This window comes from Pleurodeles waltl, chromosome 12 (assembly GCF_031143425.1).
Source record: "Pleurodeles waltl isolate 20211129_DDA chromosome 12, aPleWal1.hap1.20221129, whole genome shotgun sequence".
In the NCBI taxonomy this organism is placed as follows: domain Eukaryota; kingdom Metazoa; phylum Chordata; class Amphibia; order Caudata; family Salamandridae; genus Pleurodeles; species Pleurodeles waltl.
The window spans coordinates 346,238,246-346,310,334 of NC_090451.1; positions in this window are offsets into that span (position 1 = coordinate 346,238,246).

Here is a 72,089-nt window from a genome sequence, read left to right on the forward strand (position 1 = left end):
CAATCTGAGAGTTCGTGTTATAGCTTAAAGAGGGAGCTCCTTCCCCAGGCAACGAAATAGAGGGTTCAATAGGGATGGTCTCCCGTCTGAAGGGCAAAAATGGGGAAACATTTGGATTCAAGGCTGGAATGGAAGAAAGGCCAGTTGAATGCATGCTTACAGGACCCCTTTTAGTGGAGTTGGGCCTACGTAGTGAGGGCGGACTAGGCTGCTTCACAAGTGGCTCTATGTGGGTTCGGGGGGAGGTTGTCCCATCACTTATCACTTCAGGGAACAGTACTTTCCTTCTCTTTTTCCTGCTAATCCGTCGATTTAGTTTATTCGATCTCTTATGTTTTTTCCCACCTTTGGCGATGGTTCCCCTCTCAAGGACTTCTACCGGAGATGGCAAGTAGGGGGAGATTGTTGGCCCATTTTTTTTGGGTGACTGCTCTTTCAAAGATGGTCAACACCTTCACAGGGGGCTGATGGCAATGTGCCCGGTGATTGCCTTTCAATGTGGGAGAGTCAAAGATAAATCAAACGAAATCCACAGGGCTAACCGGCAGTGGCTTTATATCACTAGGACGAATGCCTTGAAAACTCCCCGCTTGGGTGCCTGCATCCATGAACATGCGCATTTTTTGTGCCGCCCTGGGAAGAGCCCGGGAAGCCCTCTGGTTAACTAAAAACTGTCTAGCAACAACATTAGGCTGCTGGGTCGAGAGATACAGGCTCCTTTTGGTCTTTAATCATCTCAGCCAAAATTGCTGTTACAGAGTCAAGAATACAGTCTGAGCCCCCTACGAGTTTCTCCAGGAGCTTTAAAATAGAAGCGAGGAGATTTTCCAAATTAAACAAAGAAGCTGAGAACCTGACCTCTGAATCTAGAGGAGGAGTGGACCGGATTCCGCTGGTGTCCAGAGCCAGATTGAGAAATGAGATTGAATGTATAATGAGTCTTGTAACGACGGAGTACTATTAAACAGCTCCAGACCAGTAGGGGTCGGCAGGCCCTTGGACCCGAAGATCGCAGGCAGACTCAAGGGTTCTTTTACCTGGGGGCCGTATCTCTGAACTAAAACTGGGTCCAGGTCCAGCAGAGTGAAGTCACAGGATCCGATAGCTACTCCGGTGATATTAGAAAATATTTTGATGATCATAAAACGGCAACGCCCTTACACACTTTGTAAAACATTCCCTCAATAAGTGGTGAGACATTGGATGACACCTTTGATGACCTCGCATTGGCTGATGAAATAGTCCAAGATGACGAACTGCTCTTGGCAATTCCGGAGATCCAGCCGCTCTTAAAACAATTAAAACTGAGCCCTAAAAACAAGTTAGGATATTTTTGTTTGATGGTCAAACAGCAAGTCCAAGGAATCCCCTGTCACCAGCTGTCAAGATTAATTGCAACAAACCAAAGGAAGGCCCAGAGCTATTTGTAGGTGGAAAGAATAACAAACATTTGAAATGTAATGGGTCTCACGTTTGCTCGAGTTAGAGCTATTAGCGTTGTAAATTACTATCTGGACTTTCCTTACCACACAAACTGAAAATAAAAAAATTGACATAAGAAAGCTGATTCAAAGTGCCGCTCTGAGCGTGGAGACACAAAAAGGAAAAAGAAGTTCACTTGCAGTCAAAGTTATCAGCCAACGTGCAATTATCCATGTGAAAGGGTCGGTCCCCAATGCGGTAGCAAAACTTCCATAAGGAGGGAAGAAAGCAGTTACCAATGAGAAGAAAGGATTTTTGAAAGGCAAGCCCACGAACGAGTGATAGAGATTGGCGTGCGGTAGATGTGGTTTAAAGCCCGGATACATACCAAAACGTCAGAAAAACAGTGCTTGCGCGCTGCTATGCTCGACCTAAAAATGATAATAAAGGGTACAGAAAACCTGCTTTCTCAGGTTGACAAAACCACTTATCACTCCCCTTCTAGCAGGGGGGATCTTCTCCCTTGGGCTGCGCTTGCAAGCACAAAGTTAGAGGAAAGGCTAGGACCTTTCAAGAACAATCCAAAACCAAAGAATCCTTTCTCCTCGAATTCACAAAAAGTTTCCAACCCAAAAGAAATACAAAATCTCCTTATGAATGCTGGGGTAGCATGTGAAAAGAATGGATCTTGGGCTTCAGTCAATCTGTGAGCTGCTTCAGAAGATGTAGAACAGAGCATTACCCAAGCTAATCGAGCACCTTCGTGGTGGGAATTGCTTGAGAAAGCAAAGCTTGTGAATGAGTAAACAGCCATCATGGACACAGATAATTTAAATGTTCAAATATCGTTGCTACCAACGCTGGCCACTCATACAATGGGCACCGCGTTTAAGCTTGGTAAGTTGAATGACCTAATGATAAATGCTCAACTAGCGGCCAAGTCAAATGAAATGCCTTGCTATTGTCTCCACTTAATGAATAAGCTGGCCTCCCTTCCTGAAATAATGGCATCTGTTAAACAGGATCTAAAAATTACAGTAAGGAAATCACCATTCCTCGCAAACCAACAAGTGAACCGAAACCAGGATTTACCCGCAGAATTAAATCCTATACAACAGGTAGGGCAGACTGAGAGCAAGGTAGCTTTGGAAGCAGCTAATAAGCAAACAGAGCTCTCACTCCACTTAAAAGGAAGTGAGACGACTTTAGACCTATAGCCATGCGCTCATGTACTCTCAAGGCAAAACAAAAAGAATCTTTAAAATCATGGGACTTGGGTAACAGAGAAATAAAAGAAACAGTGGTCGCTTTAGGGGAAGTTTAAAACTCAACTTCCTTGGAAAACAGCAAAGAACATCCAAACAATATGACCTTCAAGAATTAACAACATATTTTATTCAATTATTTCATTTGAAAACCACAAAGGAAAATCATATTAACTCCAATTAAAGCATTCAAGAATGATAAAGGTGCTACAAAATGAGGCAAGGGCCCAGTGAGGGTACAGTAATTGAGTTAAAGGTGTACTCGTGCTATACAGTCTATGAACATAAATAGTGACTGAATAAGTATTCAATGTTGTTATATACATACTCTGAAACAGAGTAAAAAGCTTCAAAATCACATAAAATCAGTACACTATGATTGTGTCAATGTTTTGACCCTATACAATTATTTATGCAAGGTCATCATCAGGACAAAGGTTGGTAAGCACCTATGAAGGAAAAAACACCTATCAGTTGGCTTATAATAAATGGCTGTTTACTCATTCACAAGCTATAATTTAAAGAGAGATGGGAGGGACAGAAGACCTACCTAGTAAATAATGTAGTGAATATCAACTAGAACACACTGGAATGAATCCGCCACACGTGTCAGAAACACGTCATTGTAAAGGTGTCCAAGTCTGAAGAAAAAAAAAACATGTATTAAACCCTGGATGGGGTAAAATCTCCAAAACATAAGCTCGTATTTGTATGGGAACACAGCAAGTGTGAATGGCACCCTTAGATTGAGTGTGAATACTAGAGGCAGCCCTATATGGAAGGCCCATGTAAACTGGACCGGATTGATCTCTTAATGTGGAGGCCATTGATGAACCTTTGCACAAAACGCGGTGCACAGAGGGTGCAATAAATAGCATAAAAGTATGCCGCCCAAAGCTATATTTAACTGGCGTCAAAGGTATGAACTAAATGTTGAGATAGCTACCCAGTTGGAAAACTGGGCCGGATTGCCATCTAGGTGAGGTGGCCATTGATGAAATGCCTAGAAAAAACATAAAAGTGTGTTGTTTAAGGCTGTATTAAACCGGTATCACAGACATGAACTAAATGGTACACCAGCTCTTCAGATGGAAGGAAAAGAGACTAAAATACGGTCTGCGAAATACCCCTATCGTACTGGGTTAATGGCAGTTCAAAGAAAGGGGTCTAGGATTTGCCACATTCTGACAAAAATGAATCAGAAAAAGATTAATGAGGATTACCTGCCCAAGCGATTAACTATAAAACGCATCTGCAACAAAGTGTTTGTGCGGCTGTGTTTGCTACTAATAGAGACTATAAAATACATTTGTCCAGCATTGTATACAGTTAAGTATCTCATTTACCCCAACCAGCTAGTACACCACCAAAAATCAAATGTGCTGCAAGATAATATATGCACATGAGCGTCTTCAATTTAGACAAGCTGCCATCAAAGAACCAAAAAGGTATGTATTGGCAGCATACTGGTAGACTCTTTTCTCAGCGGTGGCACTCAGCACTCGCGTCTACTCAACTAACAGAGATGCAGGCGGGTGACCGCTCTCACACTGCCATTTATATTGCAGTAATGAGCAGGAGCATGCCATGGGTTGTGGCCAAATTAATTTCGCTCCAGGGATCCAAAACAACAAGATTAATGCAGTATGGGATAGCGCAAAAATGCTCTGATCAGGTCGAAATATAGAAGTATAAAACAGATATTAACCTGTTTAGTGCTTGTGTTGGCCAAAGGTGACACATGGACCCCCTTCCCGGTGCATCTGTCGACCACTGGCTAAAAAACAGAGGAGGGCTCAAAAGGATCCTTCAGGGCCAAGCACAGGAGGATTCCTTATTTCCCCCCAGGAAAGAGGCAGAAGCGTTTTTGTGCCTCTCGTCGTCCCCCTTCCCACCCATCTGTGATGTCAGCGTGCTGCTGAGGTGCATGTACTGATGCACTCTCCCCCAGTCCAGCCAACGCTTTTGCAGGGTGTACCCTTTGCCAGGACTGTTGCCTGCTGCCAGCATGGGGGGGGTGTCTCCGGACACAGTCCATGGCCACCTCCAGCTCGATAAGAATGTGGCACGGCTGCACCCCTGCACAGTACCAGCACACACAGTATGTGCAGGTGGCACTGACTGTGAGAGGAGTCCTCTTTTTGCATAATTAGCCCCACTTTTTGCCTGATGTTGATGTGTTCTCGAACTTGGTAGTGCCCAGGGCCCCTGCTAACCAGGTTCCCTGGGCCTGAGCTCTTTCCTTAAATCTCTGGTGATGCATGGCACAATTGGATATACTCTTAAATATCACTATCAGTCCTTAGTAAATGGGTACCCCAGTACCCAGGGCATGAGATAACAGTAGACCTTTGAGGGCAGCAGCACTGATTGTGCCACCCTCAAGGCCCTGCACTCAGATGCACCCAGAACTGCCAAAGCAGGCTGAGTGCCCTGGTGCAAACCTAAAATATAAACTCGACATGGCACACTCACTGTGTGCCCTGTCCACCCTACACTGCATAAGGTATGGGTAAGTCACCCCTCTAGCAGGCCTTGCAGCCGTAAGGCAGGGTGCACCATACTATATGTGAAGTCATAACTTCTTGAGCACTATGCCCCTACTGTGTCCTTGCTAAACCCGGGACATGCTGAGTAAACAGAGCAGACATTTTAAGTACATGTACCGGACACTGGTCAAACACGGGGTCCCTAGCTACAAGATGGCCACTCTGTATCAAACAACTCAGAATATTAAATCCAAACTGGTACCAGTGTTGGATTTAACCCTAAATGTACCCAGGGGTCACCTTAGAGGTGCACCCTGCAAAATCTAACCCTAAATGGCATAGTTGCTGACTGGTTCCATCCGGCCTGCCACTCCAGGAGGCCAATATACAAACCTGGGGGTGAGCCATGGCTCTCTGGTTTGTAACACAATGCCCTTCCTGGGTGGAGGAGCTACCACCCCCTCCCTCAGGAATATGCAACACCCTGGTGGTGAGCTTTAAAGGGCCCCTGAAACTGAAGCCCCAGGCCTGCTGCTTGCAGCAGAGGGCTTCCCGCTTTGCAAACCCCCACTTTTGGAGGGAGCAAAGGCAGGAAACCACACAAAGGGTAGGAGGAAGGGGTCTCACTGAGCATGCTCCTCCGCCAGGGGTGTGCAGGCGAAGTGAACCCTTCATTTAATTTTCCTCCATATTGGATGACAGGAAAATAGCCAATTAGGTTTAGGGAAGTGTCCCTTCCCACAGGAAGTGGTCACTGTAGTGGGTGTAGCCACCCAAGGGTTAGTGTCCCATTGGACACTACCAGGATCCCCCTAAACCACCCACTAAATTCAATATTTAGTGGGCTCCCCTAGACCAAGAGTTTAGATTGGAAGAGACAAAGAAGACCAGCACCAAAAGAAGACCACAGAAAGAGTACTGAGGACCTGCTGCACAAGAAAAGTGCCAAACCCTGCCTGCTGGCCCCTAGACCCAAAAATCATCGCTGCAGAGGAGTTGGACACTAAACTGAACCCAAGAAACCCAGGGGAACTTCAGGCTTCGAGAATCATCCCGGATCTCCCTTTTGATTGGAGGCACCACTCAAAAACCAGGCAAGAACCAACATCTGGTGAGTGTGACTTCACTGAATGGCCGATATCTCCATGTCCGGAATTTGTAGCCAGACCTGATGACACACTGATGACTGCCCCGGTGACCTCCCAGTGTTCCAAGTTTGGTGGCACTGCACCCTCTAGTGGCTGAGTTACACCAATACCCTGGGTACTGGTCAGCTGATGTCAGACAAGCAGAAAACAAACTCCCCTAGAGCTGAAAAAAGAATCAGGAGGAAGCCCCAGTTGAGGTGCTTCAGGAACACCTTGGACCTCCGACCAGAATGGCGCCATTGTCTTGTAAACAGCCCTCAAAGAGACTCACCTTCAGCTCCGAAGGACTCCATTGCGAACACCTTCTGAATCTCCAACTTGCCCTGCACCGGGTCACCCTGGGCCTTGCATTGCGGGATCTGATGTGTGCCAGGGTCCCCAACCCCTTGCAACCTCAACAGCCCAAGGAGACCTCCAAGCACCACCTTTAAATCTGCAAACCAACTCCTTTTCTAAGTGATTCCAGGAGGCCCTGTGCCTGTGCCGGAACCCCTCCAACGCTGCTCCCACCAGAACTGGAAGCTGCCCGAGACTCTCCACCTGGCACAGTGTGCCCACCAACCACTCCGGCTATCCTGCAAGCGAAAAGACTAGTAACTCAACTGTGTGATTTTTACTACATTTCTAAAAGTGACTGTACATTGATTCCAATGATGTGTAATTGCGTACAGAAATACTAACTTTGCCAAAACTTTAAAAAAACTATAACTTGAAAAGTACTTAACGTATTTTAAAGATCTTGGTTTTAACATTGATATAAAAGTCTTAAGTATGTTTTGAAATTCTAGTCTTGAGTTATTTATTGAGTGTGTGTGGTGCATGATTTGATTTGTGAGTACAGCAAATGCTTAGTATATCTCCTGGATTAGCCTAACTGCTCAACGATCTACCTTAAAAATGTGAGCATTAGGTGGTCTAATTTTTACCTCTGGAAACCAACGTGTGGTTGCCCGGACCCTCTGCATAGTGTACTTGATTTTGTACACTACACAGAGGGCCAGCATCCTATATTTGGAGTATCAGCGGTGGGTTAAAGGCTTTGTGTTTGCTGATACCACTCTTACAATTGTGTTAATACACAAACAACATGAATAACTGTCCAAATTGTCTTTTAGTTAAATGTTCTTGATTTTTCTAATTGACTACACATTTTTTACAAATTTCTAAAATAGCTGTCAGGGCCCTGGTTAAGTTCCTACAACTTAGACAAAGCTTTTAAACATCTTTGCTTTAGTTGGTTTTCCAAGAATGGGAACTCTAAATTCCCAAAAGGTCCTAACTTTAGTGAGATAAAATGTCTGATTTAGTGTCCAGAAACCAGGAGCTCAACCTGGAACCTTATGAGGCATATAGCTATTACCAACTAAGGAAACTTCAAACTGGGAAAAGACCCAAAAACAGAGAAACATAGGTTTCTGATGGCCGAGTATGAAAGAGATCATCCCCCACTGATGATGAGGATACATCTGAGGTGGATAAAAATTATGTGGAGAATGGGGTTCCTCTTCACTCAGCAGCTCTAGAGCACCCACAGATCCAAACTTGGATATTGCCAGGCTGACCAAGACTGGCTTTAGAAAGTTAGCTTTTGGAGATAGAAAAGCAAAGAAAAGAGTTGGGCTTGGCACCTATCTGTGGTGGCAGCATACAAGTGTTGAAAGGAAAAGCTTTCAACATCAACTCCTAAAAGGAGTTGTTCCACCCTTCCCTGAAGGGGATGATATAGTGAAATGTTTTTCTGCCTTTGAAAGAGCCTGTATTTAGTGGGAAATTGAAAAGAAACAATGAGGCACACTGATGTTGGAGTTATTCTGAGGAAAGTGCAGGGATAGGCTCCTGACACTGAATGAGGCAGATTCTAAATCCTCTGACCTAATGAAGGGTAACCTGATTGAGGGCTTTGCATTTACAACTGAAGAGTACAGGATAAAGTTCAGAGAAGCGCGAAAATCCCAGAGCCAACCCTGCGTTGACTTTGTGGACTATTCAGTAAAAATGCTGCGTGGTTGGTTAACTGGGAAGAAGGTACAAGATTATGATGGGCTGTAAAATGTATTTATAAAAGAACATCTGTTGAGTAATTGATCCAATGACAGACATCTGGTAGACCTGGGTCCACTTTCCCCTCAGGAATTGGGGAGGAAGGCAGACCAAAGGGTCGAAACAAGTGTTACCAAAACTACTACTGGTGGGGGAGAACAAATGAAAGAGGCCAAAAAGCCCCCCCCCCCAGTGAAAGATGGGAGCCAAGGTAAAAACAACAAAGAGTCTTCTTGAAGCCCCCAAAAATCTGCACAGGAGGGTGGGCCCAGGGACTACTCACAGTCCAGGGAAGGGTACAAAGGGAAACAGTTTGACCCCAACAAGGCTTGGTGCCATGACTGTAAACGAAATGGTACGAAAGTGGAGACTCTGGATGTAAAAACTAAAATAATGCCTCTAGTCAACCTGCAGTAAATGCAGTTGCCAATATCCAGATGGGGCCTGACCATGTCAGTCTCTTCACAGAGGCATCATTAGTCACTGAAGGTGGGGTAGACTTATCTTGTGCTGCCTGGCCAAGTACTATGAACAAATACAGACAGCACCTGTAATTAATGAGGAAAAAACAGAAGCTTTGAGGGATACAGGGGCTAGCATCACTGTGGTTTCGCAGCATCCAGTTTCCTCATCTCAGTTCCTAGTAGGGAGGTCTTATCCTGTCACCAATCCTGACAATAAGACCAAGTCCCCCCCATGGCTATGGTAAACTTCAAATGGGGAGGCGATACAGGGCAGAAAGAACTGGTTGTGTCCTCATCCATCCCTGTAGATTGCCTACTTGGTAATGATTTGGAGCACTCCCGCTGGGCTGGGGTAGAGTTAAAGACCCATGCAGCAATACTTGGGATCCCTGAGTCGGCTTCTGTCAAGACTAGGACACAGAGCAAGCTTCAGAGAGAAAAAGGAGAGCTGGATCCTGAAATAGTGGACCAGCCTCCCAAGAGAAAAGGCAAGAAGACTGGGGGACCAGCTTCACAACAGATCACAAGACAGGACCCCTCTTCTCAGGAGGAGGAATCACCCACCTTACAGGGAACTGAGCCTGAGGAGCTTGGGCCTTACCACCCAGAGCTCTTTTGCCCAGGGGGACCCTCTAGGGAAGAGCTGTGCCAGGGACAAAGGGAGTGTCCCACTCTTGAAGGCCTGAGACAGCAAGCTGCTCAGGAGGAGCTAGGAAATGTCAGTGGTACCCACATGGTCCTCTGGCAGGAGGGGTTCCTATTCACTGAGGCCAGAGACCTCAAGCCTGGTGCAACCAGGAGGGTGGTAGTGCCCTAGAAATTCAGAGACTCGGGGAAAACATGGCGGGCTACGGAGGTCACGTAGAGCGGTTGGGCGCTTCCTGTTCCGGTTCCTGGGGGCGTGGCAGGTCGCGGGCTGCGGCTGCAAGCACACGGATGTACGCGCCGCGATCAGTGAGACCCGAGGCAGTCTGGAGGACAGCGGTGGCTGTCTGGTGGCACCGGGCCGTGCTGGAGCTGCGCCGGACCCGTAAAAGTGTGGCGCGAATTCCCCTTTGGGGGAATAGCGGCAGCGGTAGCTGCAGAACGGGCGGAGCAGCAACCAAGAAGCTGCGGCTCGGAGAGCAACCCAAAGAGAATCCAGAGAAGGGAGCCAGGAAGAAAACGGTGACGCAGCGTGGGGCGTTTTCCTTGCTCCCCCACTTCCCTTAACAAGGGTGGAGGGGACGGTCCAGTCGCCCCAGGACAATTTGGTTGCGATTACAGAGGAGAAGGGGGACAAGGGAGGATCAGCAAAAAAAAAAATCCTGAGACCTAAATCTGGGGAAGGAGGCAGGAGTGCGGGGAGGAAAGCAGGAGAGAGCAAGCTTAAGGGTAGAGATAAGTTGACGCCCTCTCTAAGGTCTTTTTTTAAAGTGAGACCTGAGGTAGTTACACTCTTCCCTGGGCAGGTTAGAGTTGCAATGGAGGTTACCACCAGGCAGGTGGAAAACGGTACGGGTGAGGGCAGGGAGGGGACGAGGTCCCCTCGCCACAGCCAGGAGAAGAACAGACGACCACAATACCAGTTTAGACTCCAAACGATAACCCTTCAGAGGTTCAAGACTCCGCACCTAAGTTGGAAGTGCTGGAGCCCCCTCAAGCTGTCTCGGTGATCTCCCCTTTACTGAGTTCCTCGTTGGAGGCGTTAATCTTGTCCATTTCTGAGGATGTAAAAAAGGGCTTTGCGAACTCCGAAGTAAATCAGGGGGAGATAAGAGAGGTTTGCGCTAATTTAGAAAAATAAATTGAAGGCGTAATGGAAAGAACGCAGGCCCTGGAAGAAGCGATGGGGGGTATGAAGGAGGAGCTGGTACAGCATAAGGGCGAGATCGAGACATTGAAGAGGAGCGAACAGGCTCTAAAAAACAGGGTGGAGCAGATGGAAAACTATTCGAGAAGAAATAATCTAAAACTGCTGAAAGTGCCGGAAGGTGCGGAAGGGAGCGATCTTAAAGCCTTTGTAGTATCACTAATCAAATCAGCGGTGGATCTGGAGGAGACCGAGGATGAAATCGGGAAGGATATTCAGAGAACCCATCGAGACCCCTTTAAGCTACGAACGAACAGTAGTAGACCTCGGAAAATTTTGATAAATTTTTTGTCGTACCAGATGAAGGAAAAGATTTTATCTAGAGCATTGAAACAGAAGTCCTTAAGAGTGAAGGATATTGTGTTTGAGATTAGATCTGACCTATCCAGGGTGACTATGGATAGGCAGTGGGAACTGGGGAAACGGTTGGAGACTTTCAAATCCTTGGGGGTCTCGGTCCAGCTAAAATTTCCAGCCTTCCTTAGGGTCATGTATAACAACAAAATGTATAACATCAGAGACATTAGTGAAGCAGATGAATTATTGGTTGTGGTAAAAAATGCGCAATCTACTGAATAAGGCTGCGTGTTATGTGCAATGATGAAATTTGCCCAGGAACCTGGGGGTGCTCTAAAATTTGGATCATTATGGTCATTAGTTGGGGGGGGGGTTTCCACGGGTGGGGGCGGGGGGAAGGGGGCGGAGAGGGGGAGGGGTAGGTTTAGGGTTGGTGAGGGGGAGTTGGGAGAAAGTAAAAAGTAGTGCCTCGTTCAGCCCAGCTATCTGCTACATAAGATTGATAGATGGTTAGCAGGGAGGTAAGCCAGAGGGTGCAGAATATACCATTACAAATTCTTTCATGGAATGTCAATGGCTTAAGGGTGCGAGGAAGAAGAGAACGAATATTACAGTATCTGCAGGACTCCACGGCACAAATTTTAGTTTTGCAGGAAACGCACCTCACAAAGGTGGAGTGTACTAACATAATACAAAAACTAAGATGGGTTCGAACATTTGCATGTACAGAACACAACTATCATAATAAAGGGGTGGCAATTTTAGTTAAACATGCACAGCAGGGGGGTGGGGCAATCTTGGAGTCTAGATCAGATTTAGCAGGGCGATGGGTGATAGCTAAAATACAATTTGGGGGTCGGAATCTGGTCTTAGCAGGTTACTATGGGCCCAACTGCGATGATATAGAACCCTTAAAGTAGCTTTTTTCTCAGCTTCTGGAATTTTCGGACCCGGTAATTTTGATGGGTGACTTCAATGTGGTATTAGACAATGAGCTGGATAGGCATAACTGTAAATCACGAGGTACACCTAAGTCGCAACAGTATTTAAGGAGAATGATGAAGGAATTTGGTTTGTGCGATATTTGGAGGCAAAGGGCAGGGAATAGCAGGGACTTTTCTTTTTTTAATAAGAAATATAGACACGCGTCGCGAATTGATTATTTTCTATTAGATATGCGTTTGAGAGAGGAGGTGAAGAATATTGCGTTTCTGCCCTCGCATTTATCAGATCACTCTGCGGTGGTGTTAAATATGTGCTTTCATCAGACAAGTTGTAGTGACCGGTGGACAATTGATCAGACACTGTTATTAGATCAGGAGGTATTGCTAAAGCTGCGTAAGGAAGCCGATTTCTTTTTTAGTATAAACTTGGGCTCCGCTCCTTTATCTGTAGTATGGGACACGTTTAAAGCGGTCATCCGTGGGGAGTTAAGGAGTTGTTCCATCCAGAAACATAAACGGCAGAAAGAAGAGATTTATGCGCTGGAGCAGGAAATGCGAAAATATGAAGCTAAAATAATTGAAGCAGGGGAGACGGAGGCTTTGTGGGCCAGCTGGGATGGGTTGAGAAGCCAGTTGGAAAAGATACTATAGGGAAGAATTCAAAGCAAATGGGAAGCAAGTAAACTGGCCCATTTCGAATACGGGGAAAATGCGGGGAAGTTGTTAGCCTGGAAAGGCAAAGCTGATCGTGTTAGGAACTACATTAAAGAGGTTGAAGTGGAGCATTCAGGTGAAAAAAGAACAGATGAGGCGGCAATAGAATCGGCCTTTCAAAAAAAAAAATCACAACTGTATTCGGAAAGGCTAGAGGTGGATGAAGGTATGGTAACGGATTGGATGGGGGCTGATAGAGCTTTAGGTTTATCGTTGCAGGAGAAGGAAGCATTGAATGCCCCAATAACGGCTGAGGAAATTAGGAGAATCCTGACTAGTAGTAAGTCGGGAACGGCGCCAGGCCCGGATGGTATTCCAGTGGAAGTTTATAAGGTATTAGGGGACTCAGTTATCCCAGTATTGACAGAATTGTTTGGAGGGATCCTGGAATTTGGGAATGATATTCCTCTTTCATGGAATGAAGCGGTGATCTCCTTAATTTTGAAACCGGATAAAAATCCAGCGAAGTGTGCCTCATACAGGCCTATATCATTGCTGAACAGCGATTATAAACTGCTAGCTAAGCTTCTAGCGGATGGGTTGAGTAGGATAGCGAACAATCTAGTGCACCCCGATCAAAAAGGCTTTTCTAAAGGCTGATATTTGCATGAATTAACTTTCGAACTGATCGGGGCAATAGATATGGCTACAACGTTTGGGTCGCCTTTGGCAATTATTATTTTAGACGCAATGAAGGCTTTCGACCAAGTTAATTGGAATTTTTTTAAATCGGTTTTGAGGCGGGCCAATTTAGGCTCCAAGTTTTGTGGGGTAATTGACCGGATTTATACATCCCCTTGTGCTAAGATTTTGGTGAACGGTAAACTTACGGGCCCTATTACTATTTCAAGAGGTACGAGGCAGGGCTGCCCCCTGTCGCCGGTACTGTTCAATCTGTATATTGAGCCATTTGCTAGAAAAATCTGACAAAACCCTCTTATCTCGCCCTTCTGCTGCAATGGCTGGGAAAAGAAAATTTCTTTATATGCAGACGATCTACTAATATATACTAACAACCTGCCCCTCGCCTTTAACACAATCAAAGATCTGGCTGAACAATTTGGAAGGATATCAGGGTACCGGATTAATGTGGGGAAAACAGAAACTATGCAGTGGAATATGGAAGTAGGGTCAATAGCAAATAAGCAGGAAATACAGTACCTTGGTATCTTAGTGACCCAAAATTTGAAGGACTTAGCGGAAAGGAATGCTCGAAAGTTATTATCAGAATGTAAAATTATGCTACAAAAATGGGCATGTCTCCCTTTGACGATTCTTGGGAGGATAAATCTAGTTAAGATGTTTATTCTGCCCAAATGGAACTTTGTGTTTTCAGCTATACCCTTGGCAATGCACAAGGGGCACCTAGATAAAATGCAACAAGCAATAAGTAGTTTCATCCGGAACTCAAAGGGGCCGAGGATATCATGGAAAAAGCTACGCAGAAGGAGGGAAAAAGGAGGACTAGCCCTCCCTGATTTGACATATTATGCGTGGGCTTTCTTGTTTAAAAACTCAAGGATGCTGTTTACATCCCCAGACGGTTCAGCAGTGGGCAGAATGTACAAGGCTATGGTGTTGTCTGAAAAAGGGGGCTTACAGTCTTTTTTATTTAAATTTGCTGACCCTAAATTCTTCAAAAAAATTAAACTAAAAGTGCTGCAAGGAATGGCAATGAGTTGGTACCAGTTGAGGCGGTGGTTAGGTGTACATTATTATAGCTATCAGGCCCCTATCTGGGATTCCCCGGGCACCCCAGAATGCTGTCAGGATATCCTCGCATTAACACTTAAAAGGGCAGGTGTGGAAAGGTGGGGGGAGATTGTGCGAGATGGTACTTTATGCCTTTGGGATGAATTGGTAAGAATAACGGACGGTTCTCTGTCCAGGTTAAAATATTTACAGATAAGACAGTGGGAAAAAGAAACGAAGGGGGGATTGGGAGTGGTAAATGCCCTGGAGGACTCTTTTTTAGACCTGGCACTCTCGGCTTCGGGGAAGAGGGTGGCGGTTTGGTATTGGGAAATATTAGAAACTTTGGATGAGAACTTTGACCTACCAAGCAAGTTATGGGGCAAGATGATGTTAGGCGACAAGATCGGATTATGGTGGAAGAAGTCGTATACGACATTGTATGAAGTAGTGAAGCCGGCCCCATTAAGGAAAAACCATCTGTATACTCTACATAGAGCATACATATCTCCGGCAAAACTGTCCAAATTTAAGAAGGGGGAGGTGATTAAGTGTCCGAAATGTGGCGGGCTAGGAGCAACGGATATATTCACATGTTCTGGGACTGCCCCGCCATCCGGCTGTTTTGGGAGGAAGTTTTTAGGGCATTATCATCTATGTTAGGCTGGAATATTAATGTATCACTCCCATTAATTATATTTGGGCAGCTCCAGGAGGAGGGGATATGGAAAAGGGTGAACAAAACCAATCGTTCATTTGTGTTCTATGTAATTGTGCTGGGTCGGAATGAAATCTGCAAAAAATGGTTGAAGGAGCACTCTCCGAGCTATACAGACTGGTTGAATGCTGCTCTTCGTGCGGCAAATATGGACCTAAATGTGCAGGGCTCAAAGAAAAGCGTAGAAATGTGGTCACCATTATTAAATTGGCAGGGAATAGCCTAATTCTGCTCCCCTGCTAAGTTTACTGCGGGGTATCTATGTGAAATTGTCCCAATGATCTTTTCCTTGCCTCAGTCCAATGATTAAGCACCGTTCGACGCCTCAGCAGGTCTGTTTAGGCGGACCAGGAGTTACAAAGGTGCACCCCCTGACTTGAGTCTCTCTTCTTAGTCAAGAGGGCGAAAAAGGTTACAGGAACGAAGAGGTGTCTCAGTAGGCGGGGCTGAATGAGGACAAAAAAAAAAAAACAGAAGATCAGAGACTTCCTTCTTACTTTAATCCATGACATTCCCCTAGCAGGGCATCTGGGCCAGAACAAGACATGGAGTAGGTTGGTTAACCACTTCTACTGGCCAGGTATGTCACAAAAAGTGAAGGACTTTTGCCAGTCCTGTTCCTCCTGCCAATCCAGTGGCAAAGCAGGTGGTCACTTAAAGGTCCCTTTAATTCCACTGCCTGTTGTTAGGGTCCCATTTGATAGGGTAGGAGTTGACATTGTTGGCCCCCTTGACACTCCAACAGCATCTGGCATAGGTACATTTTAGTGGTAGTGGATCATGCCACTAGATATCCTGAGGCTGTTCTCCTTAGGACAATCACTGTGCCTGCAGTGGCCACAGCCTTCCTGGGTGTCTTCACCAGGATGGGGTTCCCCAAGGAGGTAGTATCAGACAGGGGGTCAAACTTGATGTCTGCATACTTGAAACATATGTGGCAGGAATGTGGAGTGACTTATAAATTCACTACCCAATACCATCCACAAACCAATGGGCTGGTAGAAAAGATTCAACCAGACCCTAAAAGGCATAATTGGAGGACTCCCTGTAAAACTCAGAAGGAGATGGGATGTCCTACTTCCTTGCCTGTCGTTTGCCTACAAAGAGGTGCCACAAAAGGGAGTAGGTTTTTCACCCTTTGAACTTTTGTTTGGACACCCTGTTAGGGGACCACTGAGTAAGGGAAGGCTGGGAGAGACCTCTCAAAGAGCCCAAAAAGGACATTGTGGACTATGTGCTTAGCCTACGTTCCAGGATGGCTGAGTACATAGAGAAAGCCAGCAAAAATCTTCAGGCCAGCTAAGAGCTTCAGAAGCTTTGGTATGACCAAAAAGCTGCTAGGGTGGAGTTCCAACAAGGGCAGAAAGTTTGGGTGTTGGAACCTGTTGCTCCCAGGGCCCTCCAGGACAAATGATCTGGGCCCTATCTCATTCTTGAAAGAAAAGAGGAGGTCACTTATCTAGTGCACCTAGGTAGTTGCGAAAACCCCAAAAGGATTATCCATGTCAACCCCCTAAAACCCTTCTTTGACAGAGCTGATGTGACCATGGTCATGATGAGGAACAGGAAGATGAGAGTGAACCTCTCCCTGATCTCCTCTCTAGCAAATCCGGAGATAGTTCTGTGGATGGAGTGATCTTGTCAGACACCCTCTCAGGACAACAGCAGACTGATTGTAAGAAATTGCTCAACCAATATGCTGGGCTTTTTTCTCTGACCCCTGGGAAGACAAACTGGTGTACCCTTGTTGTTGACACTGGTGACAGCCTGTCTGTCAAAAACAATATTTACAGTCTGAACAAGTCAGAGAAAGCATAGAAGCCGAAGTCAAGAAAATGATGGATATGGTTAACATTAAACCCTCAGAAAGCCCCTGGGCCAGCCCAGTAGCATTAGTCCCCAAATCTTACTCCAAGAGTGACAAGAAAGAAATGAGGTTTTGTGTGGACTACAGGGTCCTCAACTCAGTAACCAAGACAGATGCTCACTCAATTCCAAGAGCTGATGAGCTGATTGACATGCTAGGGGAAGCCAAATATCTGAGTACTTTTGTTTTGACATCAGGGTACTGGCAGATTGGCCTGACCCCAGGAGCAAAGGAGAGGTCAGCATTTTAGCGGGCATTATCAGTTCACTGTTATGCCCTTTGGACTAAAAAATGCACCTGACACCTTCCAGACGTTGCTGAACCAAGTCCTTGCTGGGCTGGAAACTTTTAGTGCAGCTTACTTAGATGACATAGCTATCTATAGTTCCACCTGGCAGGATCACCTGATCCACTTGGGAAAGGTCCTTGAGGCCCTGCAAAAGGCAGGCCTCACTATCAAGGCCAGTAAGTGCCAGATAGGGTGGAGAAAAGTTGTGTACCTGGGCCACCTATTTGGTGGAGGCCAAGTACAACCTCTATAACCCAAGATTCAGACTTTTCTGACTTGGGAAGCCCCTACAAGCCAGACACAAGTCATAGCATTTATTGGCTTGACTGGATATCACAGAAGGTTTGCGAAGGAGTATGTCACAATAGTTGCCTAAATTCATTTTTACGCTGCTGTGAGGCCTGCTCCTTTCATAGGCTAACATTAGGGCAACCCACATTTACTGTTTGGGTGGTAGCTTCTGATTGGAAAGGAGTAACAAGATCATATTTAGTACGGCCAAAATGGTAATACAAAATCCTGCTGACTGGTGAAGTTGGATTTTATATCACTATTTTAGAAATGCTGCTTTTAGAAAGTGAGCCTTTCTCTAACACTTTAATCCTTCTGTGCCTTACAATCTATGTCTGGCTAGGTTTAATTGACATCTCCCTCGTGCATTCACTCGGACAACCCGAAACACAGGATGCTCAGTCACACTTGCATACATCTACATATTGAATGGGTCTTCCTGGGCTGGGAGGGTGGAGGGTCTGACACTTACATGTCAAAGGACGGTAGCCTGCCCTCACACAAAGGACTGCCACACCCCCTACTGGGACCCTGGCGGACAGGATGGAACTTAAAGGGGACCTTGTACACTTCTAAGCGACTCTTTGTAGTCTCCCCACTTCAAAGGCACATTTGGGTATTTAAGCAGGGTCTCTAACCCTACCAACTCAGACACTTCTAAACAAGACACTTTTGAGGTAGATACTTCTGGACAAGACACTGCCTGGCTGCCCAAAGGACTCACCTGACTGCTTTTTTGAGAGGAACTGCTGCCTTGCTGTTGCCCTGCTGCCTTGCTGCTCTCTGGCTTAGCTGAGAAGTGCTCCCCAAGGGCTTGGATAGAGCTTGTCTCCTGTTCCCTGAAGTCTCAGGACCAAAAAGACTTCATTCCTGCAAGAAGAACTCCCTGTGCACTGAAAATCGACGCACAGCCTGCAAGAAACATTGCTCAGCCTGCATCGTGGTGAGAAAAGCACTGAACACTGAACTGGAACGACGCAGCCCGACTTCGCAAGGAGAAGATCAATGCAGTGCCAGCTTAGTGACCAGAAGTTCGACACACGGCCCACTGGATCAGCGCAAAGCCGAGCGGGAATGACCCAGCCCGACTTGCTGAGAGGAATCGACGCAGCGCCTGCTGTGCGGTAGAAATTTCCACACAATGCCCACCGGATCGACGTAGCCCCTGCGACTTCGTCCTGCCAGTGCCGGATTTCAACGCATCGTTCCCGGGGTGTCTCAAAACCCTGCAACCTGACGATGATTTCAGTCTACGTGCTGGAAATCAACACAAAGCCTACCCTGCGTGAGAACTCGACAACGCATCGCCTGTGTGAGCAGGAAAAATTGACGCACACCTCCCCGTTTTCCACCCATCTCCTCCTCTGCAGTCCCTTTTAGAGAATTTGAACGCAAACCATGTACTTTGTGCTTGCAAGAGACACTTGTTGCTTTTAGGAGACTTAAAGACATTTTATATCATTTTTACAGTGATATTTCAACATATGCTTATTGCATTTTAATCGTTTTAACCTGCATCTTATCAGATAAATATTATATATTTTTCAAAACACTGTGTGGTGTATTTTGTTGTGTTCTACTGTGTTATTACACGATTTATTGCACAAATACTTTACACATTGTCTTCTAAGTCAAGCCTGTCTGCTCGGTGCCAAGCTACCAGAGGGTGGGCACAGGATAGTTTGGGTTGTGTGTGACTTACCCTGACTAGAGTGAGGGTCCTCGCTTGGACGGGGGTAACCTGACTGCCAACCAAAGACCCCATTTCTAACAATAACTAACCTGTGAATGATTTGTAATGTAAAACAAATTTTAAGGGTAACTATTGGTGTGTCCCTCCTTTCACCATACCGTGCCTTCTAAATAACATTCACCCTGCTAATACCCACCTCAGCTTTTGCATTTTCCACCTTAGAATCTGGCTTTTAAACATTTTGTCATGTTTTCGTAATATGAGGATTTAAAAACTATGAAATAACCAGGAGAGCTAGGATATTATTTTAGTTCTTATGTGGTCCGACAGGTTTTGTCTCTCAGGTATTCTGGTCATATCCATGACATCTTAATTTACTTTGATACATGGTGTTAAGAGGAGTTTAGTGCTACAGTCATTTCAATTGCATGTTCAGTTGTCACTGTCCAGTCCTTTATTCAGAGCAGATCACACAGAGAATTGGTTCACTCTTCAAAGCACTTTGATTAATTATGACTTGGATGAGACCCACAAGTTCTAGTCCATCTTCCTCGCCTGATCAAATGCACCATCCACATTGGAATTGAAGTGCTTTAATCCCTGTTTTAACTCATAAGTCCTCAGGCCACATCATTAAACGGGCAACATGCAATATCACTTTTAACAAGTGTAGGAGGCTGGACTGGCTTGTAGTGGGTACCAAGGGGTACTTACACCTTGCACCAGGCCCAGGTATCCCTTATTAGTGTAGAGGGGTGTCTAGCAGCTTAGGCTGATAGAAAAGGTAGCTTAGCAGAGCAGCGTAGGCTGAACTAGGAGACAAGTGAAGCTCCTACAGTACCACTAGTGTCATATGCACATTATCATAAGAAAACACAATACACAGATATACTAAAAATAAAGGTACTTTATTTTTATGACAATATGCCAAAGTATCTCAGTGAGTACCCTCAGTATGAGGATAGCAAATATACACAAGATATATGTACACAATACCAAAATATGCAGTAATAGCAATAGAAAACAGTGCAAACAATGTATAGTCACAATAGAATGCAATGGGGGCACATAGGGATAGGGGCAACACAAACCATATACTCTAGAAGTGGAATGCGAACCACGAATGGACCCCAAACCTATGTGACCTTGTAGAGGGTCGCCGGGACTGTAAGAAAACAGTGAGGGTTAGAAAAATAGCCCACCCCAAGACCCTGAAAAGTGGGTGCAAAGTGCACCTAAGTTCCCCAAAGAGCACAGATGTCGTGATAGGGGAATTCTGCAAGGAAGACCAACACCAGCAATTCAACAACAATGGATTTCCTGACGAGAGTACCTGTGGAACAAGGGGACCAAGTCCAAGAGTCACGATCAAGTGGGCAGATGCCCAGGAAATGCCAGCTGTGGGTGTAAAGAAGCTGCCACTGGATGATAGAAGTTGTGGAGTCTGCAAGAACGACAGGGGCTAGAAACTTCCCCTTTGGAGGATGGATGTCCCACGTTGTGAAGTGTTGTGCAGAGGTGTTTCCGTGCAGAAAGACTGCAAACAAGCCTTGGTTGCTGCAAGGGTCGCGGTTAGGGTTTTTGGATGCTGCTGTGGCCCAGGAGGGACCAGGATGTCGCCAATTGCGTGAGGGGAGAGAGGGGGCGCCCAGCGAGACAAGAGCCCTCTCAGAAGCAAGCAGCACCCGCAGAAGTGCCGGAACAGACACTACGAAGTGGAGTGAACCGGAGCTCACCCGAAGTCACAAAGGAGGGTCCCACGACGCCGGAGGACAACTCAGAAGGTCGTGCACTGCAGGTTAGAGTGCCGGGGACCCAGGCTTGGCTGTGCACAAAGGAAATCCTGGAAGAATGCACAGGAGCTTGAGTAGCTGCAAAACACGCAGTTCCCAGCAATGCAGTCTAGCGTGGGGAGGCAAGGACTTACCTCCACCAAACTTGGACTGAAGAGTAACTGGACTGTGGGAGTCACTTGGACAGAGTTGCTGAGTTCAAGGGACCTCGTTCGTCGTGCTGAGAGGAGACCCAAAGGACCGGTGATGCAGTTCTTTGGTGCCTGCGGTTGCAGGGGGAAGATTCCGTCGACCCACGGGAGATTTCTTCGGAGCTTCTAGTGCAGAGAGGAGGCAGACTACCCCCACAGCATGCACCACCAGGAAAACAGTTGAGAAGGTGGCAGGATCAGCGTTACAAGGTCGCAGTAGTCGTCTTTGCTACTTTGTTGCAGTTTTGCAGGCTTCCAGCGCGGTCAGCAGTCGATTCCTTGGCAGAAGGTGAAGAGAGAGATGCAGAGGAACTCTGATGAGCTCTTGCATTCGTTATCTAAGGAATTCCCCAAAGCAGAGACCCTAAATAGCCAGAAAAGGAGGTTTGGCTACTTAGGAGAGAGGATAGGCTAGCAACACCTGAAGGAGCCTATCAGAAGGAGTCTCTGACGTCACCTGCTGGCACTGGCCACTCAGAGCAGTCCAGTGTGCCAGCAGCACCTCTGTTTCCAAGATGGCAGAGGTCTGGAGCACACTGGAGGAGCTCTGGGCACCTCCCAGTGGAGGTGCAGGTCAGGGGAGTGGTCACTCCCCTTTCCTTTGTCCAGTTTCGCGCCAGAGCAGGGCTGAGGGATCCCTGAACCGGTGCAGACTGGCTTATGCAGAGATGGGCACCATCTGTGCCCATCAAAACATTTCCAGAGGCTGGGGGAGGCTACTCCTCCCCAGCCCTGACACCTTTTTCCAAAGGGAGAGGGTGTAACACCCTCTCTCTGAGGAAGTCCTTTGTTCTGCCTTCCTGGGCCAAGCCTGGCTGGACCCCAGGAGGGCAGAAACCTGTCTGAGGGGTTGGCAGCAGCAGCAGCTGCAGTAAAACCCCAGGAAAGGTAGTTTGGCAGTACCCGGGTCTGAGCTAGAGACTCGGGGGATCATGGAATTGTCTCCCCAATGCCAGAATGGCATTGCGGTGACAATTCCATGATCTTAGATATGTTACATGGCCATGTTCGGAGTTACCATTGTGACGCTATACATATGTCGTGACATATGTATAGTGCACACGTGTAATGGTGTCCCCGCACTCACAATGTCTGGGGAATTTGCCCTGAACAATGTGGGAGCACCTTGGCTAGTGCCAGGGTGCCCACACACTAAGTAACTTAGCACCCAACCTTTACCAGGTAAAGGTTAGACATATAGGTGACTTATAAGTTACTTAAGTGCAGTGGTAAATGGCTGTGAAATAACGTGGACGTTATTTCACTTAGGCTGCACTGGCAGGCCTGTGTAAGAATTGTCAGATCTCCCTATGGGTGGCACAAGAAATGTTGCAGCCCATAGGGATCTCCTGGAACCCCAATACCCTAGGTACCTCAGTACCATATACTAGGGAATTATAAGGGTGTTCCAGTATGCCAATGTAAATTGGTGAAATTGGTCACTAGCCTGTTAGTGACAATTTGGAAAGAAATGAGAGAGCATAACCACTGAGGTTCTGAATAGCAGAGCCTCAGTGAGACAGTTAGTCATAACATAGGTAACACATACAGGGCACACTTATGAGCACTGGGGCCCTGGCTGGCAGGGTCTCAGTGACACATACAACTAAAACAACATATATACAGTGAAATATGGGGGTAACATGCCAGGCAAGATGGTACTTTCCTACAACAAGGTATTTTGTATTGCCTAGAAAAACGTTGGACTGAAACCACTTTTCCCCATCTTTTTTCCTTATGGACAACGTTTTCTTCCCTACTCATGCTTTCTTTTTGCTGAAGATCCTTTTGTTTAATTCCATGGATTATAATAGGCCTTTCCTTTATTTAAAAACCCTTCTTTTGGTCTCAGTTGGATCCAACCTGAACTAGGTATTACAATGGTTCTCAGGTCTTATTAGAATCATACAATCTATTCCAAGTCGATTAGGTAGACTTTATCACAGAAATATTGACCCTAAGTCTCCAACGGAGACCTCTTGGGCTTCCAGTGCTCATTTGATTGATTTACTCTGTGTTTGAGTATTACACCATTAGTGTCTTCCTCCACCCGACTATGGGGGTCATTACGAGTTTAGCGGCACCAGGACTGCGATGTTGGCGGTGGCGGTCATACTGTGAACGGGCCACCAGAAAAGACTGCAACTATGACCATGGCGGTCTTCCCAACAGAAGACAGCCACACCACCGCTAGTAACGCCAGTGCAGTCATGCCCCCACAGACAGCTGCAGCCACTTCAAGGCTGGCAGAGACCATGCTCCCGCCAGACATATTAGAAGACTGCACACCACCAAGGTTTCCGCCAGGGTCTCACGACCACGGTAACACTGGCGGAAACAAGCTCTATAAGAAGAGACACTCACCTTCTGGAACATATACCTGTCTGGAGTCACCATGGGACCTGAACTGCATATCCTCCCACTGCTTCTGCTCGCACAACAACTCAGGAACCAGTGACGGCAACAACAACTGTGAGTACACACACCTACTTCACACTGTAGAAAAACCCAAAGTACACACTCACACACAACATACACATCTGGAACGGCTGGTGACAATGACACACACATATAACCACACACCCATATGCACACACACCCACATACACACACGCACACCCATACGACACACACCAGGGCCAACACACATGTACAATACACACACCAACCTTCAGACACAAAGCACCGGCACAGTCAACACAACAATACACAACACTACTGATTCACACAACTACACTACAACAACATAAAGGCCATGGCAAGCAAACACATTACACACCTCCACATGTCACTACATACACATGTAACAACACCTGACAACCAATATACACAATCACACAGCCATACAACAAAGCATACATTATATCACTCTTACACAACACATAACGCTTCTGACATACCCATCACCACACACACGCATGCACACACAACAACCACACAAGGGCACATAACACCATCATTACCCATGTCAACACAAACAATACACAAATTATCATCATACATGCATGTACCCAAACAAGCATATCCTACGCACAATACACAGACAAATGCCAGGGCCACACCCTCACATGCTGTCCAGACACAACAGCTAGCACAACCAACACACACAAGCGTAACACATACAAACCAAAGTCGCTAAAAACAAAACAGCTATATGGACAGAAAGGCAGGACAAGTATGTTACTATTGAACCAACAACTGGTTGGCCCAGATATATTAAATATATGGATATGGCAGTAAATAAATAACTATGTACAAAGAGAAGGCCATTGGCCAGTCCAAAGTTCTAATTGCTAAAGGCACAAATGGCACTTCTGTGTGCCCCTACATGACTCCTGACTGCTATTTGACCTCCACAGGGTAGGGGCATCAAGGGGGCAGGCACCTCAGGGATTGGGGGGTGAAGAGTAGGGGTTGGGAGGTGAGTCTTTGGGCTTGGGCTGGGGGCTTAGGGCGAGGTTTATGGGAGGGCTGGAAACACATGGGAGAGGTGGACTTCTTGGAAGGGGGAGGGGCATGGCTACTAGCAGGGGGAAGGGGATGACTTAGAGGTGGCAGGGCTGGACTTGGTGAGGGACACAGACCATTTGTGGGTATCGTGGGGTGGGAGAGGAGTTAGGAACAGAGACAACATTGAGAGAAAACACTTTTTGGACACACAGGGCAGTCATGGCAAAAGGGTTTGGGAGTGGAGGGACAGGGAGTGGTTGTAGGAGGTGTTTTGGTGGGTGTCTTGGTTGCATGTTTGTGCGAAGAATGATTGTGGGTGCAGGGTCTCTGTTGGGTGAGTGAGTGTGGGTGTTTATGTGTCTTGGGAGGGGGGAGGAGGTGCTGGGAGATGCCATGCTAGATGTGTGACTGTCTATTGGGGTGGTGTCTGCAGGTATGGAATATGTGCTGCATGTGGGTGTGTCAGTGGCTATGGTGACTAGGGTGGATGTCTGTGGATCTGTTATTGTGCTGACTGTGGGTAAGATAGGAGTTGTGGCTGGATCAGTTAATGTTGGTGGTGGCTGCAGGTGTGTCTGATGTGAAGGTGGGGGTGGTGCGGAAGTCTGTGTAGGTAGTGGATGTTGGTGATCTGCAGATTGGTGTTGCTTGTGTGCATGCCGTTGGTAGGGCTTATGGTGGTTGTGTTTGTCTGCACTACCCTGGGATATTGAGGTGGATGCATTGGGATTGGGAAGAGGTAGGTGAAGGGGGGATGTTAGACAAAGGATGACTAGCTGCCGTTAGTGTGGAAGTCAGAGACTGAAAGGATCTCTGTAGGCCAGCCAGTGCACCGTGAATGCCCTCGAGGAATGCATTGCGCGGCTGGATTTGAGCTGCCAGTCCCTGGATGGCATTTACAGTGGTCAATTGACCCACAGAGATGGACCTCAGGAGGTCAATTGTCTCCTCACTGAGGGTAGCAGGGCTGACTAGGGCAGGGGGAGAGGTGCCTGCGGAGAAGGAGACGCCTACCCTCATAGGTGAGCAGGCACAGGCAACTGGATGGAGCGCTACAGAGAGGACGGTGGTAGTAAGGGGGGTGGAGGGCTGATATGGTGCCGGGGTGGTCCCAGAAGGGTCTGCCACCACAAGGGAGTGTCCACTGGAGGAGGATTCTGAAGATGATGTGGAAGATCCGGTCTCCCCCATGGCTCCCCTCACCCTCTGTGCCACTGGTTCCCTCGCTGTCACTGGTGCCAGCACTTTGGGTCCTGTGGCCAGCAGCATCCCCACTCGCCTGTGCCAGTTCTCCTTCACCTGACAATGCTGATGCACACAGATAGAGAGAGAGAGAGAGAGAGAGAGAGAGAGAGAGAGAGAGAGAGAGAGAGAGAGAGGGCGAAAGAAAGAGATAGGGTGAGAGAGGGTTAACATATACCTCACATACACACATGTAAACATGCACATCTGTAACAGTACATATCCTTTCTAGGCTATCTCAGGTGCCAAAACACATTTCCTACATTATGTCACAACATGTCAATACTACCCACCCCCATATGCCAACCCTCACACCTACCTCTACCAAGTAAGTCGGGATAACTGGAGTCATCCACATGATCACCACCAAAGCCATCACTGCATGCACATCATGCCCAGGATGATGTACAAATGTCTCCCTGATTTCACATCAGACCTCTCCATACTCTTATCACCTATTGGAAGTGTAGCTGACTGAACAAATCACATCAGGCCTGTACAGTTACAACACCTGATCAGTCCATGTCCTTTGGTAAATATCCATGACAGTGAAGACTACTCCACTCACACACCACACAGCATCTGCCTGTCACATTACATGGCTGACCTAACAATCTGTACAGTAATGCATATATAGATCTAATACCTGATTTATCCACTACAAGTTAGGCGCCCATACATGTGAAATCTGATGTGTACAATACAAGTCTGGGGTACAAACATATGATTAGTCTGACCCAATAACAGCACAGGGGAAGATCTGCGGACACCAAACACATATATATCACAACTATTCATACATTTAAGTGCATTCACAATGTCCCATATTGCACATATTACACATCCATACTCAGTGCAATGTCACAACTGATGAACTTCAGGCAGGATCACACATATGATATCATGGTCCACATACAATACCACCACACATGTAGTTTCACCAGTAGGACTTCACACCATGATAAAACCACCTTCATTCACATCATTCCAGAATAGTGAATACCTGACAACACACATCTCAGACTGTAAATACATGTGAGCATTATGCACACATGGACCAACACCACTGCCTGTGCACTGACAACACATCCCACTACTACATAGGGCAGACTCCAGAGAGAAAATTCAACAATCATTTCACATCAAGATCTCATAAGTCATACAATACGAAATGGTGTCCTAATCACTGACTTCAGCTAGACCAAGGGTAGCAGGCTCCCAAGTAACTATTGAGACATGATGTAGGTAGCAACTAAGCTATGTTGCACTGTAATTGCTAGGGCATTGGCTTACATGGTGTTACATTACATACTACCGAGGTAGTTACCACCTCTAGTACTATCCCATTGGGTTCAAGGTTTCATCCCCATAAGTCTAGCACTGACTGCATGATGATTGCAGTCAGACCAAATCAAACATACGTTTAAATTTATACTACTTTAGCAACCTTGACATACCCTATAGATAGTAGGTGAACATTATACGGGGATACAAGTATCAAGCCATTAGTCCAGTCCTTTACAGGCCATATCTGTGGTGGAAATGTAATAGCTGCCTCACATTGAGCCAATAAGATAACAGTACTTGATGTATGTAGTCCCTGTGATAAAACAAGAGTCACACAGTTGCTTGTACAATTGTGAGATATAGATGGGAGTAGACTGACATCTTAGAGACACAAATGCTCAAATGCAGATGGATGGTGAAGGTCATACTCAATGGGTAGGGTGATACACAAGCTCACATCCATAGAAAAGGCAGGATGGAGTCACACATGTGCCAATGTCATTTGACCATCTCCACAATGTAGACATGGAGATGTCTTGATATGGGAGATGTACATCCACTGACAGCAAAAAATCAAAAAAGATCCACAACTTATACTCAGGCCGGGTGGTTACTACCCATTTCCACTAGTCTACATACATATCGCATTGAGTACATTATCACATAAGCTACAGTGAGACAAGTAATCCCATACAACCTGACCCAATTCCCAGGATACAATCAGTACTCACCCCTCATGGCTGCTGTGCTGCCCTCAAACACCCATCTACCTCAAGGTAGGCCACTGCAAGTTGTGGGCCATTGGGGGGGGGGTCAGGTCCAATGGGTACCCCTTCCCCATTGGGAGGAAATCCCTGGCTCAGCCTCTGCGGTCTTCCGGGCCCAACGTCTCAGGTCCTCCCACCGCTTACAACAATGGGTGATCCGCCGGCTGTGGACTCCCTGGGTCTGCACTTGCTTGGCAATGGCACATCAGATCCCTTTCTTCTGATGAGCATTCACAAGCATGTATGACTCAGACAAAAGGAGATAGTCATGTACACTGGTGCCATAACAACAGGAGTGGCCTATACACATCTGACTCACCAAGTGCCCACAAATACTCATCCTCTCTGCTCACACACCTCCACTTTATGCCCTCCGCATGAATGTACTCCCTCACTGGTACACTTGCCCGATTCACCACCACAAGCAATCCCTACCACTTATGACTATGGCATTGGACTCACCTGCTCCTCTAGTGCCCCATATAGCTGTTCATACAGGGGTAGGACCTCCTCCACAAGCTTCTCCAGCTCTTGTGGGCCGAAGGCTGGGACCCTATCACCTACAGGACATGGCATGATTGCTCCCAAAGACAGCGCACAGCAGCTCAGATTGTGGGGGGCTTGCTAGCAACAGTGTCAGGAGTCAAGTCAGCAAGGCTGCAGAATATGGCCGTCACGGCCGCCACATACAGGATCGTCACTGCCAGCGGTCATCACCATTGGCCCCAGTCAGCCACAGACAGCAATGTTTACCAGTGACAAGTAGCACGGTGGTTGCAACTGCCTACCGCCATGACAACATACCTCAGCAGACTTCGGTCACTTCCAACTGTCCAGTGCAGCAGGTCAGGTGGCTGCCATTTTGTGCACATAAAATGCATTGATGTGCCAAAATAAGTGTGCTATACACATATTTGTCCAAATGGCGGAGTAAGCCTATGTTTAACCATCATGGTAGTGCAAAGACATGTGACATGCACAACACAGTGATGTGATGTGGCAGTATATCTGATGATGACCCTGTTTAGATACTCAGAGGCACATAGGCGATGGCACTATATTGGTATATCCCAAAACTATTCTTTTGATTAGTGCAGGACAGCTCAGTCTGCCACATATGTTACATTACACATGTGATACGTGTCCTACACAACTTACATGTACAGCAATGTGCTGCATGCATGGTGTTTAAAAAGCTTCTTCGTGGCTGTAATAGAATATGTCAGCAGTGCAACGCATGTCCTGCAGTGTTAGGTGTGTGCTATTTTGACATGTTCTGCTTACATGTGCAAATGCTTTTCTCAATGTACATTATCTTCTCTCTACCTAGATATCCTGCCATGAGGAGATTGAGACAACCACCAGTGTACCGTCCACTAGTTGACCTTGCAACCATGGATGACAGGCATGTTCTCCTGACATAACATCTGAATCGTCAGACCATCATGGATCTATGTAAACAGTTGGAGCCAGATCTCTTGCCAGCCATATGCAATCCCTATTACATCCCGCCCACAGTACAAGTCCTGACAGTGATACACTTTCTAGCCACAGGGTTCTTTCAGAATACAGTGGCCTTGCCAGCTGGGATGTCTCAGGCCATGTTTATTCTAGTGTTGAGGGATGCACTGTGTGCATTGTTGAAAGACCAGGAAAGCTACAACAGGTTCCCCAAACAGCGCAGATTTAGCCTATGTGAAGGCAGACATTTATGATATAGGACACATCCCTCATGTGATAGGGGCCATTGGTGGCACCCATATAGCCCTGGTCCCTCCCAGTGCCAATGAATAGGTGTATAGGAACAGGAACAACTACCACTCCATAAATGTTCAGGTGGTGTGTATGGCAGACCAGTACATCTCAGAAGTCACAGACAACCTTCCAGGATCTGTGCATGACTCCTACATTTTGAGGAACAACAATGTCCCACACATGATGGCATGACTATACACAGAGAGGGCCTGGCTCCTTGGTATGTATGAAGTTGTTTCACTGGTATGGCACTTGTCATCACATTCTTCCCTGTCGCTGTACCTATAATTTCACTTCTCCTACATTTTTATACACAGGTGACTGTCGATCCTAATCTTCCCTGGCTGTTGACATCAGTGAGGTACCCTGCCACAGAAGGGGAACTCCATTTCAATGAGGCCCGCGGGAGGATTAGGCGTGTAATCGAAAGAACATTTGGCCTCCTGAAGGCCAGATTTTGGTGCCTGGACCTACATGAAGGTGCCCTCCTGTACTCGCCCCAAATGGTATGCCAGATAATAGTAGTCTGCTGCATGCTCCACAATCTAGCACTGAGATGTCCAATTCCATTGCTAGCTGATGAGGGTGAGGCAGCAGGACCAGTGGCTGGTAATGCTGACATGTCAAGTGATGAGGAGGCAGAGGAGGAAGATGCAGCTGACTCTAGGACTGAGATCATCAATCATTACTTCCAGTTACATACAGGTATGTTGAGTGTGGGTTTGCAAGTGTTGTATATCCACATTAACTGCTGACAATAGTCCTCCTGAGTTGACTCATCAGTGAGGGTGTAATGTGGTCCTATCCCTATGTGTGTGTTGGGGAAGCTGACTGATTGATTGTAAGGTGCACAGTAAAAGTGTCTCAGCTCTAACAAGTGTACTTATTGCATTTTCCTTAATTTACATCTTCAATGTACAGAACAGTATTGAGGTATGTTTGCTGCCTTTTCCTGTTCTCATGTTATTCCACCCACTGACTGTGGTATTTAAATCTGTGACTCTGCTACCTATGGCTTGATGCATTCATAGTCATTAGCCATTGGTAAATGATTACAATATTGAGTGTTGTACATAACAGATGGCAGGTAAAGTGATTTGTGATTAATAATATGTGACTGGTGATGTATAGGTAATATCTGGGAGCCCCTGCTTAGGAGGTATACTACACTGGGCACTTCATTTATGAGCTGCATATGTGCTTTGTGTGGCTCCATGCCTTCCATCCTGATGGTACTCTCTGTCTAGGTCTTTTTGCAGGTTGGAATACTGACTATGCTCTTGGTGGCCCTGGATTTTGGACTCTCTGACATCTGTCCTGGGACATATTTGTTGTACTGTGTCTCCTGCGGAGGTTGCCTCCCTCTGCTGTCCATTACATTGCCTGTTTGGTGTAGGGGAGCATAACCAGATCCCATTTAGCAATCATTACATTTGTTGATGTTTTAATGAAGACACATTTATAGTAGCTGTGTTCCATGGTGTTTATTGTGTATATAATGAAATAGTGACAAAACAATTATGGTGCATACATTGTCCAAAAGTTGATGCGTGAGTTCATGCTAGATGGAATAATCAGAGTAGGTGGTACAGCTGTTGGTTGCACAGGTCTCGTGCCCATGTGCCAATGGGTAGATGGAGTAATGTAATTGAACAGTCAACAGGGTGTCTTAGTGGCACACAAGGGAGACAAATCAGGTGAGAATCACTTCCTGGCAGTGGGTTGGGTCTTGGCATCTGCTCCAGCTGGATGTCTGGATGGACGTCCACATTTGAGGGGGGTTCTTCAGCTGCAGAGGGAGTGGTGTCTGAGGGTTGTGGTTCCCCTGGCAGGGCCTCCATTACACTAGCTGATGTGGATGCCTAAGATGTTAGGTTACTAGCATAAGGGGCGGGTGGACGAAGCACGCAGGGTGGTGTTGATGTCCCTCAGTACCCCTGCAGTGTAGGCCATGGAGGCATTATGGGCCTGCCACTGCTGCCTGACCTCCTGGTGGTATTTCCTCTGCAGCCTTGGGTTTTCCACCAACATGGTGATGATCTGGCCCATCCTGCCCTGTGATTGTTGGTTTGCTCACAGTACTTAGGAGATGGTTTCCTAGTCAATAGAGTCCCTTGGGGGGGGCATCCTCTGGCCCACAGCTTCCCTTCCATGCCCTGCCCCCATGTGCCTGTGCCCCTGGCACAGTGTGCCTACTTCCAGTGTTTGAAGGACCTTCATTGTCTGGGGGTGTGAGGGGTCGACTTAGGTCCCTGTACTGAGGGGCACACAATAGTTTGACCAGTCCTTGGGACACAGGTTTGGGGATGAAGGGTTGGCTGTGATGTAGAAGCCACAGGGTTGGGGGGGTTGATTTGGGCAGGGTGAGGCAGGGAGTCGTAGACCTACCAGGTGTCAAAGATGGGCTAGGTAGGTCGTCAGTGTCCAGACATCCAGATGTGTTGTCCTCACTGGGGCCTTCATCCTGGTATCCTATCCATGGTGGCACTGGCAGGGCTACCTGTTGATGGAGTGAGATACAGAGTTAAATATTGAACGTGTGTTTGGTTCTCTCTTCATCATAAGCATGCATTTGCTGGACACGATTCCCAGCAATGACAATGACAGATGCTGCACAGCATATCATTTGTGGTAGATAGTGGTCTGTGACCCGCGTACCATGCTCCATTTAGGTTGGTGTCATTCAGGTTTTGTAACTTTGGCTCTCTGGATGGGTTCTGATACTGTCTAATATTTCAAATCCAGCTGACCTCCTGTTGAATTGTAAATTAATTAATTGTTTATCGCTGTGCACAATGGCTGTTTCATTAAAACCTTACCCACATATACTGTAAATGTCACCTTGTGTATCAAAAATTCAACCAAGCCCTCACCTGTAATCTCAAGATACATCTGGCGCACTTCCTGGTGATTGTCCCTATTGAACATTGAAAGGGTATAGCCTGTTGCCAGCTGCAAAGGAAAACATTGGTACGATCCTGACTATCTTGTCTAATGACCATGTACAAAAAATATGATAGATTTCACCTTTCATACATTGATACAAACTAGTTGTTCTAATTGGGCACTTTCCTTGATAGATTTCATTATAATCAACACTAAAGCACTTTACTGAGCAATCCATCTGGTGTCCAATAAAGAACTGAAATACTGCATTTCTGTTGGACAACCAGACTGGCCTAGAACCTTATTTAGGTTCCCATTATGATTACCTGAATTGTTGTATTTAAATGAGGTAGTCTTTTGATTAGCATTTTTAACATTGTTAAGATGGTATTTTTGCATTTGTTAAGGTCTTTTACTTCTGAAATTGTTTTTATCAAGTGACACTGCATATTGGTGTCATGGCTTACTTAGAATAGATGTACTTTATTAAGACAGCTATTTTAAGAGATACGTGTGTTCTTGAATATAACATTGTTACAGTTTTAATTAACTGAAATAATAAAGAAATCAGAAATTTCTCAGCATGATGTGACCAAACTGCACATCTGATTTACAGTTGACACACAGTGTACAGAACTAGCATAAAGCATAGGATTTAGCAAACATTTCTCCCTTTACTATTACACTAGATTGGCACATGTTGTAGGTAGGTGTCTGGTGCTGTCTTTCGTCTCACTGAGTGAACATAAACACATATGGCCTCATTACGACTTTGGTGGTCTTTTCGGAATAGCGACACGTGGCGGCTGCCAAAAGACTGCCATGTTTGTGGTAATCTGACCACCGTGTTAAGAGTCACACTCTGAAGATCGCTAGAAAGCACCCATAAATCCGACACTGCCAGGACACAGGAGGGCAGGAGAGAGATGGTTCCACCACCAGCACCACCAGGCCGACACAATTCCACCCACCAGATTACAAGACACAAATCACCAATGCGGTATCCCAGCTTGAAGGGCGGGAATGAATAATGTAGATGACATCAATGCAGAGGTGGAAAGCGGGCAGATGCCATAGGGCCACTGAATAATGGTTGAGGGGTGCAGATTCTGGGGAAGCAACAGACCTGGGATGTGACGCTCAAGATGGTGACCCAGGTGGTGCTGGGGTGAAGAGTGTGGTACAGCCCACATTAGGAATATGACACTGAGTAGCCCTGACTTGAGAGGAGGTGAGGAAGGGATGAGTAAATATGGCTGGGGCTGCTTCCTACACTGGCAGGGGCACGATTGAGCGTATAGATATTGAGGGCTGTGTCTAAGAGACCAGAGCCAGCCAGAGCAGAGCAGCAACCTATTTGCCCTGCTGGCTCCAGTATATTGCTTAGGACTGCAGTCGGGGGACAAAAGACTGGAGACCCATTTGAGAAAGGTTGGCATTATAGAGCTTCACTGCACGTACCTCTTGCTGTTTTTGCACACATCGACAGATGACTCAGGACACTGACCTGTTATGGGGAGATCTACGCAGCTTTGCAAGCACTGAGGGAAGAGAGCAGGCCACACTGGGGCTGCAACAAAGATTTGCAAGCACTCACTTTCACTTGATGCTCCTCTCATGGAGCCAGACAAATTGGACGTTATTCTTGAGGCTTGGAGCTGCTGAGGGATGAGAAAGGTAAAATGAGGGAGAGGGTGTACAAAGTAGAAATAACAGTACTAGAACTGGTACCTAGCATTCACAACTTCCAGACACAACTAACTGAAATGCAACACAAGCTGTGGAGTCTAGGAGCAAAAGTCGAGGACCAGGAAGAATATGCCTACTGGCATAATGTCTGAGTGGTGGGGTGCCCAAACAAGTGGAGGGAGCCTCCATGATCGCCTATTCAGAGAAATGGCTGCGGGAGGTTGCAGCTTTCGAAGGCCTTTCTAAGTTTTACACTCTTGAGAGAGGCCACAGAGTGCCTGCACACTGTCTGAGACTTAAGGCACCACTGGCATCAGTGGTGACTAGATTGCTATATGTTGGAAATGGCCTTTCTGCAGGGTCACCCCCAAACTTTTTGGCTTCCTCCTTCTCTTTTTTTCTGACCTCATTTTTACTGGCTTTAGGACTCTGCAGACTTTACCACCGCTAATCAGTGCTAAAGTGCATATGCTCTCTCCTTAAAAAATTGTGACATTGGCTCCTACCCAATGGCCATATTTAATGTACTTGTAAGTCCTTAGCAAAGTGCACTACATGTGCCCAGGGCCTTTAAATTAAATACTGCTAGTGGGCCTGCGGCACTGGTTGTGCCACCCACATAAGTACCCCTTAACCATGTCTCAGGCCTGCCACTGCAAGGCCTGTGTGCAGTTTCACTGCCACTTCGACGTGGCCAAGCCTTAAACTACCCTTTTTCTACATATACGCCACCCCTAAGGTAGGGCCTAGGTAGCCCTTATGGCAGGGTGCTATGTAGGTAAAAGGTAGGACATGAACATGTCTGTTCTATATGTCCTGGTAGTGTAAAACTCCTAAACTCGTTTTACTGTGCTGTGAGGCCTGCTCCTTTCATAGGATAGCATTAGGGCTACCCTCACATACAGTTTGAGTGGTAGCTTCTGATCTGAAAGGAGTAGCTAGGTCAAATTTAGTATGGTTAGAATGGTAACAGAAAATCCTGCTTGTTGGTGAAGGTGGATTTAATATTACTATTCTAGAAATGACACTTTTAGAAAGTGAGCATTTCTCTACCCTTAAATCCTTCTGTGCCTTCCAATCCTTGTCTGGCTAGGTTAGTTGACAGCTCCCTTGTGCATTTCACTCGGACAACCCCAAACACAGGATGCTCAGTCACACCTGCACACATCTGCAACGTGAATGGGTCTTCCTGGGCTGGGAGGGTGAAGGGCCTGACAATTACATGTCAAAGGACAGTAGCCTGCCCTCACACAATGGATTGCCATACCCCCTACTGGGACCCTGGCAGACATGATGGAACTGAAAGGGGAACTTGTGCACTTCTAAGCCACTCTTTGAAGTCTCCCCCACTTCAAAGGGCCATTTGGGTATTTAACCAGGGCCTCTGACCCTACCAACTCAGACACTTCTACAGACATCTCTGGGCACTTCAAGATACTCTTTGGGACAGACACTCTGCCCCAGAACCTGCAACATGCCAAGAAGAACTGTCTGGCTGCCCAAATAACTCACCTGGACTGCTTTTCTGAGAAGGACTGCTGACTTTCTGTTGCCCTGCTGCCTTGCTGCCCTCTGGTTCTGCTGAGAAGTGCTCTCCAAGGGCTTGGATTGAACTTGCTTCCTGAACTCTCAGGGCCAAAAAGACTTCATCCCTGCAAAGAACTCCTTGTGTGGTGAAAAATCGAAGGGCAGCCTGCCAGAATCGACGCACATCTTGCACCTAGGTGAGAAAATCACCGCATGCAGAACCGGAATGCCGGCTCCTTGAGTGGAGAACGACGCAGCACCAGCGTTGTGACCGGAACTTCGACGCACGGCCCACTGGATCAACGCATTGCGTAGCCGGAATGATGCAGCTTGACTTCCTGCAAAGAGGACACCTGCTGTGCAACATAAATTCCCCCAGCGTCACCCACCGAATCGATGCAGCTCCTGGGACTTCCTCCCGCATGCCCAAGATTTCTCTGAATCATCCCCGGGGCATCCAAATACCCCACAATCTGAAGGGGATCCAAATCTGTGCGTCGAAAATATAGTTGCATCATCTGTGTATGCCCAGAGACTCCTCCCAGTTTTCCACACATCTCCTCCTCTGCTGTCACTTGCGGATAATTTAGACGCAAACCAGGTACTTTGTGCTTGCAAGAGACAATTATTGCTTTTAAGAACTTAAGACACTTTTTATCATTGTCTAAAGTGATGGTACAATGTGTACTTATCAAATCTTGATCGTTTTGACCTGCATTTTATCCAGATAAATATTCTATATTTTCCTAAACCTGTGTGGTGTATTTTTGTGGTGTTTATACTGTGTTATTGCATGATGTATTGCACAAACACTTTACACTTTGCCTTCTAAGTTAAGCCTGACTGCTCAGTGCCAAACTACCAGAGGGCGGGCACAGGATAATTTGGATTGTGTGGGACTTACCCTGACTAGAGTGAGGGTCCTTGCTTAGACAGGGGGTAACCTGACTGCCAACCAAAGACCCCATTTCTAACACTATCTAACACGGACCAAGACTTTATATTGCATCAGGCACAGAGTGCAGGCTCCTTCAAGGTACAGAATGAAAACTTCTCAATATTCCCGGACTCTGCTGCTGCAGTACACAAGCAGTGAAAACCAGAATGAAAGAGATTCGACTTCAATATGCCCTATTTTACACAGCAGATGGGAGCTCACTTAAAGGTGTCTAACAAGAATAAGCAATCAGACCGATTGAAAATGTCAACGTGGACTTTACAGGCCTCAACTCATTCAGCCAGTGCTAAAATATAAAGGCACATATTAAAAGACAATGGGCTCAAATAGCATTCCTCAAAGAAACACACTTTACAGCAGCAGAAGGTTAGGCATTGCAGAAGCAATGATAAATATGTTCACCCAGTTTCTGTAATGTTGCATGACATATTTATCCTTTGCACAAGCGGTGCTTACATGTGTCAGAGGTGGGAAACCATTCAAGCCTACTGTTATATGCATAGATAACAAACTGAGATTTGTAATTGTGGGTGGCAGGCTCAAGGGAAAGGATTTTTCATTGGTCAATGTTATGCACCCAATGAGGACCATTACATGTTCCTGGAAAGCATCTCAGCACACCTAGTTATGATACTTTATTATTCACACATTGTCGGGGGGAGGGCTTTAATTAGATAGCAGACACAAGCCTAGACAGATCAAACCCTCCATACCTGGCCTTGGAAACCTGCTAAAATGTTAGGAAAATCAGTGATTAGATGGCACAATGGAATGTGATAGAACCCCAGCTAGTATACAACACTTTACAAAGGCACTACTCTTATTACTGCGTCGTACATGACTTGCGTGTGAGCTTGGATAACGTTTTGTGTGGCCTGTTGATGCATATCATGGTTATTGGTGCAGAATACCTAGCCATAGTCTATTTAGAACATAGACCCCTAATGCTGTCTCTCCGGTGGTCTGACCTTCAAGCCACCATCCCACCCTGGAGACTTAGGGGCAGATTTACTAAGGGCTTGCATTGTTCTTGCATCACGTAAAGCAGCACAAGCCCTTAACTGGAATTTGCTAAGCCAAGCAAAGCAACCTTGTGTGTCTCTCTATGTGGTTTAGTAAATCTAACACAAGGCAGCGCATTTCGCTGCCTTTCCTTTACCTTGTGCAGGGAGGCATTTCTTGGAGGCGGTGTGGATGTTCCCACACTCCATACATAGTTTTTTATATAAATCCCAGATTTACAAAGGTCAGTGATCTCAGAATTGCACCAAAATGGTGCACCTTCCTGACCTCGGTTGAATGAGGATAAATATCTTAATTTGTCATCATTACTTCCTGTTTGTATGTGTGCTGCATTTAGCAGTACATATACAAAGAGGAAAATTACTTTCAGGATTGTTTTTGAGCAGGGAGGTTTCCCTAAGCTCAAAGGTGCTTGTGTTGGTGGTAGCCAGTTATGACTGCGCCAGTGCTAGGAGAGAAAAGAAATGTGCCATATCTCAGTAGAAGCAGCACATTTACGCTCTCTCTTCCACACAACGCAGTCCAGCAAGTTCTCTATTTGTGTTGCATTGCATGGAATATTGGTAGATCTGTCCCTTAATGTACACACATGAAAAGATTCAGTGTGCAGGCTGAATTGAGAGAAGCCATTATTAATTATGTCACAGGCAATGAAGGGACAGCAACATCAGCTCTATTAGAGAGAGAGACGTTTAAAACTTATTAGGGGACACGATATTGCAGCAAAGGTAGGGTTTTACAATCGCCAGAACAAGGACATTAAAAGGCAAGAGAAACTGTTAGATACTATAGAGAAATTTAGTAATATACTCCGCCTCAATAGGAGAAAGAGAATGCATTTACATTAATAGAACCACTAAATGGGTTTGATTACAAGCAATACATAACCAAAATGCATGATGAAGGAGATAAAGCCGGAAGATCACTTGCATGGTTGGTGCAGATAGACAAGAAGCTGTCTTCTGTTTTGAGTATTCGGAACAAAATCAATGAGTTGGTTTACTCCCAACTCCACATAAAGGCTTATTATGACAGAGGATACACTACAAGGGTCCCTGTGGATCATATGAATCAAATGGCCCACCTGGCAGTGGCAAAAGACGATCAAGCTGGGGACAGACATACAGGTGCAGTAAGTGCAAAGCAGCTAGCCAGGAGTAAAACCCCTAGAACTGATAGGCCGCCTCTAGAATTGTATATCACCTTTATGGATATAATGGCTCCAAGACTCACAAGTGCAGCAAGATCAGGGGACTGCTTGCTGCTAACTCAAAGAGAGACAATCGTTGCCATTCCTAAGAAAGCCAAAGACCCAACCCACTTCTCTTCTTACAGCCTTTGTTAAACATTGATTATAAAATATTGTTCAAGGTTTTAGTGACTAGACTCCTGCCTAGAAATAGCGGTCTGTCTCACCCGCACCAACGATGTCAAATATTAAAAAACTCATACAGGTCCTGAGCCATGCCTTATATGATTCTCCCAAGGCCACAGTCCTGTCAGTGAAGATAGAAAAGGCCTTTGACACCCTACAGTGGGAGTGCTTGTGGGCGCCAATGGGTAGTAGGAGCTGGGACAGGACTTCTTGGGATGTACTAGACTGTTGCATAACAACCGAAGAGCCTGAGGTAGAACCAGCAAATTCATATCTGAAACTGGCCTGGGTGAAAAGGACACTAGGATTGTCAGCTGTCTCCGGTGCTCTTCACTATTGCAGTGAAGTCAGTAGCATTTACTATCAGACAGGGCAGTTCCCATCAGGTGTCTGACTCAATAACGAACTAATTTCAAAATCCCTGTACCGACATGATATGTTATTGTACCTTAAGGAAGAGGAGGCAGATGCCAGGGGTAAATAGATTCTCTTGAATGATTCGGAGCACTTTCTCGTCTATGGGTCAGCTGGGCAGAATCTAGTGACTTCCTGCTCAGGGGCCCAGTCAATTACGAGAGTCCACGAGAACGTGGAGATAAGTCACAATGGGCACCAACCACCATTACATATTTAATGCTTTGCATCTTTGTACAGAGGAACAACTACTGAATGGAGCTATTAGGACTGCAATAGCATCTGTTAGACAATCCATACCATTCTGGCAAACCTCGCCTATAGAAGTAAATGGGAGGACTGCACTGTCTAAAAGGTTTTACTGTCCAGACTTCTTTTTTTAACTTTTTTGCCTCCCCACATAATCGCACTGGGAGACATAAATGCAGAATATCTCTGACTAAACTCAGACTTCCTGTGGAGGAGGGGGGAGTACTACCCTGGACCTGGAGCTTTACTACCTGGCTGTGCAACTGCAGCGGGTGTCCTGTTACACCCTAATACTGCCAGCAAGGTGCTGGAGGTCTGGACCCACCATTGCAGGCAATGTTTATGCATCTATTGCTTAACCCGTCACTGAAACCACTGATGTGCCAAGAAAATAAGTATCTCATAATATGGATTTGTTTGGAAGACGGTGCTGCTTTGCATAGTAGCCTTTTCCAGCTGCCCTACGCGCTTGTATGTATTGAACACCTCAGGAGTGTGTTTATGGACATGTTCCACAGGACTATGGCCAACAAGATGACAGGCAGATTTATAGGTCTGGTGTTGATATTGACTAGACACCAGATCGCCATGAGTTGGAAAAATGCAAAGTATATGCATATGGAAGTGGTGGGGAAAACTTAAGAAGTGCGGCTGGGAGAGGCATCTGACAAATTGAGGTTATGCAAGCCTAGAGAAGTACAAATATACCTGCCAAAGGTGGGTGCAAGCTGGCAAATATTGCCCCTGTTGGCAATGACACACAGTTATAACATCTGAAAGCCAGGCTTACAATACCCTCACACATGGTAATGAAGACACCCCTCCCCATGACCTCCAGGTGGGAAATAGCCTTCACAACGCAACTCGAGTCGCGTTGTGCCTTTACAACGCGGCCTGCACCACAAATGCATCTTTACAATGCGTTCCTTTAGCACTCAAGTCATTACAACGACTTGCCTTAGGGAAAGTGTTGTTGGACTGATGTTGGACTTTAAGTCCACCACTTTTCCTACTGTGGCGCTGACTTGAGTTGGAATAGTAAACTATACTATTCCAAAGTCCAGTGCTTTCCCCAAGGCAAGTTGTCGTAATGACTTGCGTGGTAAAAGAATGCGTTGCAGAGACGCATTTGTGGTTTGGGCTGCGTTCTTAAGGCAGGCGTGCTAAAGACCTGCGTTGTTCCGACACACAACCCCTCCAGGTTGTTAATCCGGCTATTGACATAGCTGCTGCACCCCTGAGAGCACTAGCCCACCCAGTACAACCCAGTACTGAGCAACCTGTTATCTGGCAGACCTGTTGTTTAATTTGTACTCTTTTGTTTGTTACTGCAAAAATTGTCGAACACGGATGTATTCGTGCCTTGTTTCTCACAGCTGCATTTCAAGTACAGATTTAACTAGACATCCACAGTGGGTGGAAACTACTGCGCTTCATGGTATGTTGATACGAGAGAAAAATGACAAAGTAAAGAAATAAACTTAGGAAAATGTTTTGCACAGACGACTAAGGCATATAATAATTCGATGAAAAGGTCGTATTTGTACAATGCTGTATGTAAGCTTGCTAAATAAAATGAGTCACAAAAAGGTAAATATTGTGCATAATGGAGTAAAACTGCTATATCCTTTTGTTGTAGAAGAGGGACCACGTACACCTAAAGAACATGGAGTGTATGACTAAGAAAACAGGAGTAACTTTTATTATTTTATAGCAAATATCACAATTTAGGGGAATATTTAAGAGCCCCTAGCACCACCTTGGTGCCACAATAGCTACATTTTTTTTTACTTTAAGGCAGCGCTAAAGTGGCTTTTTTACCCACGCCATATTTACAAAGTGGGGCAATGCATGCATTGCCCCACTTTGTAAACCCTTGCGCCACATTATAGCTGTGTCAGGCATAATGCCTGCAAGAGTGGTGTTCTGGTGCTAGGAGGTCCGCAAAAATGACGCAGTGCAATATAACAGATTTCACAGCACCATTTTTGGCATCATTTTTAATGCCTGCCCAAAGCAGGTGCTAAAAACATGCTCCCATAGAAACCTACGGAGCTCCTTGTACTTTGGTACACTAGCGTCAACATTTTTTACGTTAATGTAGCAAAGTGCCACAATAGCGTCATCAATTTTGACGCTATTGAGCTAACGAACATCATGGTGCACCGTATTATAAATATGGCGCAACCATGGTGTCGTTAGGTGCCAGTAGGAGGGTGCAGAAAAAAAGTGGCTTAAAAATGGGCTTTAGTTTCTGAATCAAGCATTCCAAATGACAATGCTTGATGATATTGAGTAACATGTCACATTTATAATTTAAACAATAATGTAAAACTGTAAATATTGTCTTTATTTTAAAGTGTTGTAATGGGCAGGTTAGTATGCCTTCATGAAGTTCACTGTGTTAACGCTCGCCTCTGATATTCTAATTTGATCTGTAGATCGTGAGTTAGGGATGGATCCTGGTAAGGTTAATTCATCAGTCAATCTTTCCAAAATCTCTAATTGCAGTACCATTCGATTGAGTAATAGTAACACGTTATTTACAGTTCCTAGAAATAAAAAAGGGTGGTACGAAGAGCTGTCTAAAAATCTTAAATTAATCTTCAGTAAGTAATTTTTGGAACTGTTGAATCACAAAACCATTTTGTCCGGTACTAAACGGAAACTGAGTCATCAATGCCAAACAGGTTGAGGCAAAGCAAGGGTGATTCCTTCAGTTCAAGAATGCCACTAAAGGTTTACATGTATGTGCATAATATCAAGACCACACTTGAAGACTTTAATCAATGTCCATGGGCGGCCCCTCCATGTGAGCGGAAGACCGTTGTCCTGCTAAAAAAATGCCCCCAAAACTGAAAAATAATGGTAATAAACTTTGTTTATTACCATTTTATTTTTTAGTGCCCCGTCTTGAACCAAGTGTCCGGACGGGGCAGGGCAATAGCTGCGGAGTGGCATGTACCTTTGGCCGGCCGTCTTGTGTCAGCCAGCCAGGCATGTGCATGTTAAACTTCTCTAACCCAGCTGTATTAAGACATCTGTGTTAGAGAAAGGACAGACCTCCAGTAGAGAGAGACCACTCCCCCCAATCCTAATGCTGATTACCAGCATGAAAGCAGCGTCAGGATTGGTTAGTGTTGTTTCCTGGTCCTGTGCCATGGAGCTTCCAGGAGCAGGAGGGTGCCGTGAGGAAGACGCCTGCAGTTAAGGATTTTTTTTCTAGTAATGTGTCACTCTGCCCCCTCTCCACCATAAACATAAGCCAGCTGCCACTGTCAATGTCATTCATGGATGTTTAATGTTCACTAATACATTCCAGAGACAAAGACTGTCAGCCTGATTCAGAAAAACGGACACATCTGAAACCGTACACAGACTCCTACATATGGGTGTGGATGTGTGGATTTTGTGATTTTGATTTCTCAAATCTTCTCTGTAATGTGTCTGGAAAACTTCAGCGCTCTCAGCTTTCTCATGGTACTATTAGGAAAGGGACATTTTTAGGTCTCATTGTTTGTTTCCAATCTGTTATGTCCTCAGCCCTTATAAGGGCTGGGACATATGTCGGGAGTAGCGCGCGCCGCGCGGCAATAAAACAAATGAAAACCGGCCTTGCTTTGCTTAAGGCGCGGCCGAGTGCGTGCACGCTGTATTAAGCCCGTCCGCACGGGTCTTAGTATCGGAGCGTGTCTCGGTGCGAAGCTGCCGCACCCAGCCACGCCCTTCTTTATTTATAGCTCCCGGCCGCCGGCCGAGGAGCAAACCAAATGCACACTGTAACAGAGGGGAAATGCCCCCAACACATCCGGGCATTTCCCCCACCTCGTTGCGCCCCCACAGCGACACTTGAATGTGCTGGCCAGTTACGTCACTGGCCAGCGACATAACATTCCTCCCCAAAAATGCAAAACCACACAAACACCAATCTAAGTATCATCATGAAATGACAATCAATAATCACACACATAATCCCGGAGACGGGATGAAGGACAAGGATTGCCCCGCAAACCATATCCAGCAGATCCAGATCGCTTAGACACTAAGTCAGTGGAGGAACCATCAGTCTTGGAGTCAGACTGGATTGACACTCTACCATCTCCACCACCAATCAGCGACCCGTTCATTGGGGTATCCGCCTCAGGCCCGTCACACCGGAATGCTGGCCTCAGCATCTTCTATACATTCCTCCCGAAAGTCACTCTCACCATGAAACTTTTTAAACAATGACACATTTCGGGTCACTGTGGCATTTCCACGCTGCGCAACCACAGCGGATCCATGTCGTCGAACAACTCTCCACGGGACTGTCGAAAAAGGTGTACGAAACTTGCTACCAGGCAGAGTTTGCTTGAGTAATACCTGATCACCAACCTTCAGATCAGACGGTGTGGCGTTCGTTGCACGGCTGACCCTTTGATTTGACATCCGCCTCTTCTCTTGGACCACACCCCGAGCCATTCCAGGAGGACACCATGAAGAATGATGGGGAATCGCATCAATAGACGCCCTTCCAAACGCCACATGACCAGGAGCCAAACTAGTGGTGGAATGAGGTGTTTGGCGATAGTTCCGTAAAAACGAAAAAATCGCGTACTCCACAGACTGGTCACTAGCCACTGCAATTCTTATCACCTTATTTAAAGTCTGCATGAAACGTTCCACCTCACCATTGGCCTGAGGCCATCGCGGAGTGATTCGGCGATGACGGGTGCCAGTAATTTTCAGGTACTCCGCAAACTCATTGCTCTGAAATGGCGGTCCATTGTCAGTCTTTATCTCAGCAATAAGACCATGAGTAGCCATTATCTTTTCCAGTCTAGCGATCACTCCGGCAGCAGTGAGGGCCGGAATGATTTCAACCTCAGGATACTTTGAAAAATCGTCGATTACCACCATGGTGTGGCGACCATCGGGCAGACTACCAAAATCCAGACTCGCCGATACCCATGGGCCGGTAGGGGTTGGTTCAGTTTCAACAGGAACAGGCCTCGCTGATTCACCAGTGGCCTGACACCATCGGCATGACCTGACCACCTGCTCAACCTTCTCGTCCATGAGAGGAAACCACACCTTGGATCGAAGTCGGCTCTTGGTCTTGACCATACCCTGGTGGCCATTGTGTGCCAAGTCAATCGCCTTGCTGGTAATTGAGGAAGGGATGACCAGACGACTTCCTCTTAACAAACAGCCTTGAGAGTCAATGGTAAGCTCACCCTTTACCCCAAAAAGGCTTTCCATGACGCGTCGAGCTTCAGAGTTGACTAATGGTAACTGATTTTTGATTCGGTACCACTGACCAGTCTGGACAGCCTTCATTACTTTCTGCAGACTCTCATCCGACTTGGTCGCTTGTATGATTTCTTCCATGGTCATAGGTAAGGGCCGGGAACGATCAGCTATGTATCGGACATATTCTTCAGTCTCTCTGGCTTCCTCGACCTCTACTTCGGATGCACTTCTGGGATGCCTCGATAGATAGTCAGCCGGATTTTCGGATCCCGGGCGATACTCCAACTGGCATCGATAGTCTTGCAATTGTAGCATCCATTTCTCTATTCTTGGTGGGGGTTTAGAAGCAGTTCCGTTGAACAACAGAAGCAAAGGCTTGTGGTCAGTGGTAACTACAAACGGGCGACCATATACATAAATGTGGAAGTGCTTGCACCCCCAATGTACCGCAATGGCTTCCTTCTCAATTTGCGAATACCGCTGTTCAGTGTCAGTCAGCGAACGGCTGGCATATGCGACAGGAGCCCACATTCCTTCACGTTGCTCCTGCAACAGTACAGCTCCCAGACCTTTGGGTCCTGCATCAACAGCAATTTTGGTATTTCTTTTCGGGTCAAAGTACTTCAGTACCGTGTCACTGGATAAGGCCTCTTTGATTGTTTCGAACGCTGTTTGTTCAGCAGACCCCCACTGCCACGACTCAGACGCTTTGAGAAGATTCCTCAGGGGTTGGGTCAGATTAGATAGATCTTTTATGAATCGCCCACAGTAGTTAACCATTCCTAAAAAACTTCTAACTTCCGTGACAGTGGTGGGCGGTGATGCCTCCTTAATGTCATTGACTTTCGCAGGATCAGGGGCCACTCCTTTCGCTGAGAACAGATATCCAAAAAACTGTATGCTGTCTCTCAAAAACTCACATTTTTGTCTGTGCAAAGTCAGTCCAGAATCCTGGATGCGTTGTAAGACCTTTTGTAATCTTGCGTTGTGTTCCGCAACAGTGGGAGCATGTACCAGGATGTCGTCACTGACATTTATGGTTCCCGGTAAACCCACCAACAGCTCCTGAATCACATTTTGGAATACTTCGGCCGCACTTGATATCCCAAAACTTAAACGCTTGTACCTCCGGAGCCCAACATGAGTCGAGAATGTTGTTATGTAGCGGGACTCCTGTGCTAATACTAGCTGGTGGTACCCCGACCGGAGGTCCAGCTTCGAGAACCATCTCGAATCACTTAGCTCCCCCAAAATGTCATCGATCGTAGGTGTCAAATGCCTTTCTCTTTTGATAGCCGCATTTGGGAGACGCATGTCCACACAGATTCTTACTTCGCCTGGTTGTTTGGGCTTCCGAGCTACTACAATGGGCGACACCCACGGGGTAGGCCCAGACACCTTCTCAATAATCCCAGCTTTTTCCAGATTCTCTAATTCTTTCTCCACCTGGGGCCTGAGATGGAACGCCACTCGCCGGTGGCGGAGAGCTATCGGTTGGATGGTGTGATCAATGTGGAGTTTGATCTCCCGTCCCCGTAGACACCCTATGCCATTAAAGACTCCCTCGTACCTGGCAACCAATTCCGTCACCGATTCTTTTTTTTTTTTTTTTTTTTTTTTTTTTAAAGTTTCAAAAGTTTTATTAAGAATATATAAGGCGGTACATACAGTATATAAACAAACTGTTTAGCTTTCAAAACATTGTTTTTGTTCGTTTACCACAATTATTTCCATTGTAAGCATATATACATGTACTGTCAGGTAAGTAAAAATTCCCAGTGGCATAGTTGAGTTGTGTACCCTTATTTTGAAGAAGAGTGGAAAACAGGTGAGGGGGGTGGTAAAGGGAGGGGGAGCGAGGATAGGGTTGTGTAGGAGGGGTTGGTCTTGGTATAGGGGAGAGGCAAAATAGTCATATGAAATGGGGAGGGGGAGGGAAGGGAAAGAAAGAGGGAGAAAGAGGAAAGGTAATCGCGGGGGAATGTAGAATGAAGAGACTCGAGGTAGGCAGGGGGTCTTTGTATCCTGAGACTAGCTTGTTCAGGCCTAAGAGTAGATCGTTCTGTACTTCTCCGTCTGTAGCAAGTTATTATCTAGGGGTAGATAATATGTATGATAGGTATGGTAAGGTCGGTTAGAGAGTGTCTACATCTTATATGAGTTGATTTCTCAGTCCTTGTTTGTGTTAGGAAGCGACTTGTATTACTATGTTGGGTAGTTCAGGGTCTCGGGCATGTGACAAAATTAGAGGCCTGTGGATTGATAAAGAGAGAGAAAAAAGAGAGAGAGAAGAGAGGATAGCGTAGTTAGGGAGAGAGAGAGGGGGCAATAGGAGATTAAATGTGTTTCCGGAGTCTAGGATTCTCAGAGGGTGATTGGTAATTAATATTCCCTAATCATTGATCATTGAACATTGATCATCCGTTGGTCATCCACCAGCCGCTTCATGGTCTCTTCAAGAATGGGCGCCAGACCTCCTCAAACTGTTCTGCTTGGTCCTGTAGGTTATAAATCACTCGTTCATGGGTAGCCGTTTGATACATGGCCGTCATCCATTCCATGGGTGTGGGGGCAATGCTAGATCTCCAGTGCCGGAGTATGCATATTTTGGCCGTGGCTAGCGCCGTATGGATTAATCGTTTATGTGCCCGCGATAGGGAGGGATACGGGCGAATGTCATGTAGAATGATAAATGCTGGTGGGGTCGGTTTTGGTATCTGTATGAAGTCTGATAAGGCGAGGCGTACCGCGTCCCATAGTGACTGTACCGTGGGGCAGTGGCATAAGATATGAAGTTGGTCGCAATATGGCTCTGTGCATCTCCAACAGTTCGCGTGAGGTATCAACCCTGCCCTGAAAAGTTTAACGGGGGTCCAGTACCATCCCTGAAGGATTTTAAATAGGCAAAATTTCAGGCGTGCTTCACGTACGCCCCTGTCGAGGGCTTCTAGTATGTCTGGCCATTCTTCGTCCGTGTAGGTTATCTCTAGTATGTCCTGCCACTTTAAGCGTAGTCGTTCAAGTAAAGGCTGAGAGTAAAGGTGGTTAGTTAATTCGGCATAGAGGCCAGCCAAGACGCCTTTTTGTCGGCCCCATTTCTGAAGATAGGTGACGATGGGTGAGGTTTTGAGCAGCCACGGGGGGGTTCCTAATGTTCTCCGCATACAGTGTTTGAGCTGTAGATATCGCCACTCCTGGTTACTTTGGATACCGAATTCTTCCTGGAGGGAGGCGAATGTGCGGAAGCTATCTCCATCTATTATGTGAGATATATTGTGAATACCTGCGTCGGACCATTGGGGCCATCTGAGAATAGTCCCTCCTATTTTAATGCTTTTATTCCCTGCTATGGGAGCCTGAGTATGCAGGGAGGGGTGTACTCCTAGTAGTCGATGGGCTCTGCACCACGCTGTGTTTGTAGCCTTGAGGATGGGGTTAGTTAAGGGAACGTGGTCGGCGTATGTTCCTCCCATCTCCGTATACTGTCCATATAGGAGTTTCTCTGTGATCACCCATTGCGGTGGATCGGCTATATCCGGAAGCGTATATATTAGCTGTGAGAGTTGGAGGGCCAGAGAGTATTGTTCTACCAAGGGTAGTCCTAATCCTCCGTAGAGCCGTCGTGCCAGTATTATTGCAGGTTTCAGTCTTGGGCGTGAGGAGCCCCAGACGAAGGCCCTTATGGATGCGTCTATTAATCGGAGTGAGGAAAGAGGTATCTGTAGGGGAAGCATGCCTAACACGTATGTGAAGCGTGGTAAGGTGACCATTCTGACCGCCTGTGTCCTGCCCCACATGGACAGGCCTAGTAGGGACCATTTGGCAAAGTCTTGTTTCATTTTAGATATAAGGGGGTCTATGTTGTCCCTGACCATATGTTCTAGACCTCTGTTAATAAACGTTCCTAAATATTTAAGGCGGGTCGGGGTCCATTTGAATTGAAGGCCATGTATCGCTGCCCTCGTCGTTATGCGGGATAATGGTAGTGCCTCACTTTTATCCCAGTTTACCCGATATCCGGATAGGGATGCAAAGTCTTCTATAGTGGAAAGTAGTGCTGGGAGCGAGGTTTCTAGATCGGACATTGTTAACAGAATGTCGTCTGCGTAGAGATATATTTTGGATATGCCCCCGGTGATATGGATCCCTTTTATTTGGTGAGAATTTCGTATGGTGGCAGCTAGGGGTTCCATGGCCAATAAAAATAGAAGTGGCGACAAGGGGCATCCCTGGCGTGTGCCCCTTCCGATAGGGAATGGGTCTGACATGATGCCCCCACAGTTAACCTGTGCTGTGGGGTGGTCATATAATAAACGTACTTTAGAGATAAATTGTTCCCCCAGGCCAAAATGCTTCATGGTTGTGAATAGGTAGGGCCACTCAATGCGGTCGAATGCTTTCTCCGCGTCTAGGGACAGGGCTAGGGCTTCGTCAGGTAATTGTATGGATTCTAACAGTGTATGGCAAAGAGTTCGCATATGATTTCTGGAGGTACGGCCTGGTACAAATCCTACTTGGGTATTGTGAATCAACGATGGTATCACCTTGCGGAGCCGCGCTGCTAGAACACTGGCTAGGAGTTTGACATCCCCATTCAAAAGGGAGATAGGACGGTAACTGCCGCAAAGAAGGGGGTCCCTCCCTGGCTTAGGCAAGATGACAATACTGGCTTTATTGGATAGAGCGCCCAGGGAGCCTTCTTGACATGCTTCCGTCAGTGCTTCATGTACTGCGGTTATGCCTCCTCCCCAGCCCATTTATAGAATTCCGCAGGGAATCCGTCCTCTCCTGGTGATTTATGGTAGGGGAGGCTTGTTATAACTTGGGTTATCTCTTCTTTGCTTATGTTACCGTCCAAGAGGGCCCTGCCTGCCTCAGACAGACGGGGTAGATTGGCCGCGGCAAGGAATGTCTCCATTTGTGTTTGATCTGTCGTTGTTTCAGGAGTGTACAAATGTCGGTAGTACTTGGCGAACTCGTTTACAATGTCTTGTGGGCGAGTTAGCACTTCTCCTGAAGAAGATGTTATGGCCGCAATGGCAGAGGCTGCCTCTCTTTGTCGGAGCTGCGCCGCTAGGAGGCGACCTGCTTTTTCCCCTTGTTCGTAATGGCGGCCTCGCAATTTTTGCAGTGCGTATTCCGCCTGAGATGTATAGAGTTCATTGTGTGCCATGCGGGCCTGTTCTAAGGCGTGTCGCAGCCTAGGGGATGGTTGGGCGGTATATTGTTTAGTGAGGTCCCGTATCATGGTCTCTAAGGTGGTTTGGCGGGCTATTCTGTCTTTGTTGGCCAGTGCTGCATCTCGCATCATATTCCCTCTTAGGGTTGCTTTTGCTGCCGCCCATAGGATCCTTTTTGAGGATACAGTGCCTGAATTCTCGGCCATGTATGTGGTTACATGAGCTTTTAATTTTTCCTTCCCTTGTGGAGAGCGATATCTGTGTACAGCCAATCGCCATGGTTTACGACCAGAGAAGGAGAGTCCCACCTGGATCCGGATTAGTATTGGGGAGTGATCTGAGAGCCCACTGTCTAGGATACAGGTGTCTTGTATATGAGGGATTACAGTGTGTGATACTAAGAAATAATCCAGACGCGATTGGGTGCCATGGACGGTGGATAAGAAAGTATATTCCTTATCTTTCGGGTGTTGTATTCTCCAGCAGTCCACCAGACCGACGTCAGTGGTCAGGTCTGTCAGAAGCGCTCTGTCGTGATTGTTACATACATCGACAGGGCCTGTCCTATCCATTATGGCGTCTTGGACGAGATTCCAATCTCCCCCGATTATGTATCGAGTAGTTCCGATTTCTGTCAGGAGGCGATTTAGCTGTAGAAGGAATGGGCGTTTTGGGCCGGTTGGTGCGTAAACGGATCCCACGCATAAAACAGTGTCCCCTAGTTTTAATTTAGCAAATATATACCTTCCTTCCGTATCATTCCAGGTTTTAATGATAGTGACCGGGAGGGATTTACGCACTAGTATCGCCACTCCACATTTGCGGGGTCCGTTACTTCCAGATTCCTGACTCGTTGGACGGCAGCTGAAGGCAACCCTCCCTACCCAATCCCGTTTAAGTTTACTGGATTCCAGAGTGTCAAGGTGTGTCTCTTGAATCAGGGCTATATCTGTTTTTTTGGATTGAAAATAGGACAGTATCTTTTTCCGCTTAACATAGCTCGTCATGCCGTGTACATTCCAAGAGAGTATGCGTAATGGTCGCGTCGCTTGAGGGTGGGGCTTTGACATATTGGATAATTGTGAGTAAGTAAGCACCCTGTGGGAGATATTGACTTAGTAGTTAGAGTGGGAGTTGTGTTTCGATATGATACGGTGTTTTATTTTATTTTATTTTATACGGGGGTTAGGAGCTGGTGGAGGCCAAGGGAATCCTCTGGAGAAGAAAGAGAAGAGAGAGGAGAGGGTGAAGGAAGAGAGGTAATATAAGTAGGACGAGAGCCAGATGGAGGGGAAATATGAGGGAAAAAGAAGGCAAGGAGAAATGAGAGGGAGAAGAAAAGAGGGAGAAGGGGGGGAAGGGATGGATGCGTGTGCTGAAGTTGAGATTGAGAGTATAGCAAGAGAGCGTGCAATTTGGGGGAAGAAGTGGAGAAGGGTAGGGATGAGGGAGGTTAGGAGTCCAACCTCCTTCGTTCGTTAGGTCTGTAAACGGCGGGACCGATTTCTCTCGGAGCTCTTGTGCCGTCGGGCGGTCTCGATCGGGGGGGGCGAAGGGGGGAAACAGCAGACAGCCAGTTATCGATATGTCGGTGATAAGGAGGGGTGGGGGGGGGGCACTCAGCAGTGCTTATGTTTATGTATCGGGAAGTGGGTCTGTTCATCGGTGGTTAGTGGCTAGTGTATTAGTTATATAACTAAAGTGTATATTGGCAGAAGTAATGATCGGTTAATAACTATAGTACCTGAGCGGCGCTGGAGAGGAGGGAGGGGGTGTCGGGTGTTGATGGGGTATGGTGTTTAGGATGTTGTGCCTAGTACTTGATGTTGTATGGTATCGTAGGGTGTTTAGGAGTTCATAAGATAGGGTCGTAAATTAAAGTAGGGACTGGGCAGACAGAAAGACCGAGACCGGCTGGCGAGGGGAGGGGGGGGGCAGGGCAGAGGAGGGGGGGGGAGAGAGCTCAAACAGAGTATTATAGTTCTCGCGTATGCATGGGTACATAAAGATACCAATATACAGTATAATATAATACTTCCTGAGCATTTCTTTTCAACTATAACACTGCCTCGTCTCATCTCGCCTTACAACTGTTCAATGACATATTAGGTTGATCAACATAACATATCCTGGCATCTTATCACATTATCATGTTAGGAGCCATTATGCCAAACGTCTCTCTATTAATCGTAGGATAGGTAATGAGTGTAGCTGAGCCCCGGGTTACGCGAGGATAGTGCGTATCTCATCCTATTACTAACTCCTTGCCGTGTATTATTACATCATAATACTGACCTACTAAGGTCTTGCTTGGTATGTGCCACCATCATAGTCGTTCTGTTGTTGGTGATAGTTTAAGATAGTAATAATGATTAGGATGGGGGTAGGTACGAACATCTGGGGAAAAGAATAGCTAATAGTTTATAATTTACATTGTGATGTTATAATGTGGTGTGGAGTGGCAGTGTAGAATGTCCTAATATTTCGCTTTGTTATGCGGTATTATGTTGTATTATGTCCTCGTGTTCTATTTTTTTTTTCCCCAGTTTCTTATTGTAGAATAAGGTAAAGTCAAGTAGTGGGAGCTTTGATATGTTTCAGGTTATATCGTATTGTGTGTCCCTGTATTGGAATTAATTTATCTTTACGTTGTCTAGTCCCATCCCTTGGGGTGATAATGGGGGCTAAACGGGTCTAATGTCGGCGCTGGTCGAGTGTGGTGTGTATTAGGAAAGTTTCACATACTTTGTTGTTTACTACCATGAGATACTTTGTAGTGTGTGGAATGTAAGGTAAGTTCCATGATAGTTAATTAGTGTTTATTTTTTGTTATCTGTTTAATGCCCCTGTTACCTTGTTACCTTGTTATAGGGTTATAGGGTCGGGACCGGGCCCTTATTCAACATACAGTGAGTTGGTGGGGTCTGATCCCTGTTCTAGTAATCGTCATCTGTTGTGTACTGAGGGCAAATAACGATTTACTGGTAGTTTCCATTATAGGGCCTCGGCTCTAGTCATAAAGAGCATATATTTTTCATGTATCTGGTTTTAACATTGATACTAGCAGTCTTAGACAATTACAATAGTAATACACATATGATCTGGAAAGGTACTCATCCTTCCGCGGAGTCTATAGTTGTTATTTTCGACTCTCTGGCGATAGTCCCATAAGTCGTCTTGTCGCGTTACCTTCTCAAGAAGACCCAGTTGTAGGCTTTAAAGGGGAGCGGGATTTGTCTCTTTCCGATAATTGGGTGTGGGTTACTACTGCGTGTAAAATCTGACCCCTGTCATCATATGATCTAGTTAGTCTCTCCATGTCTCTACCTCTATGACTGGCTCCGGTGTCGTGTAGAGCCGTCTTCACCTGTTCTATTCCCAAGTGGGGGGTTTCGGCCCTATCACTGCCTCCTGCAATGTCATGCTCACTGTCTGTGTTGTAAGAGTCCATAGGCTGGGATTGGAAAGAGTCAAGGAAGAGTCTCAATTCGTCGGGGTTATAAAAGTCCTTGGATACTCCATTTTTTGTAACCCACATTCTTGCAGGGTCAAAGAGACCGTATTTCATCTCTAGTTTGCGAAGCCGGGGTCGTAGGGCTAGTAAAGCCTTTCTACGTTCGTTGGTTTCCTTGGAGTAATCGGCGGTTATTCGGATCTCGTGCTGGTCTATTCGGAAAGGGCCGTGGTTGCGTGCTACTTGGAGTATTTGTCGGGTTTGATTATGCCGCAGCAAGCATGCGATGATTGGGCGGGGCCTTGAGGAGTTGTCAGAGCGTTTTGGGCCTATCCTGTGTGCCCGTTGGAATTCTAGCGGCGGGTCAAAGTCCAATGGAATCATTTTTGGAAGAGTGGAGGTCAGAAAAGTCTGCATATCCGAGCCTTCTTCGTTTTCCGGGATCCCAAGTATGCGGATATTGTCTCTCCGGCTCCTGTCCTCCATGTCCGTTAGTTTGCTCCTGAGGTAGATGAAGTCTTGTTCTCGCACCTGAGACGTGTTAATCTGCGTCTCTAGTGATCCCATGCGTTGTTCTAGCCCTGTCACTCTAGATTGAAAGCCGGCAATGTCAGATCGCATGGATTTGGTTTCTAGTGTCAATGAAGTTATAGAGGCGTCCATCCCCTCTATGCGGCGGCTGACGGTGGTGATCTCTTGTAGTATCCTGTCCATAGTCGTGGATTGATCTTTATCAGGCATCGTGGTGAACTCGTTTAAAGGTGGCGATGTTTGAGGGTTTATCTTCGTGGGGGTTAGGCGTTTGTGTTGTAGCGCTTCTGAGAATAATAGTTGTCGTGCAGGCTTGCTGACAGGTTTATGGTTCGGTTTGTTGCCGGGCATCGCCTCAATTGTCTACAGAGTCTGACCACGTGGGGCCCGAGATTCCCTCCGTAGATTCCGATAAGGATATAGATGTTCGGTGGCTTACACTGGTGTCAGTCCACTCCCTTCTCCTGTATCTCTATTCTCTTGGCTCTCCTCATCCCCGGTGCCCCCCCAGTCGCTCACCCCTCTCGTCCCCTCGCCTCCACGTGCCTCCCGTCGTGCCCCTCTGCCCTCCTCAGTATTAGTTGTCTGGAGGGGAGGGGGAGAAAGTTTATTATCTCAGCGGGAGGGTTTTTGTTGTCCCTCTGTGATGGAAAAGAGGAGAGAAGTTGTGCCTCTGCCTCCGGCGATGCCGTTCTTATTTTGAAGAGATTCGATCCTACCTCTCTTTGGGTTTCTCTCCCGGCTGTCGAAGGGGCCGCACCCCTTTGCTGTGTCTTCCCGTCTCCCTGTGGGGGGGGGGGGAAGGTCCACGGGTGTTTGTTGGCGTTGTAGGGAGATGGATGCGGGTCGTCACGACTCCCGCAGTCCCTGCGGCCTGTTCAGCTTGCTCCATGCTGCTACGGGCATGCCGTCGGCGGTCTTCCGAAGACGCGACTCCGCCCCCTTTTTCCAGGCCTTATCGGCCTGGGGCGAGTCGCGAGTTTCCTGCCTTGCGTCCCGCTCCTACGGGGTCCCCGGACATGGTTCCGTGTCGCCGCTGTTGTAGGGGTGGAGGGGCACCGAACCCGGTGTGTTGTCCGGCTGTCTTCTCGCCCCCGTCGCCCCTCCGGGACCGCCTCGGCGCGGAGCTCTCGCTCTAAGCGGCCATCTTGTTTCGTGGCCCGGCCACGCCCCCCCCGTCACCGATTCTTGGTGAATGCTGAGCGCAAATGTCACAATTTGTAACTCCTCCGCCGCCTGACAACCTAACAGCATGCCAGCCCCTCCTTCGGTCACGTAGACCTTTGCTGATATTGAGTTTTGTCCATGAGTGATCGTAGTGTAGAACATACCCCTTAAGGAGAGGGGGGTGCTTTGTCCATAGGCATACACCTTGACTTTGTCATGGTCAGAGGTGGGGTCGGGGACATCTGGCGATGTTCATCAGCCGCTAATAGATTTATAGATGCTCCCGTATCCACGACAGCTACCACCTCATGATGACCCATCCGTATCGGGCACTTCAGAAGTTGTGCTTGGCGATAATTGGTAGGTGTGGTCGCAAATAAAGAGTGAATGACATGAATCACTGTTTCATCATCGTCCATGTCACTTCCTCGCTCTGATTTTTCATGAGGGGCGTCTTCCAGCGCAACATTCACAGTTGCTGTTCGGGCGTCTTTGGACCTGCATACCTTTGCGAAATGATTCATTTTTCCGCAGCTCGCACAGATCTTTCCCCTCGCTGGGCACTCAGACGCTCGGTGTGGCACACCCCCACAGTATCCACATTGTCTGGGTCGCGGACCGCTCCCTTTTTGTGGAGTTTTCTTCCGGGGTGTCACAACCGCGTTGACGACCTCTTCTTTTATAGGACTTTGTAACGCCGCCTCCATGTGGGAAGCCCTGGCTTTCGAGAGCTCCTTTGTTCTGCCTAGTTGTAGAATGTCCGGTAGTGATTTTCCTGATTCTTCTAGGATGCGTTCCCTGAGGGGAAGGGAAGCACACCCTTGTATTAACTGTCCTCGGACTTCCTCAGTCTCATCATTAAATCTACACGTGCCCGCTAGCTCTCTTAACCTTAGGTGAAAAGCATCCAGCGACTCATCTGTCTGTTGTCTTGCCTGTCTAAATATGAATCTTTCATAATCAGTGTTTACCATTGGCTCAAAATGTCGGTTGAGGGCAGCTATGAGTGTCTTATGAGTTTTGGGTGTATCTTCCGCGATGTTTTTCACAATTTTGTATATGTCCTTGCCTCCTATATGAATGAGCAGGGCGCGTTTCTGGTCATTCGCTACTTTTGTGGCTTCAAAAAACAACAGCACTCTTTCCACCCATTCTCTCCACTTGGGCGCTTGTGTTGAGGGAGCCCCTTCCACCACAAAAGGCTCTACTGGGGGTATTGCTGACATTGTGGTTGGGGTGGTGTTGGGCTGGCTACTTGTTCTTGTGCTCACATTGAGGGTATATTCTTTTACTCACTGTTTCTTGTTGATTTCTCTTTCTTGCCAGTCTTGGCGAAGGTGCCTTGCTCCAAAATTGCCTTATTGCCTTGGATACGTCCTGTTAAGCACTTTTCTTATGTTTTTTTTTTTTTTTTTTTAAGACTGAGTGCCCCACAATTCTTCCAGGATTCCTGCCCTGCCGCACGAGCACCGTAGTAAACCCACGGCCGCAGCAGGGTCCGACCCTCGAGGCAGGGTTCTTACTCCCTCGTCGCCAAATGTTATGGGCTGGGACATATGTCGGGAGTAGCGCGCGCCGCGCGGCAATAAAACAAATGAAAACCGGCCTTGCTTTGCTTAAGGCGCGGCCGAGTGCGTGCACGCTGTATTAAGCCCGTCCGCACGGGTCTTAGTATCGGAGCGTGTCTCGGTGCGAAGCTGCCGCACCCAGCCACGCCCTTCTTTATTTATAGCTCCCGGCCGCCGGCCGAGGAGCAACCCAAATGCACACTGTAACAGAGGGGAAATGCCCTCAACACATCCGGGCATTTCCCCCACCTCGTTGCGCCCCCACAGCGACACTTGAATGTGCTGGCCAGTTACGTCACTGGCCAGCGACATAACACAATCCATAACACAAAGAATGGCCTTTGGGTCAGCCCCTTGCTCGTGTTTGCATGGCTTTGTTGACTATTTCGGTTGTCTACTTTTGTTTCAATAGCTTTCCTCCTTGTTTTATGTTTGTCTCACATAAACTCGCTTCCGTCTTCAGTGTTTTGAGTTCATGAGTTGTATTCTTCCACGGCTAACTTCAACGCATAAATCCAATCATTTACTGCTGAAAAAAATATGCTAACGACTGAACGTAGCTTTGTGTATTAGGTCCTGCACCTCTTCCAGTTCTCAGGATGCTCTGCTGTGCAAAGGCCATTTTCCAGCTATTGGTATTGGAAGAGGACTGCTATTGTATTCATTCATTGGAAGATTTAAATAATTATCGACCCGAATGGCAAAAAGCAATTGTCAGAGTAACATAAAAGGTAAACATAAGAAACATGAGCAGTGAAGCATAAATAAAACTGGTGAACATTTAGCGATGTTTTAGCAATTTGTAACACTCAACCGATCTTAATTGCACTGAGCAGTAATTGCTTAAAGAATATTTTAGTTAAGCCACAAATATGTGAGAAGAAGCACGCTATAGCAAAATGAGAACATCCTATTAAATGAGGAATGACATGCTGTTTAATATGCAACGTGTTTCATTTTATTCTCCTCTGATTAAATATGCTTATCAGGACACTGGTTAAAGAATACCAGGCAAAAGGGATAATGGAGCCTTTTTAATAAGGCGACGTGACTCACTGAACAAATGACGTTAGCTGAGTACAGAAAGTACAACAGGGAGCTAGGGTTATTTTTAGAGTAACGCGTCAAAAGTTCAGCAGGTGAATCAATGAAATGTTTGCTGGGCGGAGCCTCCATTTATACACTCATTGGACAGGTCCCAGGAGTGAGTGGAGTGCCGATTACTTCAGCCCTCTGGGTGCTCGGTAGCCTTCTTTCTGATAAGATAATTGAAATAAGAGTGTTGGTTTATTTACTTTTAAACGTAGGTAATGGGTATTGGAGCCAAAATGATTGCAATTCGTTGTATACTTTAATGGGTGCATTCTCATCATCACGGGATCTCATTTTGCAGGCAAATTCTACTGAGCAAGGTAAAGTGGGCCTTGAGGTTTTCTGTACTATCATCGCCTCTGTAGTAACTAGCATTTTTCATTCTAGCACACATGCAGCAATGCATGCCAATTTTGCCTCATTTTGAAAGTGTTTTTTTTTAAAGTTTAAAGTGTTTCAAAATAATCTTACTTTCACAATGCTCGTTCACAATGTAAATGTAAATTCCGCTCTGTAACTGACGCATGGCTTATTGCAACATGGAGACGGGAAACTAAGTGAGCCTTCACTCCACAGACTCCACTACTCAGTTTTTTACTACATACATTTTGGTAACATTAGTAAAGGATAAGAAGCCAATGTACAGTGATGCATGTGAAGCTGGGATTCAAAGACACAGATGCTGAGGTCGAATAGGTTTTATACAGTACCTTAATACTGAAAACCTGCTGTATTTTTAGATCGAGTAACCACTCCGCCAGGATATCCGGTGGGGCCTTACTGCAATCAAAAACCTGGCGTAAACAGAAAGTATAAAAGGAAACACCCACCTCCATGCACAGAGACGCCGCCATGGGCACCATGGCAAATTAACTGCTAGTCTTCCCAGCATTGTATCTCGCCATGCACCTTCAGGACCAGCGACGATAATGAAGACGACAACTGTAAGTATACCTAGCACAGAGGGTAGGGAAATGGCAGTGATACACTCCCACACAGAACACACATACCCCACACACACAGTGAAGGCCACACACATGCACACACAACATACGTCAATGCCAAATACCCAATTCACACACAAAGCCATGCAGATATGTGCCAAACATACAGCACAATGCACAACACCACCACCAACACACCCCATAACCACATAACGACAACTATTCCACAAACACCTCAACGATGGCATAGATAGACATGTTGTGCGACATCCAGACAATCATACAGGTGACACAACACCCACAATCAACAATTAAGGATACACACACATGTAGTACTAGACACATAGACGGACATAAACCACAGACAAACACACAAGCAAGCAGACACACACATCACAACATCCCTATGGCCCAAACCATCCACCACACGCATGCAACATCACAGACACAATCCACGCACAGACCTTACACACCTCACACACCTTTGCACACAGATGTCACACCACCATGTAGAAGGAAACCAGGACAAGCATCTTATCTTGCCAACCACAGCAATGTGGGTAGATGTATTCAAACAATGAATAAACTATACACAAAATGTGCCAATGGCAAGTCCAAATGTCCAATTCAGTAGGACACATTGTCCATCAATATGGGCCCAACTTGACTCCTGATTGAAAATAGGCCTCCACCTCACAGGAGAAGCAATGGGAAAGGCAGGCACCTCAGGGGTGTGGAGGTGGTGGTGGAGGCTTGGATGTGGAAGGGGCACATTTTGGGTTGGGCTTGGGAGGGGTGACCTTGGCACTGGGAGGGGTGGCTTTTTTGCTGGGTGGAGGAGCTGGGGAAACACCAGAGGGGGTACCCTAGGAATGGGAAGTGGAAGGGCCTGAGAGGGGCAGGGAGACACACTGTTTATGGGGAAGACAGGGGGGGAGAGGAGTAGGGAAGAGGTCAAGGACGGCAAGAAAAACCCTCCTAGGTACACAGGGGCAGTCACATGATTGAGGGTTGGGAGTGGAGGTAGAGGGAGTGCTCCTCTGACATGTCAGGGTGCTGTACGTGGATGCTGGTGTGTGCAGTGTCTGAATGTGTGTGGTGGCTGAATGTTGGGTGGGTTTCTGAGTACAAATTAATTTCTTGGGAGAGGGCAAAGATGGAGAGAGAGGGAATGGGTGATGTGTGAGTGAATGTTGTGGTGGTGTGTGCAAGTGAGGTGGATGTGCTGCACGTGGCACAGACAGTAGTTGTGGTGAGTGCGGATGTGGTGTGTGACTGTGAGTCTACTATTGTGGTGATTGAGGGGATGACAGGAATGACAGCAGGACCAGTGTGTGATGTTGCTGTGCTGGCAGGTATGAGTGGAGATGTGACTGTACGGGAGGAGTTGGTGGGAAAAGTGTCTGTTGTTGGGTCTGCAGATGTGTGTTGTGTGTGTGCATGCCTGTGTGAACGTTTGTGATGCCCACGTCTGTCTTTGCACCCTTTGGCCAATATTTATACTTTTTTAGTGCTGCATTTGCATCAGTCTTTGATACAAAAGCGGCACAAACTTACAAAATATAATTGTATTTTGTAAGCTTGCACCGCTTTTCCATAAAAAAATGACTCAAATGTGACACTAAAAAAGTATAAATAAGGGCCCTTGTCTGTTGTAGTGGATGTATGCATGTGTGTTTGTGTGCCATGGATGGGTGTAGGGAGAGGGCTTGTGGATTGGGAACAGGTAGCTGGAGGAGGGGCGGAAGATGAAGGGACACTGGCTGCTGTCAACAAAGAGGCCAGAACCTGAAATGATCTCTGGAGGCCAGACAAGGCACTGTGAATGCCTTCCAGCAACGTATTGGTCTGCTGCATCTGGGATGCCAGTCCCTGGATGGCATTCCCAATCATTGTCTGCCCCACAGAGATGGACCTCAGGAGGTCAATAGCCCCCTCATTGAGGGAAGCAGGTCTTACTGGGACATGGGAGGTGCCTACGGTGAAGGCGATGCCAACCTTCCTGGGTGAGCGGGCATGGGCAACTGGGTGGGGTGCTACAGGGAGGGCAGTGCTGGCAGACAACAATGGTGTTGGTGTTGTACCAGAAGGTTCTGCCACTGCCAGGGAGCCGCCATCGGAGGAGTTATCTGAGTCAGATGTTGTGGTAGCTCCAGTCTCCCCCAGTGCTTCCCTCGTCCTCTGTCCCACTGGTCCACCTGGCTTCACTGCTGGCCGCGTCCAGGCTCCCGTTGGCTGCAGCGTCCCCACTAGCTGGCGCCCTCCCTCCCTCACCAGATGATGCTAATGCTTACATAGACAGAGGAGGAGAGAGAAAAGGACAGTGACAGAAACAGAAAGGGAGGAAAATATTTGGAATCCACACATCCATTCACATATAACCAATGTAGGTAACAGGCCCTTCCTGCGAAACAATAGACCAATTAGCAGTCATTCCCAAAGAGAGTAATGCAAGCTATGTCCAAACCCATCGCAACCCTGCAGACCAAACTCCTGCATGAAGACAACTACATGCCCATTAATGCCAAAATGACTACTCCTAGTATCAAGCAGAGGACTATACCCAATCACATGTCATCCATTACAGGATGATACTAATCTAAGCAGAGAGGGACTCAGGACACTACCAAACTGATAGGAATGTGAGGAGTACATACAGTACAGAGGATCCACTGATGTAGGAAGTGATGCGACTGCAACCTTCACGTAACATGCCTGTCATGACCCATATACAGTGTCATCATGACCACTTCGTACTACTACAGTACACGCAGAGATGGAGGATAGAGCCATTGACATGATAGCAGACTAGGGAGACCCATGCCTACAGCTGAACATGTGTCACTGTACCACCACTTCTCATCCTACATGGCTCAACATAGCGACCGTCACACAACCCTACTTGATGGGTGTGCAACCAGGACTGTACATTCCCTAAGTTATATCTGACTACGTTCGTTCCAAGTCCAAGAAAGGGAGACAGAGCACAACCATGCAGTAGTGACCTGATAGTCAACACTTAACCCCTTGTGGCTGCTGTGCTGCCTTCAAGCGCCCATCCAACTCAGGGTACGCCACCGTCAGTATGTGGGCCATTAGGGGAGTTAGGGTCCGATGTGCACTCCTCCCACGTTGGGAGGCCGTCCCCAGCTGGGCCTCTGCGGTCTTCTGGGCCCAGCATTGTGGGTCCCCCCACCAGTTCCTGCAGTGGGTGCTCCGCCGGCAATGGACCCCCCAGGGACCTCACTTCCTTGGCGATGGCTCGCCACAACCCTTTCTTCTCATGCGCGCTGACCTGATTGGGAAACAGTGAGAAAAGGGGGGATATGATATAAATGATACCAATCCAGCAGTAAGCTTTGGTGACACACAACAAACACTGCTCATGCACACTGGCAATATCCCACAGATATCATGTGCTACACACCTGATCAGTCATGACATGTCAATGTGCACACACATACATCGTCAAACATCACCCAACTTGTGGGACAAAGGACATTGTAGTAACCTGTTGTCCTGGAGCTCCGTACAACCGCCCATACAGTGGTAGCACTCCTTCCACAAGTTTTTCCACCTCCTCTGTTGAGAAGGCTAGGCCCTTTCCCCTGCAGTGCGTGCCATAGTTGCTCCAAGAGACAGGACACAGTAGCACACAAAGTGGAGAGCTGTCTCACCCGAATGCCAGGAGTCAAGTGAGTTGTCCCACACAAAATGGCGGTTACGACCGCAGCCGTCATGACCGTCACCGCCGGAGGTGATTGTCATTGGTCCCAGTCTCCCATTGACATCAATGTTAACTAATGAGGAGTTGCACGGCGGTTCTGACCGCACTCCACCATGACGACTTCCGCCGGTGGAACGAGGTCACTTCCAGCAGTCCCATGCATGCCGGACATGCGGATGCCATTTTAGTCTGTGACAAAACTGTCCTGAGTTACACAGCATAACTACTTGCATGTTGTCACAAATACATACTTCAGGTCTGACATGGTGAATATAGACACATGGAGTGTGTGTCTAGTGACATTTACAGACTTGTAACAACAATTGTTAGCATATTTGATCAGTATTGTGGAACACAGGGAAGGTGCAGGTGTACATGTCCTGTATACCTCCATTCACACAGGATTTATGTGCCATCGTCTGGTTAGGCACGTAGGGTAGAGTAATGCGTACACTCACATTAAAGGCAACTTGCATGACTATTACTTAATGACTGCCATGTGTTATACTGAATAGCCCACATTGTGACAGATACCCTGATTGTTGTTTGTGTCCCCGCACAGATTCAGCCACAATGGAGTGATGAGGAATGCATCAATTTACCGGCCACTCATAGATCTTGAAATCATGGAAGAGCACCACATCATCATGACCTATTGACTAAACCGTTTGTGCATCAAGAAACTGGTTGCCCAGTTGAAGCCAGACCTCCTGCCGGGTCTGAGTATTCCCCACACCATCCCTCCAACAGTCCAGGTGTTGTCAGTCCTGCATTTCCTGGCGAATGGCACTTTTCAGGTCACAGTGGGACTGGCTGCAGGGTTTTCGCAGCCCAAGTTCTGTAAGGTGTTGCAGGATGTGCTGGATGACCTACTCAAGCATGTGCACAGGTACATTAGGTTCCCACTACCTCCAGATTTTCCCTCTGTGAAAGCAGCCTTCTACACCATCTCGAATGTCCCACATGTAATTGGGGCCATTGATGGGACTCACATTGCCCTGGTACCTCTGAGGATCAATGAACAGGTCTACAGAAACAGGAAAAGTACATATTCACTCAATGTACAAGTGGTGTGTCTTGCAGACCAATACATTACATTGCTAAATTTCCTGGATCAGTACATGATTCCTACATCCTGAGGAACAGCAGTGTCCCTGCAATGATGTCACAGCTACAGGGAGAAAGGGCCTGGCTCATAGGTATGTGTACTGCTCTCCATGTCAGACGTCTATACCCATCATGACACAGTCAGCACTCCGCCTAGCAATGCTATCTATGGCCATGTTTCCTTTTTCACACAGGTGACTTCGGATACCCCAAACTGCCCTGGCCCCTGACACCTGTGAGACATCCAACTGAATTAGGGGAAAACAGGTACAATGAGACACATGGGCAGACGAGGCATGTGATTGAACATACTTTCAGACTCTTGAAAGCCAGATTTCGTTGTCTTCATGTGTCTGGTGGTGCTCTACAGTACAATCCAGGAAAAGTCTGCAAGATCATTGTTGCATGCTGCATGCTGCATGCTCCATAATATGGCCCTCAGAAGGCACATCCCACATTTGGAGGAGGGGGACGTTGATACTGGAGCAGTGTTTGTGGCCGATGACTCTGATGCTGAGGGTGAGGCTGATGAGGATGAGTCACATGACAATAGGATTGAAATGATTCGGCACTACTTTTCTTGATGTACAGATATGTCTGCATTACATATCATTTATGCACGGGAGATGTATTACTGAAGCCAATCTGTAGCCAGTATTTGCATGCATCAAGGCATGTGTGGGGACTGGAGCCTTACATATTAGTTAACGACCTTGAAGCATAGGTGACTCACCGTGAGAGGTAGCGGAAATGCACAGCTGCTAAGTTCATTTGTGGAATGCTGGTGCCATTGCGGTACAGCCTTCTAGTTGTACTAAAGGTTTAGGGTCCTCAGGCTGCCTGTTTGGGCATATGTTAGGGGAACTTATCAGTCTTGTCCTGCTGCGTAGGCATGTCATGCATTGGCATCAGCTGTATGTCAAGTTCCTGTCCTGACTACTCAGGGAGTTGTGCAATTGAGGATGTTACCTATGTTTCATCGTTCCTGTCCCACATGTGTGTGAATGCCAATGCAGACCCTTACATATGGTGTAACATAGCTGCTGGGACACTCATCCTGTGTTTGTGTTCAACTGCTATTGATGTTTGAGTGTGGATTCCATTCCTTACAACCTCGTACCTCATTTAATTTATTTATCCCTATTCAGGTGACATCTGTGTTTGCAGTCTGCTTGCTGATTTGCCTGTTGGCATAGTTGACAGTGGATGTTAAAACAATATGGGTGCACTTACACACCTGCTGGAGTATCCCATTGCATCTGTAAATTAGACATTTTGGTTGTGTAGACATGTGTATTCATTTGGCAATACTAACAATAAAGAGACATGCACCATGACTTGTGATAATAGGTGTTTATTTAGTGTTGAATTTCACAGTCCAAAGGAGTGGGATAGTACTCTAGGTGATGAACAGAGTGGGTGGTCCAGCTGTTAGGTTCATAGGTCCTGTGTCCATTTGCCTCGGAATGATGTGACCTTGGTATTGGACAGCCAACAGGGTGTAACAGTGGCACACAAGGGTGACATTTCAGACCAGGGATCACTTCCTGGTGGGAGGTTTGGTCTTGGCCTGAGGTCCTGCAGGATGTCTGGATGGGTGACCTCTTTTACAGTGGGGGGGTTCCTCAGCTGCAGGGGTAAGGGTGCTGTTGTTCTGTGGGTCCGCCTGCTGTGCCTCCTTGAACTCTCCTAATATGGAGGCCATGGAGGCATTGTGTGCTTGCCACTGCTGCCTGGCCTCCTGGTGGTATTCCTCCTGCAGCCTTTGTGTGTCTTGCAAGGTGGTGAGTATCTGGCCCAACTGGTGGTCCTGTGTTTGCTGGTAGGCTCCCAGGACCCTGGAGAGGGCCTCCTGGCCAGTCATGTCCAGTACCTGCCTTGTCCTTTGTCCCACGATTGGCCTCCCACTGGCCCTTGAACTCTCCTAATATGGAGGCCATGGAGGCATTGTGTGCCTGCCACTGCTGCCTGGCCTCTTGGTGGTATTCCTCCTGCAGACTTTGTGTGTCTTGCAAGGTGGTGAGTATCTGGCCCAACTGGTCCTGTGTTTGCTGGTAGGCTCCCAGGACCCTGGAGACGGCCTCCTGGCCAGTCATGTCCTGTACCTGCCTTGTCCCTTGTCCCACGATTGGCCTCCCACTGGCCCTTGTCCCCTGTGCCTGTGTCCCTGGTGCAGTGTGCCCCCTCCGACTGACACCAGGACCGTCATTGTCTTGGGTTTGCTCCATTGACTCCTTCCCCTGTCCTGCGGGGCACACTGATGATTGATGTGACCTTGGGACACAGGTATGGGAAGGTGGGCTCTGCTGTGCACTGGCTGCCACAGGGGAGGTGGTTTGAGTTGTGGGTAAGGTGAAGCTGGTGGTGGTGGACTGACCACTCAGCCTGATGGGCCCGGTTCATTGTCTAAATCCAAACTTGCATGTGAATCCTCACCTATTGGTGCTGCATCCAGGCCTGGGGTTCCTGTCACTGGGCTCTTCTGCTGTGTGTCACTACTTGGGAGACCTGTGAGAGGAGAGGTATTGTGTCAGATGATGGTATTTTTGTGGTGACTCACATAGTTGTATTCCCTCATTCACTGTATTTGCAGGGCAGTAATGGCGCTGACAGTTTTCAGTCCACTGCTTGTGTTCCCATCAGTGGAAGGTTGCAATGGCCCTAATTTGAAGTACAGATTACATTTGTCTTACTACTGTCATTGCCATATACTGATGTGCATTACTACCACATATTGTTGATGGGAAGTGACATGGTTTAACGTGCAATTGCAGAGTTGTGATATGGACGTAGCAGTCAGGCAAGGGTAGGAAGTGTTGCATTGTGGTAGTTGTGGTACTTTCTGCTGTGTGAGGCATGCATGCACTAAGTTGGGCTGTGAGGGAATGGCGTCAGTGGGGATATGTGGCATGCAAGGGTTGGTATAGGGCCAGTGATGGGATTGTGCATGTTCAGGTGGTTTGAGGGGCTAAGAAGGTGGTGGGGGTACATGCTGTGCAGGGACATGGCAGCCAGTGAGTACAGTGGACTTACCAGTGTCCAGTCCAGTAGCAATTCCCATCAGCCCTTACCAATGTAGTATGGAAAGGACCATCTCCTCCCATGGTGCCATTTCTGGGGGAGGTGGTGGGGGTCCTCCTCCAGTCCTCATGACGGCCACTTGGTGCCTGGAAGCCATGGCCTGTACCTTCCCCCTAAGGTCGTTCCACCTCTTCCTGATGTCCTCCCTTGTGTGTGGATGGTTCCCCACTGTATTCACCCTGTTGACTATCCTCTGCCATAAGTCATTCTTCGGGGCTATGGATGTCTGCTGGACCAGTGCTCCAAACAGTCGCGGCTGCACTTTGACTATTTCTTTGACTATTACCCTGAGCTCCTCTTTTGTGAATCTGAGTTTGTTTTGTGGTGCCATGGTGGTTGTGTTGTAGGTGGGGGTCTATGGTGTGCAGGGATTCTGTGTGTGCTGTTTGTAGTTGTGAATATGTGTAATGGTATGTGTGTGTGATCTGTGGTGTTTGTGTGCAGTGGTGTGTTGTATGATGCATGCTTAGTATGATGGTGCCTGCGGTATCTAGGTGCTGTGCCTCCTTTCAGTGTGCTCTTCTCTCGCTCTGTCAGGGTTTCTAGTTGCAAAGGGTTCTGGGTATGTGTGGGGGGGTGTTTTGTAGTGCTGTGGACAGGTGTGTATGTGTTTCAGGTGTTGCTATTGGTGTTACCCCATCTGGTGCAGTGTTGCTGCGGTGGTGGCTACTGTTTCCCCCGCGGTGGTTTGGGCTGCCAATGGATTACCGATGTGTTGGTTTCTGCGATGCTGATTTGTGACTCAGAATTTGGCAGGTGGCATTTTCTCGGCATGGCGGTGGTGGTGGTTCAGCCGCCTCCTTCATACCATCGTTTGGGCCGGCGGTGCTATTTTGTCGGTCTAAATTTGGAGGTGTTGTGGGGATCACTCGTAAACCGGCGGGCTTCACTCCACCATCGCTGGCGGTGTATTGGCTGTTGTTTGCACGGCGGTCTTCGGTAATGACCGCCAAACTCGGAATGAGCACCACAGTGTTGCATGCATTGCGGTCTCTAACTGGCTTCGAAAAAATGCAGTCTGAAAGGTGACTGGGTACAAAGCAGCAGTGACTGAGGGGATACACATACCATGTTGATGTTTGCAGCTGTGGCAGACCATGTCACCCCACTGGGCAACATCCGACTCACACACCCCATGCCCAGTTAGCAGTGTGGCAGTGTGATGTCACGAGGTGCACTAGGGCATGCTGACCTGTCCTGGGGTGCACAACTAAAAGAAGATAAAGTGACTGCAATTAATTTTCCATCTGGGTCATTGGGGGAAAATCAGGACACTTTGAGAAAGAGCAATGCGTGACCAAAGGTGCTTGAAACACCACAGCCTTGCAATCCATTGCCTGTGAGAGGTTTACCTTGTTAAATGCCCTCGGTTGTAAAACCAAATGACATCACCTAAAACTCCATGAAAACTGGAAGAATTTGGCAAGGAGGAAATTATCTTTTCCTTATGATTTGCCCACGCTCTTCCCTGCCTCTCCCTGTTCCTTTTTGTACCAGACTTTCTGGGAATGGAAGGAGGAGAAGGCAGTGGAGATGGTGGTAGACCCTGCTGAGCAGTTCCCTAAAATCCAGCTCTGATTGAACTTCTTTCACCTGCAAGCTTCTCATTTTGTCACTTCAGGAAAATAATTTATAAATCCAGTATGTCTCCCTTACAACTGAAAAGCAAGCCAGACCAATATAGTTTTCCAATGCTTGATTTTTTAAGTATGTTCCTTATTACTGTGATCTGTTCAATCACTACAAAATATTGTATTTATTTATTTCATGCTATGGTTTTCTAATTAACTACTATCAAGAGCAGGTGTCATCTTTAGCAGTCATGCAACCCTTAAATGAAACCAGCCAAGCTGCATAAACCATATTCCATTGTGAGTAGTAAAATAGAAACGTTTTGCATAGCTGTGTAAATCATAAAATTGTTGCCGTACTTAAAAAATACTAACATGACAAGTCTGGATGAAAGGAGAAATCTGAAGACATCAAATTATGAACACAAGTGAAGCTGGTGATTGTAGTTAAGAACAAGCTGAAGTCATGAGTAGAAGGGTGTGAGTGAAGGTTTGAGATATGAAGAAGTATAAGGAAAGGGATTTAGTGAAAGGAGAGTGAGAGAGGCAATGTATGAGAAGTAACATACACAGAGGAAATGAGAAAAGAGATTATAGAGAAAGAGTTAGCAGATAATTAACAAGAGATCATAGGAGAGAAGTAGTGAGAGGGAGGGGAGTCTTAAGGTATGGACATAGAAGTACAAGGAGGGAAAGAAAAACTTTGGAAAAAAAACTATTAAAGAAACTATTATGGGGCAACATTGTAAACACGTGGATTTTCATTTTTTGGCGAAACTTGAGAAGGTCATCAAAATATAGCAAGTCTACATCAAGAGAAATCCTGACAAAGAAGGCTCTTCCAGAAGACGTTTGAGTAGGAGATTTGTGCTTCTTGATTTTTTGTTTCTATTCTCCCTGCTTAGATTGTTGCTGTCACTAGATTTTTTGGGGGGCTGAACATATGTATTTAGGATATTGGAGGGCTTTGCAAATAATGAAGGAAGTCTTAACTTTGATTCAGGTTTTTAGGGGTGGGCTTTGAAACTCCTGTAGTACTGGAGATATGATTAAATATTCTTGTTTCAGATACCAGCTGAACCAAGAATTGCTTTGAGGCGTAATAAGTTTGAACTGGTAACACCAATTAGCTGTAATTACCACCATCATTAACGAAGATGACAAGAACTTACACTAATAGGTAAAAGTCATTTGACTTTTGAAAGGGGTTATATTTTTGTGAAGAGTGGCTTGTGAAGATTGTGCTGTGTCCCGGGTATAAAAGCTGAGAATCAACCCATAAGCCAATTAATTTGACTTCAATGGCAAGAGTTGAGGAAACGACATCATTGCAGTGGCGTAACAAAGGCTCCTGCTGCGCATGTGGTGAGGGTATCCTGGCCCCTGAGCTCCAGGGGGCCCCCTCAGCACAATACATTGGCCTGAGACCTCCTGAGTGAGTCTTGAGAGGGGGGGCCCCTCCATGTTCTGTTCAGGGGTGAGGCCTCACATTTTGTTACACCACTGCATCGTGCATGATATGCACCATTCTTTATTGAATTTAAGTTCATGCTGGTGGTGGAGGAGAATACATTTAGGGCCTCATTTACAAGAATCTTATGAATCGCCAGTGTGGCGTCAGATTTCCTGTGCTTCCTGCACATCCCCTAACAACACATTGAATGCGATGTATTTACAACACAGAAGTCCATGGTGCACATTTTCACTGATGCATCTGTTGGTGCTAAGTTCACGCATTGCTGGTGTAGTACTTGAACTGATGCAACCCCAGCAATGTGAGAAGTCTCTGATAGGAAAAAGCACTGCGTCAGTTTTCAAGCCTGCCGAGAGCAGGCGGTAAAAATTTGATGCAGTAAAGTCACAGAATGATGCATTGAAATGTTGTAACTTTCACAGCATCAGTCCTGCGTGGCATTTCCTTTTGGAACGCTGTAGGAAAGTCCTTTTTTTTTTTGCCTGATCACCCCCACTCTTTCTGGATAGGTACTGGTGGTTACTGACTCTTGGCTGTGCCCTGGGTACTGCTTACCAGTCCCAGGGCCAGTGCTATGTGTAAAATGGATATGCAAATTAGGCTAATTATAATTGGCTAAGTTAACCTACCTATAAGTCCCTAGTATATGGTAGGGCATGTAGGTTTAGGGACCACAGCATAGGAGGGTGCACACCTAGGTGCATTGCTGAGGTGCCCAGTGTCATTTTAAAAGCAAGGCTGCCTTGCTGGCTGCTTTTAAATTAAAGTTATATGCAAATTCGACTTTGGAATTAAAGGTACTTCCAAAGTCTTAAACTACCTTATTTTTACATATAAGTCACCCCTAAGGTGTGCCCTATGTGCCCCTAGGGCTGGGTGCCATGTAACTATAAGCAGGGACTTTATAAAAATAGATTTATAAGCCCTGGTGAGGTAAAAGCAGCCAAATTCGTTTTTCCCTCATTGAAGTAAATGGCCTTCATAGGCTAGAATGGGCAGACTTTATTTTAAATTTTAAAGTCTCCTTAAATGTTACATACCAAGAATTTGGTATCAAATTGATTGTTATAATAAATCCCACAACTTCCAGTTGTTGGATTTAATATAACTAGTGCAGGTAAAAAGTTTGGACTTTACCTAAAAAGTTGCCAATTTCAGCTCTGCATTGTTTTTGCTGCTGTGCTCTGATTGGCCAGCCTGCAGCAGCTTCTGCCAGGCTACTTTAATGAGGTGTGAAGTGGCCTGGCTTCACACAAAGGAATGTGCTTGGGGGAGAGAATCTCCCCTCAGCAGATGGTGAGGCAGGAAGGGGGAGGGCTGCCAAACTGGTCTTCAAAGGCAGAGAAGGACATCTGGAGCACCCAGCAACACCCCCACATCCTGCAACCCCAGACAGCTAGGTGCCCCCTTGATTAGATTAGGAGAGGGCAGGAGAGGGGTGTGTTTATGATTTTTAGCCACACCAGTGGGTGGGCTCAGCCAGATCTCTCCTCCAAAAATCAGATTCATCCATTTTGGATTTTTAGAGACTGTTGCCTTCTGGGATGGATTTTTGCCACACTTCCCAGGAAGTGGTCATCACAGGGGGACGACCCTGTCCCTGATTGGAGAACCAGGGCCCCCCTGCTTTTCACCCAGGAGCAAGGATAAAACTGGCAGACCTGCACCCACGCCTCAGATCCCCACCAAATTTCAAGAAGAAGGAACTACAAGGAGAAGAAGGACTGCCCTGCTGGACCCCTGGCCTGCACCTGGACCCTGCACTCAGAAAGACTGCACCAGCTGCACACTTGGGCTTCACCACAAGAAGGACTTTGCCTGGCTTCCACTGGTTCAAGGAGGGACTCCCTGTTTGCTACAGGTGAAAAATTGCTATCCAGAGTCCCCTGCACCAACTCCTGAAAAAGTGACCAGCTGACCACTGTCCAGTGGCCAAAAAGGAGTTTGCGCCAGGTGTATTCTGGGAGTTGAAGTCCGCACTTCCCAAGGACCATCACAGAACTTCTGGACACTTGGGGTGAGCTGTGGACCCCAAAATAACCTTAAAAGAACATCTGGGTGAAGCCCCAGAAGTTTGGAAAAGATTGGAGAATTTTAAAAAAAAAGCTCCATAAAGTGACCGACCCGACGCGGAAATTCTAGCCGGCTTGCCTCAACCGCGACCCGGCCT